This window comes from Lactuca saligna, chromosome 4 (assembly GCF_052625555.1).
Source record: "Lactuca saligna cultivar CGN05327 chromosome 4, ASM5262555v1, whole genome shotgun sequence".
NCBI lineage: Eukaryota > Viridiplantae > Streptophyta > Magnoliopsida > Asterales > Asteraceae > Lactuca > Lactuca saligna.
In genome coordinates, this window is record NC_136420.1 from 55,830,557 (window position 1) to 55,902,645 (window position 72,089).

Here is a 72,089-nt window from a genome sequence, read left to right on the forward strand (position 1 = left end):
GTATACAGAGAAGACTCACCCGACTCATGATATTAGCTAAACCACTACTCAAATTCCTCGCAATATATGCTACAAAACTCCTATCAAAACATACAAGGTCTAACCTTAGTATACACACTAGATCCATCAATCTTGAACTAAAGTCAAAGCTATGTCAACAAGTCAATAGTCCAAGGTCAACGCTCAAAGTCAATAGCCCAAAGAATCACCCTAGTGAATCGCCACATCATGGCCTTCCATTTGGCCACATCATGGAAGTGTGAATACAAAATAGTTGATTCCTTACCTAATCACCATGTCATGGAAACCTAAGGCCACGCCGTGTGGACAAGTCTGAACAACCTAACATATTAATCTGTTTTTCCAACAACTCTAAGAGTTCCAAAGCTTGGGTCTGGTACATCCCAAGGTCTTAATGGAAAAAGTTTCCAACTTTATCCCTTAAGTCACCATAATAAGCCAAAACTTCTAATCCTAAGTCCTTAATGACATCTTAAGACAAGAGTTAACCCATTCAGCTCTTAGTCAACCAAGTCACCAACCAAAATTTCCAAAAAACTTTCATACACAAAAATGCACCATAAAAATATGTGCTTTATGGACATGCATGCCTAATGCATGTCTCAACCAAAATAGGTCCAAAACAAGGAAGAGAATGGGCTAAAACTCGAGCATGAGGCCAAATACACCAAGGAACATTAGATATGGAACATATAACTTCAAATGGACCTCTAGGATCCACAAAGTTGAAAACTTAAGGGAATCCATTCCTTCAAACTCTCACAAAATGAAGAAAAGGAAAAGAACCCTAGATTTAGAAGCACAAAATACAAATCTTGGAACTTGAATGCTAACAAGGGTCCAAAATATGCTCAAGGTGGTGATGGCTAAGTTTGCTTGCTAGATCAATGCACCAAAACACCCTCTTCTTTTATCTTTCAGGCACCAAGAATACCAAAATGGACGAAAAACCTCTAAGGGGGCTAGGGTTTTGAGGTAGAGGGTCAAAGGCTAAAGATGATGCCCTAATCCTGTAGAAATGCTGCTTAAATATGGGAGGAAAACTAAAATTATGGGCTTGGGCCAGACCAGCTGCCATGGCGAGGCCAACCTATTGTCACACCATGATATTCATTAAAACACGCATTCCAGTATTTCCATGCCACGTCGTGGAACATAGTTTTTCCCAAAACTCAATATTCGGTCCTTATAAATATTAAGCCAAACCAATCTGGAACACAGGTGTTACAACTCTCCCCCACTTAAATTAGATTTGGTCCTCAAAATCATTCTTTACTGCTTCTACTGCCACACCAGTCGAGTCTGCCCAAACTTCCTAAATTCCAATTAGGACTAAGAAGCCCTCTCCTACAGATGACCGCCTTCCAACACTGCAATCAAAGACCAAAACTTAGTAGAGATTGCTTAAATATGGGAGGAAACCTAAAATTATGGGCTTGGGCCAGACCAGCTGCCATGCTGAGGCCAACCTACTTTCACACCATGATATTCATTAAAACACGCATTCTATTCATTCCATGCCACATCGTGGGCATCCTTACACCACGTCATGGCACATAGATTTTCCCAAAATTCCATCTTTGGTCCTTATAAATATTAAGCCAAACCAATCTGGAACACGGGTGTTAGAACTCTCTTCCACTTAAATTAGATTTGGTCCTCGAAATCATTCCTTACTGCTTCCACTGCCATACCAGTCAACTCTACCCAAACTTCCTAAATTCCTATTTGGACTAAGAAGTCCTCTCGTACAGGAACACAGGTGTTACAACTCTCCCCCACTAAAATTAGATTTGGTTCTTGAAATCATTCCTTACTGCTTCCACTGCCATACCAGTCGACTCTGCCCAAACTTCCTAAATTCCTATTATGACTAAGAAGTCCACTCGTACATATCACCACCTTTTAACACTGCAATCAAAGAACAAAACTTAGAATATATTACAAATCCTGATGAAAAACAAACCTTAAGAATATGCCCTCAACTAAGGAAACAAGATCTAATTGATCTACCTGAGAATTGAAAACCTTAACTTCCAGGTAGACAAGACCATCCAATATCACATCCATAATAACATCACTCCACTCCTGAACCGAATTAATCCCTACAACCCTGAATTATCATGATGATAATTGGAAAACAGAATCCCTGACTATTCACTGGTATCCGTGAGCCTTAAAATAAAGGCGACTCCCACCATAAATCTCAACTATTTGTGCCAAACCATTATACAAATCACATCCTGATAACCAATAATTCACATATGTGATCTATTTAAGATCTCATGATTCTTTGCTGACCTTCTAATAAAATGAGATGCAAAATCCTTACCCATTAGTTGAGATTGAAAATTCCACACATGGACGCACAACGAGACTCCGTCCATGATTCTAATTGATAAAGGCTACCCTAGCCTATCTGTCACACATAACCAACCCACTGATCACTGAGCTTCTCTAATCCAAAGTTGCTTTAATACTCCAAACATGCCAATCCCAATAGGGTCCCACCCTTATGAGTCATACACTTACTAATTCGTGATACACCAACATCATTTAGTCCACTTGATTGTTATGATCATAGAACACAATGATCTTGATATCATTCCATCACTAGATCGTGGACTTCCAACCAACACTTCATGTATCGATCATAACCTCAAATGTATGAATATTCCACTCACCCAATATAACATAACCAAGCATGTTTCAACCTCAACTGGGATCCATACTAGTCTAACCACCAATACAATTCTAACGACCCTCCTTCCTGAAGATCGAGCGGATAAATTACAACAACGAGATCGACTCAACATAAATGGAGGTTATACTCCACTCATAGTCTTACAAACATTCCAATGATGGTCTAACTCATCCTCAAGAATTCTACGAGCCAAGTCGTAGACTTACAAAACTTCCACAACCGCCTACCAACCTAGTGAATGCTACGGCTACCCCACAATCTTACAACACTTACACTACGTTATCAGACAATAACATGCCATAAACCCATGAAGTGATATGAGCTAAACCCCCATCCTGTTGGACCTTATCAAGCATTCAGCTCGTGCGTTGAACCAAAAATCCTTTATTAGATACGAAAAGAAATGTAACAACGTAAATTTTCAAAACAGTTTTTCATTTCTTTAAAACATAATTTAATTCAAGATAAACCATAAAATACAATGTAACATAGTCATAATATAAAACATGTCAAATCCCAAGATCAAATATATTCAAATCTGCCTGTGTGTGTGTGTGTACGAGTCATGTCGGCGCCTTCCCATGGTCCTCGCTAGTAGCTGAAACACATAACACAACATCTGTAAGCATAAATGGTTAGTGAGTTCCCCAATATACCACTTACACACATACGCCTTTCCAGGCCATACTCCACACGACCTTCTGGTCCACGTGTCTCAGGGGACTTCCGTCCCAACCCGGTAACCTTCCGGTCCTACCCGTATCGACCTTCCGGTCCATAACTCCTTGACCTTCCGGTCTACATCACATTGCCTTCCGGCCCATAACATAATGCCTTTCGGCCCATATCAAGCATAGCATACATATCGCATACAAAACAGGCAACTAATCGCATACAATGCATATATCTTATAGCATACCAAACCTTCCAGTCACACATAGGTACCCTTCCAGCTACAGTATAGTAAGAAGACTCACCTCGTATGATGTCTAATGTCTCACGTGCTCCATATCTCTGAATCTCGAAACCACGACCTAGCCTCGCCTAATCACATCAAGTAATCATTCTAAATCATTAACGGCTCTCAAGGCTATACTACATTCATTTCTACAATTCCAGAGAAGGGTAAAAGACCATTTTACCCCTCCCTAACTCAAAAGTCCACATGTTGACTAAAAGCCTAATAGTCAACAAAAGTCAACAGCAAGCAGTACGCAGGGCGTACCAACTCCTGTACACGGGGCGTACCCTTGTACTCCAAAATCGGGGAATGCGACCCCCTACGCAACGCGTACTGGGATTACACCCAACGTAAATCCTAGTTTCTCACTTTCTTCATTTTAGGTCTTAAATAGTTAAGACATAATCTTATATTCCGGATCTGTCCATTCTAATACCTCTTAATCCATAAAGTCAAAACCTTTAAGCCTTTACATGGCTATAAAGGTTCCCACACCTTCTAACACCTTTCCTTTCTCCTCCAAAGGTCTAGATCTCATGCATGGTCCAACATTTATGTCCAAGATTGCATTTTTATGAACATACAACTCATATAGTCCTGGAATATGATAGATCTAGGCCGATGGGGGCTATTTGCTCATAAAGTCTCCATCTTGGGACCTTAAACCGTAGAATTTGGTCCAAGAAGCACACAATACAAATAACAAGGCAAGTTCTGAACTTTATACCTCAGGAAGAAGCTCCAACCTTTGAAAACCTCAGATCTACTCTTGTCCACCAACTTCTAGCTCCTTCAATGGCCTCCTCCTCTTTTTCACCACCTTGAAATGGCACTTTGAAGCTTAGAACACTCACACACAAGCTAAGGACGAAGGGAGAACTCTCTTAGGGTTTCTTCCTGTGAGATGGTGGCTAAAAGACAAGACCATCTCATTCCTTTTATAGCCCTCAAATCATATTAGGGTTTTGCATCTGGGCCGGTTACGCCCGACGTAACCTTGGGTACGCCCAGCGTACCTGGATGAATCCGCGTACAAATTAAGCGCGAGAGTACGCGCAACTTACTCCTTAGTACGCCCAGCCTACTCACAAGCTTAACATTCTCACAAGGGACCTAACATGACAACTTGGAAAATAAGAAGGGTTAAAGGGTTGAACCTGGATTTCGGGATGTTACAATTCTCCCCCACTAGAACCAGACTTCGCCCTCAAAGTCTTATACCGAAAACAACTATGGATGCTGCTCCTGCATCTCTGACTCTGACTCCCACGTCAACTTAGACCCCTTCCGATGCTGCCACTAAACCCGCACCAACGGTATCTCCTTGTTCCTGATAACCTTGATCTCCCAATCCTGAATCGCAATTGGTTTCTCAACATAATTCAGGCCCGCATCCACCAGAATATCCTCCAGCGGCACTACCGTCGACTCTACGGCTATACACTTCCTCAACTGAGACACGTGGAAGGTATCATGAATCGGGCTCAACTCTGCAGGTAGCTCCAAATGATATGCTACCCTGCCTACCCTCGCAATTAACCTAAACGACCGAATATACCGGTGCCCCAGCTTGCCCCTCTTTCTAAATCGAATCACTCCTTTCCAAGGAGACACCTTCAGGAGCACAAAATCCCCAACCTGAAACTCGAGCTCAGATCATCGCCTATCTGCATAACTTTTCCGGTGACTCTGAGCTGTCAACAACCTCTGACTGATTTTCTGTATCAGCTCTGTTGTCCAAAGTACTATCTCCGTACTACCCATTACCCGTTGCCCTACCTCACCCTAGCAAATGGGGGCCTGACACCTCCACCCATACAACAGCTCAAAGGGTGGCATACCAATGCTCGAGTGATGGTTGTTGTTATAGGAAAACTCAGCCAAGGTCAAATATATGTCCCAACTTCCTCTGAAATCCAATACACATGCCCGAAGCATGTCCTCGAGCGTCTGAATCATCTGCTCACTCTGTCCATCCGGCTGTGGGTGGTATGCGGTACTGAAATGCAGCCTCGTACCCAACTCCTCGTGAAACTTCTTCCAAAATCTGGAAGTAAAACGCACATATTGGTTTGAAACAATCGAGATCGGAACTCCATGCTGCGATACCACCTCCTTGACGTACAACTCTGCCAGCCTCTCAACAGAAGAGCTCTCACTAATAACAAGAAAGTGAGCGCTCTTCGTCAACCGGTCCACAATCACGCAAATCGCATCGACACCCCTGGCATTCCTCGGTAATTTGGTGATAAAATCCATGGTGATTTGTTCCCACTTCCACTCAGGAATCTCTAACGGCTACAACTTACCATGCGGACGCTGGTGCTCGGCCTTAACCTTGCGACAGGTCAAGCACCTCTCTACGAACCATGCAACATCCCTCTTCATACAGGGCCACCAATACTCCTTCTTCAGGTCCAAATACATCTTAGTGGCCCTGGGGTGGATCGAGAACTTCGATCTATGTGCCTCCTCCATTAAGAAAGTATGCGTTCCACCCACAAACGGTACCCAAACCCGACCCTGGAAGGTCATAAGTCCTCGACTATCGGTAACAAACTCTAATACCTGCCCGATCACTCGCTCTCTCTTGCGGTTCTCCGGTCTCACGGCCTCCGCTTGGGCCCCTAGAATGGTATCCCATACCGGAGTCATCACTGTTAATCTCATGCAAATATCTCGTATTGGGGCACCCCTTCGCCCTACGACTCAGGGCATCGGCTACAACATTAGCCTTACCCGGGTGGTACAGGATCTCACAATCGTAATCCTTCACTACGTCCAACCATCTCCTCTGGTGCATGTTCAGATTGGGCTGATCCATCAAATACTTCAAGCTCTTATGGTCAGTGTAAATCGTACACCGAACCCCATACAAATAGTGACACCAGATCTTGGGGGCAAACACTATAGCCCCCAATTCCAGATCATGAGTGGGATACCTCGACTCATGAGGCTTTAGCTGTCTCGATGCATATGCTATCACATGCCCCCTCTGCATAAGCACCGCTCCCAACCCTGATATCGATGCATCACAATATCCTCCATCCCTTCCAGAAGGGCCAACACTAGGGCTTCGCATAATCTCTGGCGAAGTGTCTCGAACGAGGTCTGCTGCTCCGGACCCCAAGAAAATGCAACACCCTTCCGGGTCAACTTGGTAAGTGGTACGACGATCTTGGAGAAATCCTTGATAAATCTCTGATAATAGTCTGCCAATCCTAAGAAATTCCTGATCTCAGTAGGTGACCTCGACACCTCCCAACTCATCACAGCCTCAATCTTGGTCGGATCAACCAATATCCCCTTCTAGTTAACGAGATGCCCTAGGAACTGGACCTCCCATAACAAAAAATCACACTTGGAGAATTTGGCGTAAAGCCTTTCCGATCTCAGAACTCTGAGGATTTCCCTCAAATGCTCCTCATGCTGCTCTATGGATTTCGAATATACTAAGATATCATCGATGAAAACAATCACTGATCGATCCAACATCAGTCTGCACACCCTGTTCATGAGATCCATGAACGCGGCTGGTGCATTGGTGAGCCCAAAATGCATCACCACGAACTCGTAATGCCCATAACGAGTTCTAAACGCTGTCTTATGGATATCTTCATCCCGAACCCTCATCTGATGATAACCCGGCCTCAAGTCTATCTTGGAGAACCAATACGCTCCCTACAACTAATCAAACAAATCATCTATCCTTGGTAACGGATAACGGTTCTTGACCGTCAGCTTGTTCAACTCCTGGTAATCAATACACATCCGGTGTGAACCATCCTTCTTCTTAACAAAAAGGATCGGCGCTCCCCAAGGTGAGCTACTCGGTCTAATAAACCCCTTTCGCAACAGCTCCTGAAACTGCGAGGATAACTCCTGCATCTCGGATGGCGCAAGGCGATAGGGTGCATTGGCAATAGGTGTCGCCCCTGGCACCAAATCGATACGAAACTCCACCTGCCTCTCGGGAGGCACACCCGGAAACTCCTCGGGGAAAACGTCAGGGAAATCCCGCATAATTGGGACCTCATTAATCAAACTTGGCCTCCCAGCGGCCACTCGTGTGTCCATCACGTAGGCCACAATTCCTCTACAGCCTTGCTGTAAACTCTGTCTCGCCCTAACAGCCGAACAAAATGCTGACTCATGACGGGTACCCTCACCGTACACTGTAAGTAGTCCCCCACTAGGGTAATGTATCGTCACCAACTAACGCTCGCAGTCTATAACAGCTCCAAATCGGCTCAACCAATCCATGCCCACTATAACACACACGTCCCCCATCGCAATCAGAACCAGATCTATGGGGAACTCCACACCGAAGATCTGAATGATACATCCTCGAATCACATCCGTGGTGTACACTGCTCGCTCATTAGCTATAGAAACTCGCAGAGGTCGACTCAAGGCCTCTTGACAAATACTGATATGATGACTGAAAGCTAACGACACAAAAGATCGACTCGCTCCCGAGTCAAATAGCACTAAGGCAGGTACAGAATTCACACGAAAAGTACCTACACATAACATAATATAAGCATAATATCTCAGACTTAAATAAATAGAGAGAAGAATACATACCAGCCACAACGTTGGGTGCTACACATACCTCCTACGCTGTCAACTAGAAAGCTCTCCCACGAGCCTTCGGAGCCTCGGCCTTCACTGATCGAACCTCGGTAACCCTAGCAGTAGGTGCAGATCCCTGCGCTGACCCCTAATACAACTGTTGACACTCGGTCTTTCGATGGCCAGTCTGGTTGCAATGAAACAAACCATAAATCCCTTGGAGCAATACTTGGCGATATGCCCCTCCTTGCCACATTTGTAGCAAGCACCGGATCAAGAGGCCCCCTCATCACCCTTACTGCACGTCCCGTAAGTGCGGCCCTTCTGGCCTCCAGTCCTCAAATCAGTGGACTTGGTCTGCTTGGCTGCCGGCTGAGACTGAGCTGGCCACCGATCCATCCTCTGAGACTCGGCCTCCTCCCTGGCCTGAGTCTCCAACTCGATGTCCCACTTCCGACCATTTGCCCGAAGCTCAGCAAATATACGGTACATCGAGTTCGATATGAACGCTCGGATGTCCCTCCTCAAAATGCCCAAATACTGGCTCATCTGTTCTTGCTCAGGGCAGAACATCGCCCTCTCATGAAACTTCCTAGTAACAACTGTAATAGAATCATTACCCTGCTTGAGGTTCAAGAACTCCTAAATCAAGTGTTTCCTCTACACCGGGGGAACATACTCGTCCCTGAACATAGTGGTGAACCTCTCCCAGGTCACCTCGGAAATCTCTGACAGAGTGAAGCTCGTCATCACGAACTTCCACCAATCCTTCACTCCTCGGCGGAGCTGGTTTAGAGCGAACCGTACCCTCAAGTGTTCTGGACAAGTACCCGTATAGAAACTGTTGGATTAGTGTCTAAGTCCATAACTATTTTGGTATGTATTTGACCCAATTGTGCATGGTCCTTTTGGGTTGCCTTCACACTGGTGACTAGACAAGATGATTGTTGAGGAGAGATGTTGGTTTATTGTTAAGAATAATAAATAAGGGTGTAAATATGATTTGTTAATATATTATATGAATAATATATTAATTTGGAATCATATTATTAATTAGTATTTAATTAGAAATTAATTAGAAATTAATTTCGGGATTAAAGGAATTAATTAAAAGTACAAGGGTTGTTTTGTAATTATTTGATAGTTGAGAGTTTGGGCTATTGGATCACCTTTATTAAGGCTTGAACGAAAATCCTGGAAGGATCTAGGAGTTTTCGTCCAAGGGCTTAAGGAAAGGAGTCCATGGACTTGCTTATGCCCTAAGCTAAGGGATTAGGGTTCACACCTTGAAACCCTAGTTAGCCTTAAGTATAAATAGCACCCTAAGGCACTAAGATTTCGTCCAATCCTTGGGGAACCCTAAAAAGGAAGAAATCTAGGGTAAGATACCCTTCTCTCCTCTCTCCCATATTCATCCTTTCACCTAGTGTGTTTGTGAGCCATTAGAGGTACTACACTTGTGGTACTTGCTTTCAAGAGCTAAGGAAATTCAAGGAACTAGTTGTTATTGCTATATAACAACAAAAGGTATGTATTCTAATTTTATATATGAATTTCGAAAATTATAGTAGCATCCCAGATGTCTTTTTGTGTTCATAAAGTTGTATAACTAATAGTGAAAACATAGGTCCAACTCTAGGGTTGTATGCACACATAGGATTGTTTGTATAAAACCCATCAGTGGTATCAGAGCCAATGGTTTTTGTTTTCAATTAGCTTTTATTCAAATCTATGAACTTGACATATTAGGGTTTATGGCTAATAAACCATGAAGGCTAGGTAATTTTCGCAATTAGGGTTGCAAAACCCTAGTTGGCGATTTTTGCTAGGGTTTCCCAAATCCTTTCCTTAGCCTCCAAGATTTTGAAATCTAGGGTTATCCAACCCTTGGATTTCGGAATTACCTCCTTCCGCAACGTTAGATCCTAAATTTTAGGGATTTGGATAATCTCATATCTTGTAATTATCTTTTAATTGTTAAATATGGTAATTAATGATCTTGAATTATCCCATCCCTTATTTTCGAGATTTAGAGAGGGATTCAAGGGATTAGGATATCTTAAATGTATAAATGGTAATTATACTCATGATCTAGATAATCCCTTGTGATTTAATAATTTAAATTAATTGTTTAATTTATGGTAATTATTAAATCAAGAGTTTTAATACTTCAAATTTTAATTTAAATGTCTTAAATTCAAAAATTTTAAGTGAGATTAAAACCTAATTGTTTTGAAGAGTTTCAAAACTTGCCCTCAAGTTTTGGAATTTAAATTGTTGATTAAAAGTTAATTTTGAAAGTCTAAATTCCAAAATCCTAATTTTCAAAGGTTCAAATTACTCCCTTATGGTTTTATTAAATTAATTAAGTGTATAATTAAAAGAAAGTTAATAAATCCATAATGATTTTGGTCAATTAAAAGTATAATTTAAACCACCTAGTATTTTAAAAGTGTAAAATACACCCTTATACTATGTATAACAATAAAAGTTTAATATTATATATGTATAACTAAAATGCTAGTCTTACCGTTAGTAAGCCTCATTCACGAAGCCGATCTATAAGGGGGGTATAAGGTTATGACCTATAAAATGGCCGTTTAATGGGTATCCACTCTTACCCACCGCTTCCTTGATTGGTGGAGGGTCGTTAGCCGAACGGGTAGGATAAGGCAAACGCTTTCCATTAAAAGTATAATGAAGTCTAAAGTAACTAAAAGTTTTACAAAATTCCCAATCTTAGTTACTTTAGGAAAAAGTGAATTGATGCAATTCCATGAAATTACACTTTGTTCCCTTACGAAGACGTTAGTGGATCGTGTGTGGTTAACTGGCACACTAAATGGTTCTAAGCAAAGGTAGCAAAGGGTGACTCGATGTTTTTCATAGTTCGGTGGAGCGTGTGTGGTTAACCGGCACATCGAATAGGCGACTGTAACATGTGGGGGTACCATGTAAGTTTGCATGGTTATTCACACTCGCTTTGTGATCCTCGGTATCCCAGTCACAAACTAGAGGGGCATATCGAGATTTAAACATGCGATTGAAAAAGTTCAATGAATCTCAAAGGATCTAGGAGTTTTCATGGATTTAAAACTTAAATTTCTTTTTCGATTTTCATGGTGGAAATTGGTAAATCATTATTTACCTACCTTCAAATATTCTGCAACTAGATTACGACATCTCTTTTCTAAGTTGTAGCATATTGTATTGGGTGCTAGCCTTAATATCTCATTTGGGTGATTTATTAAGGACTCAATCAATCAACTAACTTGAATTTAGTTCCCGTTTTGTAGATGTCAAAGTACGACAACTATGGTATTCCCAAATCTCGTGGAACAAGCTTTCCACATGAAGATGATATTCCACGATTCGATCGAGGAACAAGAGATCATGCTTCACTTCCTCCGCCTCCTCCAATTATTCTCCCTAACCCACAACTTCGAAGGCTTGAAAAGTTCAAGCTCACTCAAGCCCTTTTGGCAAGTAAACATGGGAAACCTATGTGTGTACACGTCTTAGAGATGAAGTCACACATTGAAAGGTTAAGGATGTTGGGTGTCGAGATTTCAGGTAAGTTGGCTGTTGACTGGGTTCTTCAGTCGCTTCCTGGATCATATAGTGAGTTCACAAGAGAGTAGTATATGATGGATCATGACGTGACCCTCATTGATTTGACCTATTTGCTTATAGTTGCTGAATCAGAAATGATTTGGCGAGCTGGTCAAGCAAATTTTTCTGGTAAATCAAACTCCCAAACTTCAATGGATATTAAAAATTGTGACATTGGAGATCCAGAAAAGGTAGATTCTGAGATAGTTCCATGTGCCATTCCAAAGGAATCCATTTCCTTTTATTGCCAAGAGAAGGGACATTGGAGACGAAGCTGCCCTATTTACCTAAGAGATCTAAGAGATGGGAGAGTCAAAACGTATGGCTCTAATTTAGGTAAAATCCATTAACTGACTCTTTTAAGTTCCTATGCTAGATTCTTAATACATGAGGTGATAAGATTACATTTGATGTTTTGTAGAATCAAAGAAAAGAGAGGAAGCTTAAGGGAAGAAGTGAGCGGAATCTAATCATGAAGAAATGGATTTTGATCGCATTACTTGAAGATTAGATTCTTGAGCTACTACTTAGAGTTAGAATAAGAGTGCTAAGAAATATGTATTAGCATAGTTTTTCAATGAATTGCATTGTAAGGACAAATTTTTCCGCAATAAAATAAATTTTTGATTTTATATTATTTATTTATCCTTGCGATGGCATGTATGAAAAATTGATGTTTTGAATGTTTCTATTATTAGCAATAATGGATTTGATTCTTAATTATGTGGAAATGTCGAGAATTTACCAAATAGGGAGACTTTCTCATCACCCAAGTTTCAATTGGATAGAAACTTGGAATCATGCAACTTGGTTGCATGATGAATGAGAAATTCCATATTTGGAAATTCGACTAATTCGTTGACAAAGTGTCAGGTGAAGGACTAGGAGATCGAGTACACAAAGTTGTGTGTTGATCAAGTCCACCACAAGAGTAACAAAGATATTCATCATGATTTACTAAAGGTTTAGTAAATATGGTTATAATTATAAGATTAAGTGTAATTTTGAATTGATTGAAAGAGTTTAAATCAATAGCAGAACGAATAATAAGAATCAAGTAGGCAGAAAGATAAAAGTTTCTCTATTCTAAGAAGAAGGGAGAGCACCTTTTATTATGTTTTATGATAGGTTTTAATGATTTAGAACCATATCTCAATTGATCCTCTAAGTGAGTCTTAGTACAATTGTATGTCTGATAAGAGAATCAAGAATTGAAGAAATGGTTAAATCAAGAAGTCAATCATACTTCATTCCAAAAAAAGTCTTAGAGCTAAGATTGTGGCATTGAGTGACAAGTCTTAAGAAGGTTTATAACATTCACCAAATGTGGAAAGTTGTGATGTCTTGGATAAGACAAAGACCAACTAGGACCAATTTTGTGAAGTGTTTTGTCTTGATAAAAGCTACACTAACTCTTGAATATTTGTTTGTCGAGAAATGTTTATTGACAAGAGAATCTTATATGAAAAGGAGTCAGTGGGAGTCTTAATGGTCTTGAAAGGTTTCAAGAAAAAATCAATAATAAACCTTATCGATCATCACTAGCACACGACTTGAGGTTTATAACCTATTGTGTTGACGTTATTTTGTTTCTGTGCCATTCCAATTGAGTTAATAATGCATGTGACTTCTATGAGTTCTCATATGAACGCATAAAAGGTAAGGACCTTGGTCAATGAAAAGTACATTGATAGGAAAGGGTGAGCTGCTTAACTTCTTGGAAGACATGGTGGGCACTCGTGTTACCATAAGGGAAGAAATCAAGATTAAGAGTTCGGTCCATATGAGTTTGGATTTGTCGCAAACTTTGGTTTTAACAAATTCATATGGATAGGAACACATACACCATTAAAATCTAAGTGTCATAAGATTCTCTCCTTCATGAAAATGACTGTGAGGAAATGCTTTCACTAAGAGAGTTTTTAAGAAGATAGTGATTGTGAAAATTGCATTCTTAAATTCGATTATGGTTACGGTATCCCTTTCCATGATTCGAATTGTGAGATTTGGCAATTAGTCTAAATTGTTTAGACACACATATAAGCTATCTAAGGCAAAGGTGTATAAGCTTATATAAAGGATTGTCAAAGCGTTAGGTATTAGAAATATGAACTTAAGAAATTCAATAGGTATTGTTTTTATGGAAGTTAAGTTGTTTTCTGAATACATGTCAAAGCTAGTGGGAGCATAAGAGTTATGCTTATGTGATAATAATCATCATAATAGTGGGAGCATAAAAGTTGTGCTTGTATGATTATTATGGCAAGTATTGCAAGTTAGAAATATTAATTATAGAAAACAAGAGTTATACTTTGCAAAGTCGCAAGGGTTGAAAGGTTGTTTTGCGATAATTAAGGGAGAGAATATTATGCTTCATTTCAAATCTAAAGGCTTAGGTTGTGGAATGTTAATAAATTTAGTCAAGGATACATAGTGCTTTCTCAAAATTTTGATTATGATTATGGCGTCCCTGTTCATAGTTCGAATTGTGAGAACGTGACACATTAAATATTATGGCAAAAGATTGATAAAGTATCGTATCTTTATGTAAGACATTATGCATCGTGTCCCATACGCTTCGGGTATAGGATCGATTGCAAGTGCTATAATATTTGACCATTCTAAAATCTTCCGAATGTCTAGCGCATTTAGAGGGAAAAAGGACAAGAATCGGTTTTGACTAAGATAATTAAACAACTATCAAAGGACGATCCAAATCTCGCTGAGGATTGGTTGCTTGTGAGTAGTTGGAAGTATGGTATTGGATGGAACATATCAACATTATTATGAATAGATAAGATTCTATTAAGAATGAGTTGTCATATGGAAAATATGGAAATGTTTCCATATTGGGAGTTAGATATTGAGAATCTGTATCTAGATTAGAAACTTTTATGCAAGAAAGGATGTTCAAAGGAATGTACTTTGAGTGAGAGACATCCAATCTATAGAATTGTTTCTTATAGAGATTGGCCAAGTCTTGATGATTTTGAGCTATGACTTTACGAAAGAATCATTGCATAAAATGTTAGAATCTAGCATAAGTAACAAGAATTTGATATTCTTACACTTGTGATAGGGATTGGGAGTTGTGAAATGAGCATGATTGGAAATGTGTTCATTTGATCTATTTCACAAAGTAAGGACCATAGGTAAACATTTTGTGCACGCTAAGAGCATGGGACAAGTGTAGTAAAAATTCAAGTAAGAAGTTGATTACCCGAAACAACAAATAATGAGTAATCGATATGGTGATAAATAAAAGGTGTTTTATTTATACTCAAGGGTTTGAGATCATATAGGATTAGTATTATTCTTGTGTTTCACTTTGCATGTTTTGACTTCCTGAATAATTAATTATTTCAGAATAATCGAATTATTCGAACGGACCACAGTCGTTCATATGTTGGAAGTAGTTATGAATGAAGACTGTCATGAATTGGTGTGTGGATTGTCTAAAGTGTATTAGACATAAGAAAATGTTTACTACAACGTTCATGAGTGCTTATGAATATGATTTGAGCATTGGATTAAACCCACGCTCACTTGGATAACTTCATGGATTTTATCACGAGTGATTGGTGAGACGATAATATCTTATATTCTTGAAACCAAGATGTGTGAGTTGTATCTTGCGAGTCGGTTACACATTGGTAATATGTAAACGCACCAGTAACTTGGTGTCATAAAACATATTGTTGTGTGTGATTCGGTAAGCAAGTGCAACCAAGCATTGAATCAATGTTTATCCGTTCCTTTTATCCAAAGTGGGATGAAAGCGATATCATGTGGGCCCCTCGATGATTTAGTGATGACAGCTCGCTTGGCCAAGCTGGGACTAATTTGATGTGTTCAATTGTAGTCTGTTGTTAGTCGTCATAAATCGGAATTCACGAAACAACACATAGACAAAGAGAATGATTTAAATCCATGTCTCAGTCTATACGATATCTAAAATGGAGGAATATATGATCCCTTATCTGAAGGACGCGTATCTAATAAGATCAAAGTTGACAGAGGCTTTTGAAAGTTACGATTGCTAATCAGGATCTGAGGTTATACGCAGAATAGTTATTAGACTTATCCAAGTGGGAGACTGTTGGATTACTGTCTAAGTCCATAACTATTTTGGTATGTACTTGACCCAATTGCGCATGGTCCTTTTGGGTTGCCTTCACACTGGTGACTAGACAAGATGATTGTTGAGGAGAGATGTTGGTTTATTGTTAAGAATAATAAATAAGGGTGTAAATATGATTTGTTAATATATTATATGAATAATATATTAATTTGGAATCATATTATTAATTAGTATTTAATCAGAAATTAATTAGAAATTAATTTCGGGATTAAAGGAATTAATTAAAAGTACATGGGTTGTTTTGTAATTATTTGATAGTTGAGACTTTGGGCTATTGGATCACCTTTATTAAGGCTTGAACGAAAATCCTAGAAGGATCTAGGAGTTTTCGTCCAAGGGCTTAAGGAAAGGAGTCCATGGACTTGCTTAGGCCCTAAGCTAAGGGATTAGGGTTTACACCATGAAACCCTAGTTAGCCTTAAGTATAAATAGCACCCTAAGGCACTAAGATTTCGTCCAACCCTTAGGGAACCCTAAAAGGGAAGAAATCTAGGGTAAGATACCCTTCTTTTCTCTCTCCCATATTCATCCTTTCACCTAGTGTGTTTGTGAGCCATTAGAGGTACTACACTTGTGGTCCTTGCTTTCAAGAGCTAAGGAAATTCAAGGAACTAGTTGTTATTGCTATATAACAACAAAAGGTATGTATTCTAATTTTATATATGAATTTTGAAAATTATAGTAGCATCCCAGATGTCTTTTTGTGTTCATAAAGTTGTATAACTAATAGTGAAAACATAGGTCCAACTCTAGGGTTGTATGCACACATAGGATTGTTTGTATAAAACCTATCAGAAACATCCCTCAATGTCAGAGATCCATCTCATCGCAACTATCAGGTCTTGAGTCCCATCAACCTCTGGTGGCTTCGTGTTGCTGAACTCCCAAAACAACAACGACTCACCTCCCTGAGGTCTGGCAGCAGCAACAGTAGCAGTAGCTGCAGCAGCTGTAGCCTCAGTCACCACTGCATACCGCTCATCAAAGGTCTCAATCAGTGTGGTATTGATGTCCCCGAACATCTCTAGAATCTCAGCCTGGATGGCAGCAGCCACCTCCTCATGAATCAATCAATGGATCTCCTCATCACTGAACCCACTACTCTCGGGTGTGTATCGTGTCCCAACCATGATGCCTCTGAAATACAACATAAAAATATTAGAGACTCGATCAAGCATACTCGCACTCGATAACGCAACCCTACTCGTCCTCCAATACCCAAGGATTCTTACTTGGGCTGCTCACTGATCCGGTGTCTTCAGTAGTACGAGCCCTATACTACTGACCACACCCCATCAACATTCACCCCAAGTCCTCCTCCTTGGATCCCGGATCGCAAGTACTCTAGTCTCGCTATGCATTGGCTACCCTCCGATAGACCTCTCATGAGCTCCTAACTGCTACCTACTCGCTCTCAAGGCATCTCATAGCAGCAGAAATATCCTAGGCTAAGTAATCACAAATCAGGCACGCTAGTCCTAATATGAATACCTGGCCTACTCTAGCATGCATAACATCACATAGCACATAATGTAAGGGTATTTTAAGGATTCACCGTTCGGGCCCTGGTTGAGCGTGCACACTGCTCTGCTCTGTTTGTTTCAAGACTCCTTGCTCTTCTTAGAAAATTTAGTTTTTACTATTGAAAATTTCTCAAATCCTCAGTTTGAGTTCAGATACGCCCAAAGGTGCATCTGAGTCCCTCAAACCAAGGCTCTGATACCAACTTGTAACAACGTAAATTTTCAAAACAATTTTTCATTTCTTTAAAACATAATTTCATTCAAGACAAACCATAAAATCCAATGTAACATAGTCATAATACAAAACATGTCAAATCCCACGATCAAATATATCCAAATCCGCCTGTGTGTGTGTACGAGTCATGCCGGCGCCTTCCCAAGGTCCTCGCTAGTACCTGAAACACATAACACAACATCTGTAAGCATAAATGCTTAGTGAGTTCCCCAATATACCACTTACACACATTCGCCTTTCCAGCCCATACTCCACACGACCTTCTGGTCACGTATCTCAGGGGACTTCCGTCCCAACCCGGTAACCTTCCGGTCCTACCCGTATCGACCTTCCGGTCCAAAACTCCCTGACCTTCCGGTCTACATCACAATGCCTTCCGGGCCATAACATAATGCCTTTCGGCCCATATCAAGCATAACATACATATCGCATACAAAACAGGCAACTAATCGCATACAATGCATATATCTTATAGCATACCAAATCTTCCGGTCACACATAGGTAACCTTCCAGGTACAGTATAGTGAGAAGACTCACCTCGTATGATGTCTAATGGCTTACGTGCTCGATATCTCTGAATCTCGAAACCACGACCTAGCCTTGCCTAATCACATAAAATAATCATTCTAAATCATTAACGGCTCTCAAGGCTATACTACATTCCTTTCTACAATTCCACAGAAGGGTAAAAGACCATTTTACCCCTCCCTGACTCAAAAGTCCACATGTGGACCAAAACCCTAAATGTCAACAGCAAGCAGTACGCAGGGCGTACCAACTCCTGTACGCGGGGCGTACCCTTGCACTCGAGAATCGGGGAACGCGAGCCCCTACGCAACGCGTACTGGGATTACTCCCAGCGTAAATCCCAGTTTCTTACTTTCTTCATTTTAGGTCTTAAACAGTTAAGACATAATCTCATATTTCGGATCTGGCTATTCTAATACCTCTTAATCCATAAAGTCGAAACCTTAGAGCCTTTGCATGGCTATAAAGGTTCCCACACCTTCTATCACCTTTCCTTTCTCCTCCAAAGGTCTAGATCTCATGCATGGCCCAACATTTACGCCCAAGATTGCATTTTTTTGAACATACAACTCATATAGTCCTGGAATATGATAGACCTAGGCCGATGGGGACTATTTGCTCATAAAGTCTCCATCTTGGTACCTTAAACCATAGAATTTGGTCCAAGAAGCACACACCACAAACAACAAGGCAAGTTCTGAACTTTATACCTCAGGAAGAAGCTCCAACCTCTGAAAACCTCAGATCTACTCTTGTCCACCAACTTCTAGCTCCTTCAATGGCCTCCTCTTCTTTTTCACCATCTTGAAATGACACTTCGAAGGTTAGAACACTCACACACAAGCTAAGGATGAAGGGAGAACTCTCTTAGGGTTTCTTTCTGTGAGATGGTGGCTAAAAGACAAGACCATCTCATTCCTTTTATAGCCCTCAAGTCATATTAGGGTTTTGCATCTGGGCCGGTTACGCCCGACGTAACCTTGGGTACGCCCATCGTACCCGGATGAATCCGCGTACAAATTAAGCGTGCGAGTACGCGCAACTTACTCCTTAGTACGCCCAACCTACTCACAAGCTTAACATTCTCACAAGGGACCTAACATGACAACTTGGAAAATAAGAAGGGTTAAAGGGTTGAACTTGAATTTCGGGATGTTACAAGAGAGAGAGGTCCTAACACAAGCCTAAACTTGAATCTAGCCACAAACCCATAAAATGATACTACTGATGCCTTACGACTTCACACGAGATAACATCCATCCTCAACATTTTATTCCCCAATTACAATCGAATAATGAAAATTATTATGTACATAAACTTTTATTTATAACAAAACCATAACTGGATCTTTACTTCTCTTGGAATATAAAACTTCTCCTTGCTTCACAATTTGAAATATTCCCAATAGGCCAAACAATTCTCCCACACTTGGATTAAGCTGCACTCTGCCAACCTCATAATCACTGGACCCAAACCACCTTATAACCTTACTAGTCCACCATTATTATCTTGAGTTTACAATAACAAAGATCCCATAATCAAACAAACTAGGGTACACACACTTAAAAACCAAGTTGAATCCTTTGCTATTCTTGACAAAAGATTGTTGCATTCAAAGCAATTTCCCTAGTATTATTCCAAGTCCTTTTACAACCTCAACGAACAGCAAAGAACGAACAATCGAATATTGGAATAGATAAATAAGCAATCCTATAATCCAATTTCTGCTAAGAAAAACTCTTGCGGATGTGCATCAACCATGCATGAAGGTTGATAGATCATAACAGCTCTTATATTACTAGCGATATCAATTGATCCAATAAGATAACCAACCTTAAAACTGACATCCAAACTGAGTGGCACAAGCACCTCTAAACTCTATCTTTTTGTCCTAGAAGGGACAACGAGCTACACAAGATGCTTTCCTATATGTTTCCGATGCGAGGACCACACACATATCCCTGAAAGCATGTACATGATAGCAAATCACCTTGCATTTGCGTTCTGACCAATCTCTTATACCTTCAAATCACGAAAGATATCAACCAAATCGAATTCTAAAAGTCCAATGAACTTACATTGCATCTCCCTTCGACCCATTGTACTGAAACCATTAAAATCAATTCGGCTAATTGGCTATCGATCCTTCAAATGGAACACTTATCTACTGCCATCTAGGGTTCATGTTATCACTTATCGTCGCTTCTTGAACTGATTCCTACATCCAGCTCGACCAGATAACCTTCTATCATGATCCTCGGTATGCAAATGAAATACTGACAAACCCACCGATATTAATAACTAGGCTATCATAATGAAACTACAATCCTTAGATGAAAACTTAACTGCAAAAGCATCTGATAAAAATCAAGTCTCTTTGATCTGCAACTGAAATGCTTGTTTCCTCACTATTGGAGCCTCCATCCCTCCCTTGTGGCTATCAGTAATCCTCAATGTAGCTAGAGTAGGTGCTCTTATCACTCTGCTCATCAACCTAGGACGGTCAGCCTTTTGGTGGCCCACCTAATTGTAGTGAAAACACATTGGACTCGAACTCCAAGGACAATCCCTACTAAAATGACCAGCCTGACCGCAATTGAAACATCCCATTCCTTTCTCATGATAGCTCCCCTCATGAGTCCAACCGCACTTGGCATAACGTCCCTGAACCTTATGGGCCTTCGATCTCGAATCAAAAGTATTGAGTCTCATCGCTTGAACCACCACTAACTGTACCTGCTCCGGTTTACACTTCGCCCGAAGCTCCAGCTCACCCTCCAGCTCTCGGGCTCCATCTTTTAAAAGTCAAGATGCAAATTCCACCGTTAACCCCTCAGGGAAAAAACTAGCCCACTGACTAATCACCATGTCATCAATCTACCGCTTACTAGCATTAGGGTCCTTCTTCCCGAAGAACTTTAGGACTCTGCTAGCTTTGAACTCTTGAAAAGAGAGGGCCTGCAATCTAATCTAACCAGCAACGATCTCTACACGTAAAGCCACATGCCGCTTATCCAGCAGCTCCATGATCCCCTCCTTGATGGTATCAAACACCACAAGAGTCGCATCCAAAATGCTGTAACACTTAATAGTTAACTTATATTAAGAAGAGTTCTACAAAGCACAAAAGAACCAGCATTTGCGAAGTAACACTCGAAATCCATAAAACAAACAAAGGTCCTCCAAAAATCACTTGGTACGATGATGCTATGAATTTCCACTAAAACTGTCGGTTGCCTTATGCATGCAAATTATACACGATACATGATCAAATAGGTTGTCGAATAATGATTATAACCATATACAAGTTTTAAACATACATTTAGCAAATAATTCCACCAACATAGATTCCAAATAATGTATAACATTCAATTCCTCTTAGGCTACACGGCATCACAAATTAGGGAATTCTATCATGCTATTCCTGAAGGTATCCTTAGCCTTATCCTAGCATGAAAACATTCCAAATCATGAAATGCCATGGGCTTCCCCCATGGTCTAACATCCAGGGGCCATGGGTTACCCCCATGGTATTTCCTTTAAATGTCATTGGTTGCCCCCATGGTCTAACATCCAAGTACCTTGGGCTACCCCCATGGTCTTTCATGCAAATAACATGGGCTACTCATATGGTATTTTATTCAAATGCAAAGTCTTTCATATAAATGCCACAGGCTACCCCCGAGTTCTACTATGTAAGTATCACAAAGACAACTAGCATCCTACATAGTATAACGAGAAGACTCACCTGACTCATGAGATCAGTTAAACGACAGCTCAAATGACCTGCAATAGATCCTACAACACTCCTATAAAAAATACAAGGTCCAGTCTTAGTCTACACACTAGATCCAACAATCTTGACCTAAAGTCAACCTACGTCAATAAGTCAACGGTCCAAGGTCAACTCTCCAATTTAACAGCCCAAAAAATCACCTCAGTATATCGCCATGTTGTGTCCTTCATTAACCACGTTGTAGCAGTATGAAGAGAAAACAGTTAAGTTGTTAGCCAGTCGCACACCGTGGCAACCTGAGGCGATGTCGTGGGAACTGATCTGAACATCTTATCGTATTAAGTTGTTTTTCCAGCAAGTCCAAGAGCTCCAAAGCTCGGGTCTAGTACATCCCAATGAAAGACCCCAACTTTCGTATTTTTGAAAGACCCAAACTTTCATATTTCACATTATCATTACTCCAAAACATGCTATTTGCAAATTCATAAAAGCAATATTTTACATTGATATAAAGGATTTACAAACTATTGGATACAAACCTTCTATTACAAAGTGTTATATATATTACATAACTACCCATGATATTGTAATTTATACAAACATAAAAAGTAGTAAAAAAGTACTATTACAAACTATTCTACACCTTTCAATAGCATGTAAACATACTATTTATTTATCACCTGCAATTGTTAAACATTGATAGGGTAAGCGGTGACGCTTAGTGAGTTAAAAATAGATACAATATAATGTTATGCCATATATATGTACTTCAATGTGGAAAAAGCAAAGAGGAACAACAAGAAGTATGTGAGATCATGTGACAAGCGTTCATATCAATCAAAGACATTATTCAAAGATATTCTTTTCGATTCTTGATATACATCAATAAAGCTTTGGCCCAATTGGCATAGAAGACATGTAATTTCTGATTAACATCTTGTTAGATTTCAGGCTTATAGTCTTGTCTAACCATTTGCCAATGCCATAGAATAGAAGTCATTCTCTTACGGAGACATGCTCTACATGGCCAGAGGCTACGTACCAGTACCAATGTGAATCTAAGTCCTTTCACTGATCACATGGTCAAAGGTATTACAATTGCTATAAACATAGCGAATAACACGAGAAAATAACTCAGAATGATAATACTGAAAAGCACATAGAACATATAACACATAACATACAATTGTTCCTATATATTGAACTCACCTTAAGTTAACCGGGGGTTAAAATAGTAATTTGGACAACACTTCGGCTTTAAATATGCCTTTCTATGTTGAAAATCGGGAGTTTGTTTGAAAACCGGGCTCTGCGAAGGTAGGGCTTCAAAACTGAAAAGATAAAAATTTTCGGGCTTCTCGGGGGTCTCGAGACGTGTTTCGCGTGCTAAAATTGATTTCGGGGCTTTGGGGAAAGTTAATATGAAGAAAATATGGAAAGAGGGGCTAAAAGTGTCAAATTTTCAAAGTTAGTCGGAAAGGTTCGCAGGCGCCTTTATATAGGGCCGAAGTTCGGATGTTGGCTTAAGAAGCGAAGCTCGGTGACAGCAGCAGAGCGAAGCAGGTGGTGCGAGAAGGACGCTCGGATGCGAGGCTCGGCTGCGAAGCTGGTAGGTGCGACGTGGAGGTGCGAGACTCAGACACGAGGGCGAGGCGCGTCGGAAGCCTATTGGCTCGCACTTCGGTCGAATGGCTGAGCGGCACGCGTCGGACTTTCTGAAGCAGGCAACGAAGTAGTTCGGTCCGGGCCACGTCTCCGGTGACGCACCTGCTTTGTGCGAGGTGACATGGCCGGTTACTATTCATGCGAAAATTTCCGATTTTCGTGCCCCGAACTTCTAAAATCCATAACTTTAGCATACGAGCTCCGCTTTTGACGTTCTTTATATGCACGCGTAGCTAAAATCATGCTCTACAACTTTCGTTTAGACTTCGTCGGCTAATTTTGACTTTAATTTTAATACTATTATTTTTAACAGACCGGGACAGGAAAATCCGTTAAAAATTCATAACTTCTTCATCCGACATCCGTTTTCGTCAGACTTTTTACCATTGTACTACATATGACGAGACCTTCAATTCTCGTTTAGGATGTATTGGTAAAATATCGCTCGATCTAAAATTCGAGTTTTTAGCTGTCTACTGCTAAGTTGAAACTTCGAAAAATCATAACTTCCTCATACGAAGTCAGATTTTGGCGTTCTTTTTATCGAATTTCTCGGTTTAACGAAAACTACGAATTTCATTTAGGTTACTAAGGCTAAAAAGTAGTTTATCAAAAACTCACTTTTTACAGCATCCGGTGCCGTGCCGGTTTTGTCGCGGATCTTTGGTTGGTCATAATTTCTTCGTTATAACTCGGATTTTGATGAGGTTTTCTCCTACCATTTTCTAACGAGATTCTCTTCAACATCAAATAATAAAATTTTACTTATTTAAAATTTCATATTTTCGCTAAATTTCACTATTTGGCTTTTAATTGGAAACTCATAAGACTTCCAATATTTTCTGAGTGATTCTAAACATAGTTTTACTTCATTTCTAGTAAAAACCATATGTTAGAACTCAACACTCAATTTTACATAATATTTCACAATTTTATTCATTACAAAACACGATTTTAAAACGTGTATGTTACACCCAAGGTCTTAATGGATAAATTTTCCAACTTTATCCCTTAAGTCTTTCTAATAAGATAAAACTTCTGTAATGACCCAAAATTCAAGATCAAAAATTTCGTTTTATTTAAGTTATTACATAAAACTGTCAGTATAAAACAGTCATAATAATATCTCATGTCAAACCAGTGTGTCAAAAATCAAGCATGTTATCATAAAATAATATCAGAGTGTAATCCCAAAGATCTCATGTGCAGAAAACATAGTGTGATGCGCTGCAATCGAGGCGGCTCCTTTCCTTTGAAAATGAAGTACCTGAAACCATAAACAAAACCTGTAAGCACGTAGCTTAGTGAGTTTCCCAGAGCATACCATAAACACAATCCACATATCACATATCTTGTTAGCTATAAAATCTACATGTATAATATATCCTGTTAGCTATAAAACCTACATATAACATATAAGCCATGCATTTACAAACCTGTAAGGATGCCATGGGCTACCCACATGGTCTTCACCTAGGACTTCCATGGGATACCCCACATAGTCTTACATCCAATGCCATCGGCCACTCCACACGGTCTTTACCTACGACTTCCATGGGCTACCCCACATGGTCTTTACCTAGGACTGCCATGGGCTGCCCCACATGGTCTTGCATCCAATGCCACAGGCTCCCCTCAAGGTCATCATGCAAACATAAGATCACACATCATATAAAATCATATAATGGCTAACACATATACCATAAACACATAATGGGCCAGCCTTGGTGCCTTAGACCCATGGGTATGGTGAGAAGACTCACCTCACACTGCTGAAGTCCCACGGATGAACTTCCAACTGCCGGTTGACAGATTCCTGAATTGCCAACATCAAACAATACCCAAATTAATAATTGGGTCCCAACACATAACCATAAATACATACTTGGATAAGTACTACATCACCCCCAGGTTGGCTTTATTCAAGCCCAAGGCCCAATCCATAGGCCCAAAGCCAACTATGAATCAATGCCCAAAATATGGCCCAATTTTCCAAATTGGGCCCAAACCTTTGCATGGTCGTATTCTAAGGCCCATCCAGAAATTTCAGTCAATCATTTGGTATTTTTAATGGCCCAATATTTCATAATCACAAAGGCCCAAACTATGGCCCATCCATGGCCAAATTTTCCAAATTGGGCCTAAACCCTCATATGGGTCTTACCCTAAGCCCATCAACATATTCTAGTCCATCAGATCATTCTTGGATGGCCCATTAATAATCCAATTACCAAAGCCCAATGGAATGGCCTAACACAAAGCCCAAGGGAAATTAGGGTTTCACATAAATGACAATTAGGTTTAAGTGTTTCTCACTTAACCCATTAAGGACTAAATCCATTAAGTCCCTCACTTTACTAAATACGTTATATGGTGTGATTGGGCTTAATACACAATTCCATTCCAATGGCCCAAATGTGAGTCCTGATAGGTCCAAGCCCATAATCCTAAAATTAGGGTCTTCACATGAAATGATGATTAGTGTTAAGTTTTTATTACTTAACTGTAAGGTCCTGAAATGGATCTTACCAGTGATCAAACAATCAAAACAATCAATAATAAGAAGAACGAAGTAGAAACATAAACCAGAACAAGCTTGCACAAACTTCTATTAATGAAAACGTTAGGTACAACTTGTAGAATAGAAGCCGTGAACTCTGAGGAATCAACAACAAATAAACGACCTACCTAGCATCTATTTATAGTGGACTTGGGTCGGCCTTGGGTTTACGGCCGTAAACAAGCTTACAGCCGTAAACTTACAACCTGGCCGTAAACAACCATACAAACTAACACAACTGCATATTGACACAACAGAGCCTATTACAATGAAAGCCTAGACGAAACCATTAATTAGACCCTTTAATCTCCCCCTTGGTTTGGTGCTAGCTTGAAGTTAATCTTTTTCAATTATCATCACATGTTCGTGCCCCATTGCCCCATTCCACATGAGCTTATTATGATCTCAGCAACCATGGATGTGTATACCTTCATGGCTGACTCAAATATCTCCTCAGCAACTTTAATCTAATGAAGTCTTAGATGATGAATGTCCCATTTCCTAAACTAGAACAAATCCATTCGATCAAACAGACGGATGCATCCCTCCTTTAGTTTAATAACAACAGACGTTGTAGTTTCATCGAATACCCAATAGACCATGGAGCTTAGGGATCTATCTGGGTAACTTTGAAGCATGGGGATTTGTTTGACCTGATTTGTTGCAGGCCACATCACAACCCGAAGTGGATGACCAGTTTTGGGATCTATGACATCAGGATAATGCTTTATAACAGATTCAGTAGTCTTCATGAAAGGAAAGCCCTTCTTCACCTAATCTTCAAGAAAGTGTTTGAACTGAGTTGCCTATTGATTATATGAATGATTTAAAAAAATCAGATTTGGACAGCTCTAAAAGATCCACTGTAACGCCCGTAGATCCGGGCTAGTCAATTTAGAGATAATAGGGGTCGAAAACGACTTTTTGACAAAATATTATTTAGAATAAATAATCTTAACCAAGTTGTAGAATATGTCTCAAGGGTTCCGTACATATAAAGAGCGCCCAAATCCAAGTTATAACGAAGAAGTTATGACCCATCGAAGTTTAACGATGAAACCGACACGGCACCGCGAAGACGTAAATATTGAATTTATGATAGAGCGACTTTTAGCCTTAGTGATCCAAATGAAAGTCGTAGAATATGTTAACCTGAGAACGTCCATAAAAATAACAGCCAAATCTGACTTTGTATGAGGAAGTTATGATTTTTCGAAGTTTTGGTTTAGTGGTGTACAGCCCGAAGTTCGAGTATTAGATCGAGCAGTTTTTAGCTGACAGAACCTAAACGAGAATCGAAGATCTCATTATTGGTAACGTAACGATAAAAATACAGACGCAAATTGACATCGGATGAAGAAGTTATGAGATTTTAACGGACCAATCTTGTCCCGACCTATTAAAAATATAACTTTAAAAATAAAGTAAAAATTAGCCGACAGAGTCTTAACGAAAGTTGTAGAGTACATCTCCACCTACGCGTGGATATAAATAACGTCAAAAACGGAGTTCGTATGAACGAGTTACAGATTATAATAGCATATTTACGTATTAAAATAAAGTATAAATCATATATACGTACACATATATATACATATGAATATATCATTAGAAAGGTATCGACAATACGGTCATTATAAGACTAATATTGAGTTCTTTCGACATTAGTTTAGTACAAATATCATTAAATCTATTTAATATAGTATTATAAAGGAGTGTTTAGTTGTTTATAAAACTATAAGGTCATTAATTAATTAGGGAGGGTAGTTTTTGTAAATTCAATTACTATAAATAAGAGGTTTGGGCTCTCATATTTCTTGCACCATTATCTTGATCCAAGAGTCTTTCTCTCCTTATTCCCCGAGCATTTCGGTCCCTCGTGATTCGACTTCTCTTTCTGTAGTTTTAGTATAGTAAGGTGAGCGTTGAAGCGCTGCACAAATCTTTCTTAGAAAGATTCAGTGACGAAGTTCTGCCCCTGCAGAGCCCGACTCCTAGCTAAAATCCCCTTGTAAGTAAGTTATGCTTAGCCTATTTTAAATATAGTTTATATTTAAAATTAGTATTGTTATTATAAATTTATAATAAATTTTATGACTTATATAAGTGTCATTATAATATCTTTTTAACTACTCGCGGTATGCGGAATCTGGTTTAAAGGGCCGCATATGGTTGTTGGATTTCAGAAGTGATATACGCCAAAATGGTCCTGACCTCCGGTGTTTTATGTCTGGCCCCTGTCTGTACATAGTGGTTGGAAAGTATTGTTTAAACGCTTATATAATAATAATAATAATAATAATAATAATAATAATAATAATAATAATAATAATAATAATAATAATAATAATAATAATAATAATAATAAGTCACGGTAAATATTAGACTAAAATCTAGTGGTAATAATACTAGGTTTCGTCGAAGGAAATTATTTTAAAGTAAACGAAACGTTGTCCGAGTACCGAGTCACCTCTATCTCATGTGACTGCATAGTTACTTTCATCTTACACTTAGATATGAAGTATTTTATATAAACCATGTGCTATGTGTGCATATTATCTGAATACTTGTTGTCTATGTTGGATGAACGTTTTTTTATACATGTTTTAAATGATTTGAACTGTATACGTATTTTAAATATACAAGTATGTTGGTATGAGATGGGTAGATGAATGATGAGAGATAAAAGATGATGTGAGTAAACATTGGCGGCTATAGACTTAGTGCCTAACAAATAACATCGGCAGCTATGGACTTAGTGCCTATTGGACAAACACTGGTAGCTGTGGACTTAGTACCTGTTAGGAATTGGTAGCTATGGACTTGGTACCTATTAGATAAACACCGGTAGCTATGGATTTAGTACCCAGCAACTATAGAATTAGTGCTTTACGAACAAGCATTGGCAGCTATGGATTTAGCGCCAGTCCTATAACTCTGGAAGAAAAGGACCTCAGAATGAACGAATGCGGGATAGATGACTCTTAAGATAGATCCTTAAGAGTAAAGAAGATAATGGGGATGGGTAATTGGTTCGATTGTTTGATTGTTTAAACATAATAATTATATTATTATGGGTTGAAAACCCTATGTATTCACCAGGTTTCCCAACGTGACCCAATCAGTTTATTTATATTACAGGTGTTGAGATGAAGTCACATTACACTGAGAGATTAAAGAGATGTAGATCACTAGTGTAAATAAATGTAAGTTCTGTTTATGCTTATGTTTCTGTATTGATGATGACATCCCAAATGTTTTAAAACGAATTAAAAATATTTTTCTTGGGAAATGCTTTGATAACGTATTTATCATGTTTTACTGGGAACAAATTCCGCAACATTTTTTTTAAAAGAGGTACTCGGATTTTTATAAAGCATAAACAAAATCGATCTTTTCTAGCTGTGAAAATGAGGATGTCACTTCCACCCAGGTCGAAGAATTAAAATCATGACAATCTTTACAGAGCTTCGTGTTACCTCTCTTCCTTCGTACGATCCACATATTTAGGGTGTCATGAAAACCCCAAGAAATGATTCCTGATCGATCATCATACGTGTCTCTAAACCGTACAGCCTCAAGATCCGTAACAGTGATTGTGGATTGATTTCCTGGTGCGTTTTTGTCGGAACTCCTCTTGAACAAGAGTTGTCCTTTTTGAGCAGATTTAGCTTGTCTGTCATGAATAATTTCTGCAACATGTGGAGCATGATCGGGTTCTTCTTCACAATGGTCTACGACCCGTGAAGTTTGAGCAGTTGGTAAGGCAATAGGATGAACCTGAGAATGAAGATTGATTATGTACTCATATGTAGATGTTTTATATTTTGCACCAAGATCTTCTTCAAGCTTCTTCTTTAAATCGAAATAACTGGAGGTCAGAAGATTAAAATGAGCTTGGAGCTCAGAGATTTGCTTGGTCTTTGTTGCCCTATCTTCTTGAGGATCAAAAAGTTGAATCTTCAAATTTGTATTCTCACTCAAAAGATCTTCGACTCAAATACTGAGCTTGATATTCTTCTGGTCAAGCACATTCACTCTCCTTTGAAGCTCATCAACCACAAAGTCATCTTCTCCTTAATTACCTTCTCTAAAAGCAATTCCTTTGGCTTTAGAAGAAGGTGCAACAGTTTGTTCTTGGGCAAGATGCAAATCCAAACGCACAGAGGCCTCATCAAGATCTGCTCTTGGAGTAGAAAATCCTGGTGGAGTAGAGTAGCCACCGGCTTCAAAAATGGTGCTAAGACCTCCACGTAAATGTTCTATAGATACAATAGCAGGAGTAGTCATTGGCGTAATCGGCAAGCCGTGAGTCAAGCTAGAATCCAGAGGCCCAAACCTGGGATCACGTCTTCTTCTTTTGGACGGAGGCTAAAAGGTTTGCTCTATTGTGCGATCACCCTGAAGTGGTTCAGATGTAGGCGAGGCACCATCAAGGGGAGGAATCCCTGACACTATCACCATCGGAGTTGTAGAACCAACCACTTCCTCTTTAGAAATGGGTGTTGAATCAAGAACGTCTTCAGTATCCCTTATCTCCGTTGCTGGGAGAGAAACATCACTATATTATCAAGCAAAGTGTTGAGGTTGACATTCGACAGGAAGTCATCATTGCTTCTAAAATTGGTAGGAATTTCATCCCGATCAAAACCTATTGGTCAAGGTCTTCATACTGATCAGTCTCACTCGCGTTCATGGAAGACCCTTCATTGTAATCGCTTTCGATTTGAACTGATCTCAGGTCATGCTCCTCAGCTACAGCCTATTTAGGAGCAGTTGTCTCCTCCCCTTCCTGATCCGATACGGTGATCACGTCTCCTTCCGAGATCACCCTTTCTAATGACGTGTGTTCTGAAGATATCTTATCATAGGATCTATGGGACTCGGACACCTCACTCGGCTCTGCAAATTGTACGAATTTGATCAATGGATAAAGTCCTTGAAGAGTAACCTTTCCTTTGCGATTTTGTTTAATTAGCCCAATAGTGTGAGGGCCCAAGGACTTCATATCAAGAGTATCACCCTCTTTCACCATGTCAAGAAATTGTTTGTTGATGAAAAGCTGAATGAACCTAGGATACATCAAGAAGGTATCCTGTGTGATGGCATTGATGTTGACCACAAATTCATCCAGAATAAACCTTGAAAAATTGAAACCAATTCCTGCAACGAGAGAAACTATAGCTCCACTGTTTCTCAATGATATTTCATTTGCACCAAACCTCCTGCCGGAGATGCAGCTCACAAACACATGGGCTAGAAATCTCCAGTAGGGTGGCAGAAGCTTTTTCATTGTAGGAAGCAAATCACCCTCATACCCCATCTTCCTCAAAATCTTCCGAGCATCTTCAATACCGATTTCGGTGAGAAATCTTGGTAGGTCATTGATCAACAATGTTTCTCTAATGAACTGCTCATTGATCACAATTTTGCATCCTTGAACGATTGCGCGCACAGTCACAGCTCCATGATCATCTCTTGTCATTTTGGCAGTCTGCTAGAACTCTCTTATGATTTTCTGATAGACAACGGTGTTCATGGTAATGGTGGAGGCTAAACAACATTCTCGTAGTCCATGAATCATTGATTTGAAATCCACTTGAGCCACTGGAGGATCAGCCAACACCATTGTCAGATTGTGCATGTCTCCGAACTTTAAGGATGTCATTTGATCTGCACTAAAACATACCAAGTAAGACAAGAATGAAATTTGAGCAAATAATATTTTAAATGATTTAACTTTGAGACAAAAGTGAATTATTAATTTTTAAAAATAAATTTTAAATCAAATGGGAGTTTACGGTCAACGGGGGTTTACGGCCGTAAACTCGTAACCGTAAGCCTATGGCCGCAAATGGAGTTTACGGTCGTAATCTCTTCACGGCCGTAAGCTTGGGCCGTAAACTCCGACGATTCATTTTCCGTCGATTTTAGGCTCAAAACACGTCAAATCCCAGCAATAAACACATATTCATGGTCGGAAACATGATACCTTCGAAGTGATCGGAACAATTTAACAAAAAAAAGAATTTTTTTCAAGGAGAGAGAGAGAGAGAGAGAGAGAGAGAGAGAGAGAGAGAGAGAGAGAGATTGTGGCAGGAATCAGAATAGTGAAGGGTTTCTGGCTGTAAACTCTACTTATACCCTTAATTATTTTACCTGTTGACCACACAGTGTAAAGCACAGTCTAATATTTTCAAAAAATTTCAAAAACAAAACATTTTGAGTATTAAAATTAAAACTAAAAATTAAAAATAAAATAAAATAAAATTAATTTGCAAAATTTAAAAATTAACAATTAAAATTTAACAATTAAATAAATTAACTAAAAATAAAATAAATTAAAATATACAACCTAAAAATTTTAATTACTGAGAATAATTTTGTAACACTGGGATCAAAGTTGTTGGACAACCCTATTCCACTTTTCAATACCATTATTTTCATGTCTTCGTCTGATCGATCGCTAGTATTGTGGTCCACTTAAGCACGAAACATTTGTGACAGAATTTGGACAATTTATGAATGACACGACATTTTTAGCCCTTATTCTTAAATAAATTTCCGTGGGACCATTTAGCTGACTATAACCAGGGATATTGTTGTCCACCTAAATTTAGCAGCGAGATCTATAGACAATCTGTATGTGTTCAATTTTTAATTGTACTAGAACGTGTTTCCTGCTTCCTCACATGCCCCATCAATCAAGTACTTTCAGAATACTCCTTACACCGGGTGAGCAGACAATTATTAAGAGAGAAGATAGATATAGAATGCATACGCCATACATCCAGGTCGGATCTCTTCCAATCACACAGAGGATGAAACAAATGACTAACTGAAGTTTTTAGAGGGATTGAGAAGAGAATGATGCATATACTATGCATCGGGTCGGATTATGAGTCACGCAGAGGAGACAGTATATGGCTAACAAATGGAAAGAATTACATAGAGAGAAGATGTAGAAAGATAGAATTAGATATGTTACAATCCAGGTTGGATCTCTCGATCACGCAGAGGAGGCAACATATGACTAACAGACAGAAAGCAAGAAAATAACCTTCTACAGACCTAATTTATCGGAATTCCCCGGTCACCCCATCAAAATCGGAATTAAGGATAGAATCCGTACATCGAGGAAAAGTTAATCCGCAGTTCTAGATACGGGTTCTTTTAATGTGACCGTTGATTCTCATATATATCTCCCTGCTCAACCTATCCGATCATCGTATTGTCAGGCTAAACGGATCTAACTAGTTCAATGTTTGTCAAGTCCTTAAATTCCTTAAGTTCAACTCTTCATAATCAAGTCCATTTAAAATCTTTCGTGCCTACCAACGCATCGAGCACAGAGCGTAGACAATTCAATTTTGGTACATTACGCAGATTCAGATTACCCATTATCACTTGATAATATCATTTCCCGTCACAACACCTACAAACAGGACTGTTAGCAGCATTTTTTACTTTCTGGATTTTTTTTATTGTTTTTAGATTTTTGAATTTTTTTGATTGTTTTTGGATTTTTGGATTTTTTATTGTTTTTGGAATTTTGGATTTTTCATTGTTTTTGGATTTTTGGATTATTTCGCCCCTTAAATTTGTGAATGGGTGAGAATGAAAATAAAAATGAAATAAGATGCGCAAATTTAAACTAACCTATCTACAAAAACAAAAAATAAAATAAACAGAAAAACTTAATCCTCAAAACGAATCATTTTCAAAAATCTCACAAACACATCGAATCGAGCTTTGTTAAAAGGCTTAGTGAATAGATCCGTCACATTATTAGCAGTGGGAACCTGTTCCATCCGGATGAGTGAACGTTCATAACAATCTCCGATGAAATGAATTTTAATATCGATGCGCTTGGTTTTAGAATGTCGGACAAGATTTTTGGCAATTTGAATTGTGGCCTCATTATCACAGTAAATGGGGGTTTCTAAGTAATTCAAACTGTAGTCCAACAGCTGATGTTGGATCCAGATAACTTGAGTGAAACAAGCAGATGCAATAACATATTCCGCCTCCACTGTTGAGGTTGACACAGTATGTTGTTTCTTGCACTGCCACGACACTAGCCTGTCACCAAGATATTGACACCCTACTGAAGTAGATTTCCTGTCAAGCTGACAGCCTCCATAATTACTGTCAGCAAAAGCATATAAATCAAATTCAGAATTCTTCGAATAACAAAGACCCAAATTTGGGATGCCTTTGATATACCAAAAAATTCTTTTAACGGCAATCAGATGTAAAAGTTTAGGATTAGCCTGATAACGTGCGCATTGACAAACTACAAACATGATGTATGGACGGCTTGCAATAAGATACATCAACGATCCAATCATTGATCTGTAGAGTGTCCGATCTATGGAATCTCCATTAGTATCGGGAGTTAGAAGAGGTCTTTCAGCCATTGGCGTCGATGCAGGTATAGCGTCTTAAAACCCGAACTTCTCAAGAATATCCTCCACATACTTGGCTTGATGTAGCAGGATTCCGGTTGAATTTTTTTTGACCTGAAGCCCTAGAAACATGGTCATCTCCCCCAACAAACTCATCTCGAACCGCTTTTTCATAACACCTTCGAATTCCTTGCAAAGCTGTGGACTAGTCGACCCGCAAATAATATCATCAACGTAGATTTGAACCAGAATCTGATCATTACCGACATGCTTGATAAACAAAGTTTGATCAATAGTGCCACAAGAGTATCCCTACTCGAGCAAGTGCTTTGTAAGAGTCGCATACCATGCGCGAGGAGCTTGATGCAATCTATATAATGCCTTGTCCAACTTGTAGACATGATTAGGAAACTTAGAGTCAATGAACCCAGGGGGCTGATCAACGTAGATTTCTTCCTTCACCTTGCCATACAGGATGTTCATGTAATAGGCATATGCCAGGAAGATACGAATAGCCTCCAAGAGAGCGACTCAAGCATAAACTTCAGTGTAATTGAGACCCTCGACTTGTCGAAACCTGCAGACCACCAATCTAGCTTTATTTCACACTATAACCCATGAATCATCCTGCTTGTTTCGATAGACCCAGCGTGTGTCAAGAGACATTTTGCCCTTTGGAAACTCGAACAACTTCCAAACCCTGAGTTTTTCAAATTGATGTAACTCTTCATGCATAGCATCTACCCAGCTGGGCTCATTTAGAGCCAGTTTAACATTCTTGGGCTCTATTTGAGAGATAAAGCAAGAGTAAAGATAGGTATTAACATCTCCACTCTGACTTCTGGTCTTAACACCTTCGCCCCGCTAACCAATGATCGATGTTCTCGATCAGATGATCGCGTTGAATCCTTGAGGGTATCTCCTGGCTGATTTCATTAAGCAAGATAGAAAGATTGTGAATATTTACACCCCCTTCATTTGTTGATTGAGCCACACCAGACAACTTTGCTACAAACTCATTAGAAATGTTTTCAAGAAAGATTACTTCCATAAAGGTTGAAGTGATAGCGGAAGCATCTTTAGACATGAACTCTCTTTCTACAGGAGTAAGTGGTGTAGTTTCAGCATCAGGAGTATCATTATGAACTAGAGATTTTGGACTATCAGGTTGTACAAATGACTCCCCCTCAGGCGAACCAGAGGACTCCACTTTAGCTGGTGAAGAGGATATTGTTGAGGGTTTGTAGACAACTTCTTCATCTTTGTCTTCAGAAACATTCTTCGAACCAGAGACGGATCTAGATGAGCTATCTAAAGACACATTTATGGACTTGAAAAGCAATGTGTAATCAAACAACCAATCCGGACCCACTCGAGCATTCGTCTAAGTTTCCTCCAACCAGCGCACATCATAAGATTCCACAACCTGCTTTGTCTTCTTATTGTAGAACCTATATGCAATGCGTGCAGCATACCCTACGAAGTAACAATCATCGGATTTGGCATTAAACTTTGGGTTGGTCTCCAAGTGAAGAAGGGTGCAAGGGCAGCCAAATACACAAAAATGACTGACTGAGGGCTTGTGACCATATAGAATCTCATACGGGGTCTTCATCTGAGTTTTGTTGATCAACACACGATTATGAACGCACCAAGCAGTGTTAATCGCCTTGGCCCAAAAGAAAACCGGTAGCTTGGAGTCACACAACATTGTCCTTGTAGCGTCTTTTAAAGTTCTATTTCTCCTCTCAGCAACACCATTTTGTTGAGGGGTGTGAGCGGAGTTGTATTGACACATAATACACTTTTCTGTGCAAAAATGATCTAGAATAGAATTCCTGAACTCTGTTCTGTTGTTGGTACGAAGCGCCTTCACCCAGTTGTTAGTTTGGCTCTCAATCAACACAATGAATTTCTTAATTATATAAGCAACTCCAGCTTTGTTGGATAGAAAGAAAACCCACGTAAAATGAGAGAAATCATCAATCACAACCAGAAATATGAATTCCTGTTACTACTGAGAATGTTGACTGGTCCATACAGATCCATATGTAGCAATTGAAGCACCTGACTGATTAAGTTAACCTGTTTTGGCAGGTGTGGTTTTCTATGATGTTTTCCTTGAGCACATGACACACACTTTTCATTACTTTCCTGGGTTGTCCCGTTGCCTTTTCAGAATTATCATTATTTACTAACTTTTCAGAGGATACAGATGATGGATTGGAGGTTATTTTAGGCAACCATTGATAATTAGGTTTTCTAATAGTCCCGAATGGTTTTGAAATAGGATTATTATCAGTTTGCCTTGAGCACTTAGGTTTTCTACCAGAATTGGTTGAAGACCCATTGTAGCTTCTTGACGAAACCGACCTTGGCTTAGACATGTTCGGTTTTAGCAAACTGTTTGGGACTTTGTTATGAAACACCTTTTTATGCTTTTGAAAAATTTCCTATTTTCTACTACAATCGTCCTTCCAATCATCATTCCGAGAACGAATTCTAGAGGACTTTCTAGTTAAAGACCTTCGTCTAAATTCGTTCTCTCCTCTTGGTGACTCAAAATATATAAACATTCTATTAGGACAATTCCTAGCTATATGACCACCAATACCACAATTGAAACAAATCTATTTGTTATTGTTTAAACTTGTGCTGCAATTTTCAGATTTCTTTTCCATACCAACACCCTTGCTTTTCTCACATGAACATGAATAAGAATTAGGTTGTGAAACAAGTGAGGGTGTATCAGATGGAGAAACTTATGAAACTGGTGGTTTTTCATTAGTATCATCACAAACATCAGAATTATCAACCATCTCATCAAACACTTTAGAAACATTCAAATCAATATCAGAAGGTGCAGAAACGTCACAAAAAACATTGTCGCTTGCAACATCAGAAAAATTAAAGTCTTTATTTAAAACTAAAACTTCAGGTTCAGACTCAGTTCTATTTTCAGAAACAGATCCTTCAACTTCGTGCTTTGACTGATTCAAGGATTGATCTGCAGGAGAAGTAGAAATGTTAGTACTTTCAACATGAATAAATCCTCCCGAAACAAAACCAGATGGCTTGCCATAAACCATGGATGGTTCATTGGCAATCTCCTCCTTGGACAAAAGTTGAAACTGGTATGAATGATTAAAAGGAGGAGGCACTTTATTATACCCTAGACCCTTTGACTGATTATGTTTAAATTGCATGCAGTGGTCTATCATGTTAGCAACTACCTCACTTGATACATCAAATTTTCTAAAATCAAAATCAGGAGTTTCAATTTTTCCCTTTAATGTTTCAAGTTTAGTAACTAACTCAGTGTTCTGTCTCTTTATGTAGTCATAAGTTTCACATTTATTACTGTAGTCTTCCTAAAGTCTTCTAAAGTCCTTCATTTTAGTTTCTAACTGGGCTTTAAGAGGTTTTTGTCCTTTTCTAAGTTGATAACCCTCATATCTAAGGTCCTCTACTTCTCTACGTAGTGCTTCAATTTCCTCATGAAGAATTTTAACATAATCAATACAAGCTTGAGAGCAAGAAGGCAAACTTACCTCATTTTTCTTTGGTTCAAAAGTAGAAGAGACCATCAGTGCAAACTGCAGCTCCATAATTTGATCTTCAGCTACAACACTCTCTGCGGAAGCTTCACCACCAACCTGAGCCAAATGAGCATTTTCAAGTCTTGATATATTCAGGGTCTGCATCTGATCCTCCCAGTCAAATGATTGCGCAACCATATCCTTCTCATTTTTGACTTGAACACCGCTCCGATTGTTTCCTACTGCAACCATTGTTCGGTCGTTGTTTAATCTCATGTTCGGCTTCGGGCACTCACGAGCAAAATGACCTGGCTCGTGGCAGTTGAAACAACACAGCTTTCCTTTGTTGAACCCTACCTTTTTATCAGCACTCATTCCCCAGTTGTTCTTCCTGGTCTTCTTTGCAAACTGCTTTGCCCTGAAGACTGCCATGGCAATTTGCCATGTAATATCCATTTCTTCTACGTCTTCAAGATGAATCTGGTCAAGATCAGCAAATGACAATTGTGGCGGGAGATCTCCAGCTACAAGAGCATTGTAGCAGTTAACAAGTCCTGTAGCGAGAGTAAGATTGTCATCACACTCCTTTCCGTTTGAGGAAGAAGCCACATTAGAAGGAGAAGCAGGTTGAGTAGCATTGAATGATTGGTTCTGAGAGAATGAAATGGTAGATGCAGCAGGAAGTCAAGTAGCTGATGGAGTGGAGAAGGACTGAATCTGAGCTTGCTGAGAAGCAAAGGGCTGACCTGTAGAGGAAAAGGTGAGAGATGAAAGAACATTGTTAGATGAGATCCCAAGGTTTGCAGCTGAGTATGAATTCACATGATTTATCTCCCACTGCTTGTCATTAATATCACAGGCTTTGATGACCGCCATCATTTCAGCAAGAGTGAGCCGACTTAGATCCTTGGTTTTCTTAATAACAGCCACATTCATGTCCCATGACTTTGGGAGAGCATTCAATAGCTTTTTATTTATCTCAGACTTTGTGAAAAAGATCCCAACTACAGTCATCTCAGTGGTAAGAGTTGTGAATTGTTGCAGCTGTGCCTCGAGGGTTTCTCCAGGCATGTAGTTGAACATGTTAAACCGTTGCCGCAGCATATCCTAGCGGTTCTCCTTCATGTCTTCATTCCTTTCATATACCTCGATTAGCACTTCCCACAAAGCCTTTGTAGAAGTATACTCCCTAAAACCTTGAGCTATATCCGGAGACAGGGCCATGGTCAAAGTGGGCAAAGCTCATTCCTGCTCCTCAACCATTTCAAAGTCTTCATCAGTGTAATTATCAACCGCTTTGTCAACCACTTGCCCTGCAACAGTGATGGTTATTCTGACAGGATTTTTGAGGATGCTTCTCCAAATTTTGAAGTCCTTCATTTTGATATACTTCTCAATCCTGTACTTCCATTCAGGAAAACCTTCAGCAGATAGCAGTCTTGGAATTCGAGTGGTTGTGCCCATTACAGAGTCCAGCTCATGGTGATGTGTTTGACTTTGTGAATCCATTTAAATTTAAATAAAAATTAAGTTATTAATTTGAATAAAAATTTAATTTATTTTCTTTAAAAATGTGAGTTTCCGGTCAAAACAAATGTTCACGGTCAAAGGAGTGTTTACGGCCGTAAACTCTGTTTACGGGCATAAAGGGTTTGCGGTTTCTGTATACGGTCTGTGAGTCTAATTTCCCGGTTGTTGAAGATGATTTATTCACAGTCTAAGAACAAAGTTTACGGTTCAAGAAATAAATCGAGTTTGCGGTCGTAAGCTGTGTTTATGGTCATAATCTTTGGCTGTAATCTCCCAGAAATTCAAGAAAACACGATTTTTCGATTAAGCTTGAAACCCTTTCGCAGCAGACACCAACTTCAGTCGTAAGCAATGAAGAATATGGTCAAAAAATCGATTGTAGGATGCTTTGACTATGGTTTTGCTCTGATACCAATTGTAAAGTCCTGAAACGGATCTTACCAGTGATTAAACAATCAAAACAATCAATAATAACAAGAACAAAGTATAAACAGAAATCAGAACAAGCTTGCACACGCTTCTATTAATGATAACGTCAGGTACAACTTGTAGAATAGCAGTCATGAACTCTGAGGCATCAACAACAAATAAACAACCTAGCTAGCATCTATTTATATTGGACTTGGGCTGGCCTTCGGTTTACGGTTGTAAACAAGCTTATGGCCATAAACTCACAACCTGGCCGTAAACATCCATACAAACTACCAAAAATGCATATTGACACAAAAGAGCCTATTACAACAAAATCCTAGACCAAACCATTAATTAGACCCTTCATTAACCCATTAATAACTTAATCCATTAAGGATTGAATCCATTAAGTCCATTATTGCCTTAAGTTAGTTTGCCAATGATAATTATTTAATATTTCAAGTTTATTAAATAATTCCTGTGTGCGTGACCCAATCAATTTCCACAAGTTAGGGTTTTATGCCCTTTGGGTTTTCCAAACCCTAATTAAGGTTTTCCAACCCAATACCAGTTCATTAGTCCATCGGTTGGACTTTTAGGTCACACTGGACCTTATTGTGCCCATTAGGGTTTTATTAGGTCAATTAGGGTTCATTGGACCCATTAGGGTTTTCACTAAGCCCATTAGGCTTTATGAGGCCCATTAGGGCTTACAAGACCCATTAGGGTTTGAAGCACCCCAAACGAATCAAACTCAACGAGGTAAGCACATCGGTACCCGGCACGACAGCTGGTGGCGGTAGCCACCACCCTACGGTGGTGGTTTTAGGGCTTCTTTTCATTATTCTAATCAACCGGTTACAAAGTTACAATGAAAAATACCAAATTCACACACTCACACACGCACTAAAATACACATACATGATGACACATGGTGGCAGCCACCACCTCACGGTGGTGGTAGTGGCTATCCTCAGTTTTCCGACTAGACATACACACCCCCAACATACATGCGCATCAGAAATAGAAACACCACGATACACCTGTGCTCAGAATACTGGACGCAACCACCCACCTGGTGGTGCGCGGTGACAGCAGCAACAGCCAAAGTAGTGGCTTAAGGAAATAATGGTTGCGTTGTAGTAAAAAACCGGAGAAGAGGAAGGTTTCGTGACGTCACAACCATGCTCCAACTTCTCTAGACATCCTCAGTGTTCCTTCCGTCACTTTACGCTCTTCGCTGGCAGCGGATGCAACAGTGGCGACGCTATGAACGCTTTAATGCAACAATGGAGGGACCTAGCCATTCGTGGACCACATGTCGACGTTCGGGGTTTCCGGTGTACACAGCGCCTCCAACAATAAAGCAATAGCGGTGGCGTTTCATCGACCAGGCAACAAGCGGGACGGTGGTTGTCGGCCCTAATGATCGGCGGCTGAGGAGCCTCCAATGGTGGTGGCTGCTACTGGAAATGAAAAGGGAGGTATAAGGAGGGTGACGACTGTAAAAGGTTTGCTAGGGTTAGGGTTTGATCAGTGATTACAGGTTTATATACCCTGATCCTGTAAACATGTTTCCATAATGGCAGGATTGGTCCATCCCCCATCAATATCTTTGCAAACCAACTCCAAAATTTACTCTTTATACCCATGCTCCTCCAATTCTTTTAATTTTATGTCCGAATTTTACCTTTTTAACCCAGCCTCCTTAACTCCTTTACAAATCAAGTCTAATACTTACCAAATAGCCCATTAGCCTCCAAAATCTTTTCAAAATAAATCCCAAAGATACTTTTTAACCCTTAAATAATCTAATTTATAACATTTGGCTTCCCAAAGCCAACACCACACTAAATAATATGAATTTATTTCGACTATTCGTTCATCAAATTTTATCTATTTATTTATTAAATAAATCGAATGTTACAACTTTTAACCCTAAGCCCTTAATGAAATCCTAAGACAAGAGTTAACCCATTAAGCTCTTAATCAACTAAGTTACCCAACAAAACTTTCTAGAAGACTTTCATACCAAAACATACACCATAAAAATATGTGTTTTATGGATATGAGTGTCCAATACATGTCTCGCCCAAAGTATGTCCAAATCAAGGAAGAGAAAGGGCTCAAACTTTAGCATGAGACTTAATACACCAAGGAACACTAGATCTATAGCATATAACTTCAAGTGGACCTTTAGGATCCATAAAGTTGCCAACTTTATGGAATATGTTCCTTCAAACTCTCATAAAGTGTAGAAAAAAGGATAAGAACTCTAGATTTATAAGCACAAACTAGAAAGCTTGGAACTTGAACACTCACAATGGTCCAAAATATACTCAATGTGATGCTGGTGAAGCTTGCTTGCTCGATCAATACACCAAAACAATCCTCTTCTTCTTTTTATCCTAGACACTAAGAATACCAAAATGAACCTCAACTCTTTAAATGAGTCTAGGGTTTTGAGGTAGAGGGTTGGAGGCTAAAGAGGATACCCTAATCCTCTTGAAATATTGCTTAAATATGGGAGGAAACCCTAAAATTATAAGCTTGGGCCAGAACAGCTGCCACGTTGTGGCCAACCTATTGCTACGCGGTGGTGCTCGTTAAAACACATTTTCCATTAATTCCATGCCATGTCGTGGTCATCCTTCTAGTACGTTATGGAACATAAAACCCCCAAACTCCATCTTTGGTCCCTGATGAATATTAAGCTAAACAAATTTGGAACACATGTGTTAGACTAGGGATGAGAGTGTGTCCAAAACCGGACCGATAGATGCGGACCCGAAAAACCCAGCAACTGGTTAATGAGATTTTGTAGGACCGAAAACCAGACCGATGTATAAGAAACGGTTCCAGTTCGGTTCCAGGTAAGGTATCGAGTAAAGTGGGTCTAGAACTGAAAAATCCAGAAACATCAAAGTGGGTCGGATGGAACCGAATTAAGTGGGTCTAGAATTGTAAAACCTGGAAAACCCATAATTTTTTGGTAATTACTTAGTGGTTGAACTTTGAAAAATTTCAATTTTGATATCCCAACTTTGGGGAACTATAAGTCATTGAATATTAAGCCAAAAATAACAAACGTACAGTCTAAAATCATGTATAAACTCTAAAATACACGTTGCCAAAAGCATCATGATAATTCAAATTTAAACGAATTAGATATGCATGTTTTAAAATTTCACAAAATACAAAAATAAAGTTGAAAAACAGAAAATTCACGGCTTTGATATACCGACTTTGGGAGACTATAAATCAATGCATATGAAACCAAAAAAAGACAAAATTAATGTCTAAAACCATGTAAAAGCTCTATAATACACTTTGGGAAAAACCGCATGCTATTCTGACTTCAAATGAATTAGATATGTATATTTTAAAACTATCACACAATACAAAAAAGCTGAACAACATAAAATTTCTAGCTTTGATATCCCGAGTTTGAGAAACTGCAAGTCAATGAATATAAACCCAAAAATGAAAAAATTATAGTCTAAAATCATGTACAAACTATAAACTACACTATGTAAAAACATCATGCCAATTTGACTTCAAACGAATGAGATATACATATTTTAAACTTTTTACATAAACCGATTACGACCTTTAAACCAGTTCTAATTCCTAACATGGTTCCGGTTCTTAAACCCGGTTTACCCGGACCCGAAGGACCCAAAACCCGGATTACTCGGAACCCGGATAGATCCATTATTTAAACCCGAGACCCAGACCGGTTTTCCATGTTCCGATTCTATCGGTTCTTGTTTCGGTACAGATTTCCAGTTTTAAATCTCCTACCTATGTTACACTTCATATGTGGAAGTTATGATTTTTTGAGGTTTCATCGTTAGCACAAAAATTGAAATATAAATTTGTTGATTGTTAGCCGAAATAATCTAAAGGAGAGTTCAAGATTTTGTGATTAGGAACTTGTTGATATAAAGACAATTGAGAATGGAGTCCGTATGAAGTAGTTACGAATTTTACACGATCGGTTGTAATGTAACCTTCGTAGACTATTAAATCTAAAAGGGTGCAAGATTTAGCCAATGCAGTCTAAATAAAAGTTGTATTAATGAGAATGACATATGCATGGATATAAAGAACGTATAAAATGAAGCTCCTAGGAGCGAGATACAAATTTTTGAAGTTTCATCCATACCTAGCCCTTCTACACGCAGCCCTACCAGATGAATGTCACATGTTATGTTCTGGGTGGAGGAACCCCCACCTACCCAAGAAGTAGTGTGCTTCCCTTGGAATTTTCCCTATAAATCGATTTCCATCCTCATTCTTCTCCTCACCTCTCTCTCTCTCTCTCTCTCTCTCTCTCTCTCTCTCTCTCTCGAATTTCAACTCCTTCGTTAAGAAATTTTTCTAGTATTTAGCATATTATGGTAAGCTCAAAGGTCTTTGAGAGCCTGACAGTTAGAAGCTCTAGAGTCGTAGTTATGCGAGTGTAATTTCCGACTTCTATAAAATCTCTGTAAGTTAAGTTGCACTTATCTTAATTCAAGTGTAACTTATATTTATATTCATAGTCATTGTTATGAATTTATAAATAATATTTACCAATAATTCCATGTCATAATACTAATTGATCTACTTACGGGGGCGATGTATAGGCCATATTTAGTAAGGTGTTTAAAGTGGGATTTCCAAACATTACACTTTGTATACCAAACAAACCCTATCTCCAATATAATCTTACCTAGTTTCTCATTATTTGTTAGATATTGATGTAGACATTGGGATTGTTGAGAAATCTAGATTATCATTAGTCACTAGGAATATTAGACTAAGACTTAGTAATATGTACCTAGGTTACATCAATGGAAAAGCTAAAGTGCTAGGTGAAGCGCTACCCGAATTTCGAGTCATCTACATTTAACAAGTAACTCCATAGTTACCTTCATCTTACACGTAGACATAAACTATTTAGATGATTAAATTCTATATCAGCCTATTATCTGCATTTATTGATATCTGAGTTATATAAAATAAATGATATTTACATTATTTAATCGAATATGTATTTTCGTGTGTGTGTGTGTGTGTGTGTATATATATATAATATTGGGTAGTAATGGGTAATGAAAGATGAAATGATTATGAGAGGCCATGACTATTATAATCTTAGGGTACTGATGTACTAGTCATCTAGTAACGTAAAGATGATGACCATAGAATATTCTAGATAGTCGAGTAGAACGCTGGCAGACTCACAATTTATAGGTGTTAATAAACTATCTAATAACTTGATTCGCTCTATGCCCCCATGGTTACTTATTTACTTATATTGCTTAAGGAATCCCCCAAGCATTATTATCTACCCATCGTGTATGATGATCCTTAGGATAGGTCCCCAGCCTGACCCAATCAGTTTCTTTATATCACAGGTAGCAGTATAAAAGCGTAGGGATGATGAGTTTAAATCTGATGAGGGATTTGAGGAGTATTTAGTCCATTAGTATGAATAAATGTGATATGGCATGTAGTTAATTGTTTATGCTTATGTTGTATGTATCTATGATGACACTCCCAAGGTTTTTATATATCAATGAAAACTGTTACGAAAATACTTTATTTAAATATTTTGGGAAGAAATTTTGCATTAAAAGAATATTCTAAATTAAATAAGTATATATAAAAAAGTTTAAATTGGTCATGAAAATGGGGATGTCACATTTGGCATCAAAGCATTAGTTTAAGTAAACTCAGAATTATAAGGATTTATAGACTTAAAATTAGAATGCTAAGTGATGATCGTGAGATGTGTGTCTATTATATTAGGTAGTACACCTGAATTGACAGAAGCACTAGCTTACTTTAGGATAAGATGCCTATTTTGATGTAATATGCTAAATGTTATTACTTTGGATGCCTACCTAAATTGTTATTACTTGATTAGATTTAAGGACTATTTCTAACATTGATTTAGAAATTTTATGTGTTCAGGATTCTAAGTGTATAATTAATGTATTAGAACCATGGGAAATGCTTGTACAAGTACCAATAAGGAGAAATGCTTACGCAGGAACCAATCACGATGGCAAGAGTCCAAGCAATGATTCGGACCGTGTTAGTTGAACAAAGGGAAGAGATGAGACAACTATTATGGGACAATAGGGGCAAACCCACTACACCTGTTGTGTAACCTGAGGTGAATGAGGGATAGTCAGAGGAAGGAAACTACGGATATATTGTTAGTCAAGCTGAGCCTTAAGTGGTTCGAAGAAACCAACAAGGAGGAAATGATAGAATTAGATGCAGGTACAAGGATTTCATGGCATCCAAACCACCAAGTCCTTCTAGAACCCAACACCAATAGAAGTTAGGTACCAGATCTCCAAGATGGATATGGTATTTGAAAGTTGCGACTGTAGCAATAGACAAAAGCCTGTCCTTACACTCAAACAATTAAAGAATGGAGTGCTAAGCAGGAGGAAATTGTTGACTAATACCATGATGTGACAACCCGATATTTCAAGTCAATGTAATGACCTAAAAGTCAAGGATTTGTAATCTACTTTTGATATAATAAAAATAGCGTCAAAAATTAAATGTTCAAAGGTCTCAATTAGATTGCATAAAGTAATAGATATCGTGACAAGGTTTTCAGAAATGTAAAGAACACAAAAATCTGAGTTTTAACGAATAAGTTATTACCAATTGAAAATCCGCAACAAAACCAATAAAACACTGTTAAGCGTAAAATGCAAAATCTCAATAAAATACATTTTAGCCTTAGGTACCTAAATGAATGGGGTAGATATCATCAAACCATGAACGTGCATAAAAAGAACGTCCAAATATGACTTCATATGAGGAAGTTACGATTTTTCTAAATTTCAGAGTAGCGGTAGACAGCTAAAAACTCGAAATAGAGATCGAGCGATATTTAGCCGACACAACCTAAACGAGAACTGAAGATCTCAACAATAGTAGTACAACAGTCAACAGACAGACGAAAACAGACATTGGATGAAGAAGTTATGGATTTTTAACAGACTTTTCCAGTCCCAGCATATTAAAAATATAACATTAAAAATAAAGTCAAAATTAGCCGACGAAGTCTAAAAAAAAGTTGTAGAGTATAATCCCACCTACGCGTAGATATAAAGAACAACAAAAGCGGAGCTATTATGCAAAATTTACACAATTTAGAAGATCGAGGTACTCAAACCGAGGGAGTACACCATACAGGGCCTCAGATCGGCCACATCTCCCCTATGCCCCTCTACCCTGTGACAACTTGAAATTTCCATTCTATACAAACCATATCAAGTCAATAGAAGATAGAATAGTTACAGTTAAGTTCCAAACTCTTGGGTATAAGTTTAACAGTTTTTCAGGATTTACACTTAAGGAGATATCAGGAGAGTGGATGCACTAGGGTTTTGTGCAACACGGTTATTCCAAAACTCTGTGATATTAGAGTTCATTACAGGAATAAAATATTTTCTACCAAAAATCCCAGGACTATATATAGAAATCTGAGCCATATTTATTCATTAGTCACATTTCCAACTAGAGAAAAGCCATTTTCTCTCTCACGGATCTTTGTATCTAGTTGTAATATATAGCTTAGATTGTGCCTAATAACATCAAAATCGGATCAAAACCCCAAGATTTGAGAGTTTACCGCCCAAGAACACTTGGAGAGTAAACTCTTTTATAAAGGCCAAAGTATGCCCAATGACCCTCCAAACCTTGGAAATGAACCTTGAGACTACCCATAACTAATTTAGACATCCAAAACATTAAGAATCAAGGGTTGAAAGTGAGTTCACGGTCAAGGAAGTTCTTGGGTCGTGAACTCCATTTTAAGGTGTCAAAATGCCTTAAAAACCTTACTTAAGCCAAGAGACTAGTTTAGACATGTACCTAAATGAGTTTAGGATTAGCAAACACCCTTAGAACACCAAGAGTAAGGTGTTCACGGCCCAAGAAGTTCCAGGGCCATGAACTCCAAACAATGGTGCCAAATGGTGCTATAAACTCTTCTAAACCCTTGGACAATTGCCTTGATTTATTCTTAGTTAAATTAGGGACTTGAAAACACCACAAGCACCCTCCCAAGGGAGATTACGGTTGTAATCTCCAAGGGATATGGTCCATGGGCTATGAACTCCTCAGAGGAGTTAAAAGGAAGCCCTAACACCCTAGTAAGCCTTGAAGCACTTCACCACTTAAGTTGTAATAGCTTTTAGCTTCATATAGAGACCCAATATAGAGTTTACAGCCAAGAGTTTACTCCCCTGGGTCGTAAACTCCAACGCACATGGTCTTTTGACCATAAACTTCCGTATGAGGTCTTACACTCCTTTGTTGCAACGCATTAGCCTCCTAGCACTTGACCAAAGTGTTTTCCTCGCATTAGGATGTTTATAGATATTTAATTAGTCTTATAATCACTAATTGTTTATATACATATGTCTTCATATGTAATTAGGACCATTGTGTGTGTCTAAAGTCTTCACTTGACACCTAACAGTCCTACCTCTTCAGTTCATCCGTATCACCCACAACAGGTGAGTTCATACCCCTTAATCAATGTTTTAACTATTTTTAAATGTTTTATGGGGGGATACAAGTAGAATCATGTTAGTTACTATATCAATCACATGTGATTAGTAAGTAGCATTCAAATGATTGGCTACTCATTAGCCGTTTTACCAAACAGTTTCCCTCAAATGTTTTTCATAAACACTTTATATGTTTAAAACTCCTTATTAAACTGTACATTTTACTCTGTATGTTTCATTTCAAAGTCATTTATAATTGTGTTTCAAACAAATGTTCCTTTATACTTAAACTGTTTTATCAAACCCACGCTTTCTATAGATTGACATCAAGTTAATCGTGTCTTAGATAATAATTATGTTCAAAGGTTTTACCAAAATTATTTTATGCTTTTATATTATCAATTGCATGCCTATATATGTATAGTTATATAAGAAATGTTTAAAAGACTTAGGAAGGCTATCCACCCTATTTCCTTTTCGCGCTTGACATGTGGTCAGGTGGGATATCGGGTACCCGTCCGAAGGTCGTTTAAATATTAGTTATATATCATGTGTACACATATAGTCATAAAGGTTATTCCATTTCATTCAGTACCCTTGGGTAGCAAGGGTATACTTCCATGTTCATACGTACAAGTTACATTACTAGTAAGCTACCATTTCGGTAGTTTAGGAAGATAATAGAACTATTATTAGAACACGATATCATACAATGAGTCAGTTCGTTCATGAGTCAATACTTGCTAGATAGAGATAGAACACACGTTACAGCTAGCACACGCAGAATATTACAGCACATGTCCCATCCGAAGACCGGCGATCGATGAAGGCGTCATGCATTACGTACGCACCGCATACGCCAGTTTGCCCCACGTACTTCAGAGTACGCCCAACGTACGAGGCCAAGCTCCCCTCCTATAAATATGATGCGAGGCTGCCCGAGTTTGGTTGCTTTTCTCTCAACCCTTTCACCATCAAACACCTCTTTAGCCCCTCTAAGCTACCTCAAAGCCCCAGTTACGTATTCAAGCTCCAATGAAGCTCCGAAGTTCCCGAGAAAACCTTCTTTCTGGTCGAAAGTATTGCCCGCACGAAGCCCAGTTCTTCACCAGAAACTTGGGGACACATCGAGAAAGATCATTCCTAGAAACGAAACACTGTCCAAATCACCAGTTATCAGGTGAGTTCATACCCCCTATATTTTCACGTCTTTTCTATGTTTTAGGGGGGTAGGGGGAATACAAGTGAAACGTAGGAAAAACTTATGTTAAAATACAAATCGTTACATATAAGTTCTAATGTTTTATCTACATCTTATGTATAAAAGTTAAATCCATAAAATAACATTACTACTAATGTTATAGACTACTTTACATGCAAAGTTGCTAATAAACCAAGGTTTATCATTCAAATGAAACACACTTTTTGAAAAACTGTAATAGGTATAGTTTACGAGTTATTCATGATAGTTTCACATATTATAAACAAAAGAGGAAATACTTATATTCACAAGAAAAATGGACTTTTCATACGTAAACCTATTGATACAAAATTTTGTGAGATATCTGACTTCAGCGAACCTTTCGTTTGCAGATTAAGTCCTATTTTATAAGTCATAATCTATTGTAGGGAGATACCTATACGAGATTGATAATCCCACATCTAAACCGTTAGCTACAGTTAGGCCCGCAGGACTGGGGTAACAAACGTCATATCATTCCAACTCCTGAAGAACGTTGTTATAGACAATCTGGGTCAATAACACGGTTACAAAAACTCACATGGAGTATTAATACATCTTGGTTTACGGGGTTGTTAAATGCCTCAGTGATTATATATATATATATATATATATATATATATATATATATATATATATATATATACTTATACTATTTTAGGTATGGAAAATACTTATGCTATAACACCCTGTTCTGAAAATATACGTTTATGGGTTTCAAAGGCCAAGACTAGGGACATTTCAGTCTTTTATGGGTTTCGAGTTTTTATTTGAGAGGTTTTGGTCCATGATGTGTCGTTATAAGCGTAGGGATTCTCGCCACCTTTTCGTGGATATAAAGTTCGTCGGAAACAGAGTTGGAACAAACGAGTTATGATGCTTTGAGTTATTGACAGAAATGGCCCCTAATGAAAATAAATGGCACGAAGAACCATGCTTGCAAGGTGGAAAACGTGCGAGTACACCCAAAAAGGTTGGGGTACGCCCAACATACAAGGGTAAACGATCGCAGGTGCCTTTTGGGCGTACGCCCAATGTCGAGAAACCCTAATTTTAGAGCATGCGACTATATAAAGAACATATTGGTTCAAGCCCTAGCCTCCTTATCTGTTCCCCTACCCTCAGAAAACCCTAGATTGTCTCATCCCCTTCATTCTTGAGTGATTTTCTCCTTAATAAGCTCATTTTGGTGGTGTAACTTGGAAGAGGAAAAGAAGAAGTTGACAAGGGAGAACTTTCGAAGTTAGAGCTCATAGATCTGGAATAGCATCATCATTTGGGACTTTGTGGAGGAAAAAAGTTCATAACTTTACTTAAGGATGCATAAATCTAGTGTAGTAAAGTTTTGGAGTCATTTTGGGTCCCAAGATTGGACCTTTATGATGAAATCTCGTTTCTGAGGTTGGGGTTGCCACCCTCAAGGCTGAAAGTGTTTCATAAGCAATAAAGTTTCGAACTTGATGGCCCATTCATAATCATGCATGAGATCAAGCCCTCTATATGGAAGTAGAAGATTATTTTTGGAGTTTGGGTTGTTTGGGCCAAGGAAAGTCACCACATTAGTGACTTTATGGAATAAGACATGGAAAAGGACCTAGATCTGAGTTTGTAGCCTCTAGAGTGGAGTAATAAGCGCTTAATGGAAAAACGACCTAACAAGGGAATTACGCCGAGCGTACGTGTAGGTACACCCAGCGTACTAACCATCTTGCTTGTATGCTTAGCGTACGTAGACATATGCCCCGCATACTCTAGCAGTTTGGGATTTGCGATAATAGGCCTCGGTTTGGGCTGTGCTTTGGACTTTTGGCTTTTATTCTATAGTAGGTCATCAGAAGTAGCTAATGTGTGCCAAGGAGATGTTCGGGCTTTGGGTAAATCCCATTGGAGGATTTGGGCCTAATTTGGCAAATTAGGCCATTAGTGGGCTTGGAAAGTCTACCTAGTGTTAGGCTTTTGTTTTGGAATTGGGTTAGGGGTAAAATGGTCATTTTACCCCCATGCGTGGATCAAGGATTATGATATGGGGTCCAATTGCTAACTTAGGTATATTGATTGGTAGTGGCAGCTCGGGAAGCTGGCGGGGCAGCAGCTAAGGATTTCTTCAGGAAGCTTCTGCATTCAAGGTGAGTCTTCTTACCATACCAATGGGTCTAAGGCACCAACGCTGGCCCATTATGTGATTATGGTTTATGTGTTAGTCATCTATGATTTTATATGCTATTTGATTATGTGTTATTGCATGGACGACCCCGGAGGGAGCCCGTGGCATTGGATATAAGACCATGTGGGGTAGCCCATGGCATTCCTAGGTAAAGACCATGTAGGGTAGCCCATGACACAATGGTGTAAAACCCTAGGGGAGCCCACGACATCCTTACATGTTATTTGTGTTATGTGTAGATATTTCTGTGATATATGATATATTTATGTGATATGTGTTATGCTAGTTGTCTTTGTGATACTTGCATGGAAGACCTCGGGGGAAGCCCGTGGCATTGGATATAAGACCATGTGGGGTAACCCATGACATAATGGTGTAAGACCCTGTGGGCATCCCACGACATCCTTATAGGTTTTTGTATGCATGGCTTATGTGTTATATGTAGCTTCTATAGCTAGCAGGAATTGTAATACAGATAGCTTTTATAGCAACATGATATGTGATATGTGGTTTGTGTGTATGGTATGCTCTGGGAAACTCACTATGCTTCGTGTTTACAGGTTTTGTTTTTAGTTTCATGTATCATCGTTTTGGAAAGGAAGGGCTCGGTTTGATCGCAGTGCACACACCTATGATTTCCGCAATGATTGATTTTGGGATGAACTTTGATAAATGTTTTACCTAATGATGATTTGTAATTGTTTAGAATAAATGGTATCAATGTTTTAGCTATATTAAAAATGAAATTTTTACCTTTATTTTTGGGTCGTTACAATTTGGTATCAGAGCCTTGGTTTGAGGGATTCGGACATACTTTCGGGTGAGTCTGGACTCAAACTGAGGATCTGTAAAGTTTTCGAAAGAAAGATGTTTTCAAGTAAAGAATTTATAAGACAAGAAAGGGTGTGGTGCATGCAATCAACCATGCTCAAGTAAGTTTCCACAGAATACTCACATATGTTGTCTGTTATGATTTGGTTTATGAATCTGTGAATATCATGCTAGTTAGGGCTAGGGGAGATGCATTTATATGTTGTATGAGCCGGTAGACTTGCATGCTAGTGCTGAGTAGTCAGCGATAGGTTGGCCTTATATGTGGTGCTTGTAGCCATGAGGATATTGGAGGTCACGCCACAATTAGAATGATAATTGGTATTTGTAACTGTTAAGTGTATCTTTTAAAAATTGTATATGGTTAGGACTCGTTTCCTGTTCTGTCTACAATTTGCATGCACAAAGGTAGCCGACAATGAGGATGGATGGATGTGGACAACATGGGTTGTGGTACGTGGAAGGAGTGGTTGATACCACAACCCATGTTGTCCACATCCATCCATCCTCGTTTCCTGTTCTGTGTACAATTTGCATGCACAAAGGTAGCCGACAACGAGGATGGATGGATGTGGACAACATGGGTTGTGGTACATGGAAGGAGTGGTGGATGATAGATTCGCAGGTTGGAGACTACCCTAGGGAGAGCCTAGGATGAGATTAGTGACAGGTTTTACCTTCTTACGTTTGGATGTTGGTTAGATTTACCGATTACCTGAATGTTGCTTGCTTTATGCTTTATGGAACTCTTAAGTGATGGGAGTCAGCTACTAAGTATATGTGATGATATCCAGGAGGTGGATCGCTAGCATCATGGGGAGTTCTCCAGCAGCTGATGGCAGGGTGAGGTTGGGAACCTAGGAAAGCCTACGATGTGCTCCAGTGAGTTAGTGGGGCGGTTCAGTGAGGTTGGGAGCCTAGGGGTAGCCTAGGAGGTACTTCAGTGGATATTGTGTTGTTGTTTAGCATATGTTCAGTGCATCAATGGGGTAGGTGACTTAGAGGATTCGGTAGGATTGCTGAGGAAAGTATGGATAGGTGTGGAAGGTAGTATGGGCCCGTACTACTGAAAGCACACGATCAATACTCGAATTAGTGAGATTCTAGGAGAAACTAGGAAGCCTGGAAAGGGGAATCCTTGATTATGTTTGGAATGTGGGAATAGTTGTGATCCAGAATGCAGATGAGCACACAAGGGGAAGGACTAGGGTTGGTACCAGCTCCGGGAGTGAGCCAGATTGTGGAAGGACTACCAGGATTGAGTTCGACATGGATCTCTTGTATCAGGCGGCAAGTATTGATTATGCGATCTATTCCACATTCAGGTTTGGAGACCGAGTCTCATGTATAGTTTGTAGCCCGGTTTAGAGCGGAGATTGCTCCAGCTATTACAGTATAGTCATGACGATTGAGCTAGTAAATGGATCAGGGTGCGAAACCCTGAATGATATGGATCTCAAAGTCAAGGATGGAAGACTGATTAGGAGTACCTCATGAGAGAGGTTCAGGTCAGGCGAATTGATTGGAAGGTCTCGAGCAGAGACCTAAGAGTTTGTATCAGTTTTTGAGAGGCACCAGGGTTGGATCCAGTCCGATGCTAGCAGAAACTGCGCGATGAAGTTTCGTTCCAAGGGTGTGGACTGTCATTGGGATCAGAATAAGGTGCTACATTATGTTCTTAGGGTGGTTCGGGTACCACAGGAGGAGGAGGTCAGGAACCCTTCTGATGTTGTGGTTATGCTATATTCGGCCATTTCCGGTGGATACCAAGTATTTGTATCGCTTGGGGAATTGTGATGAGTTGGATCTCGGGTCAAATTTATGCTATTGTATGGGATGGCAAGGATTGACAAATGCCTTTTAGCATGTCGAGGAATCTTTGGGGGATCTTCGGGGGGATGTACCTCGCGGAGCGGATTCCGCGTATACCGTGATTGCTTCGAGTCATTGTCAAAATTTGTTAGTGATCTAGGTTGCTACATGTGTAGCAGGTTTGGCCACGTCATCAGGGATTAGCCATAGGAATCAAGCCCTTTATATTTTCATTGTGTCCAAGTGGACGACAAGGAGGTCGACTGTCTGACGATCAAGGAGGAGCAACGAGTGCACCTGCTCCAGTCATTTTCATGTTTGGTCCAAGGATTTGAACGAGGGAGTTGTGACTAGTTTTCAGTAGCCTTGGTATTTATGTTTGGAAGAGCCATCGAGATTGTTGGGGGCAGAGAGAGTTGTCGCTGAAGTTTTGGTTAGACTACCCATTCGTTGGACTCCGAGATCTGAGTGGGATATCTCTTTTAAGCATTTGGAGTAATTGATGTAGTCGGGATACAAGAAGTGTTAGCTGGATTTCAGGTAGTGTGTTGTTTGAGCAAGGTTATTTTTGGTGTTCTAGCTTTGTTAGGCACCGCCCATCAGTAGATTGATCATTGGAACGAAAGAGGATTTGGGAATCCTTCAATTTTCATGTGCCAAGTGAATTTAGTCGAATCTAAGTGGGGGAGAATCATTCAGATATCCAGGATAAAAGCGTGTGTGAGACGAGGATGCATCTCACATTCCCCTTTTGGGGAGGAAAGGTGGCCTTAGGGACCAACGGACTATCGGCTATCGTGAGATGGGAGTTCGGGAAACTCCCCAGCATTTGGAACTTGTCTTTATGACATCATATTGCATGCTTTGGGGTAGGGAACCATATAGTGTTCCAGTCATTATTTGATTTCAGTTTGGAAGGATAGACTGCATGGGTGCTAAACATTGAGATGTGTAAGGACAGTCAGGGTAAAAGTGTTGTAAGACTACGGGCGAGCCGTAGTATTCACAAATGAACAAATGGTGTGGGAAGTGTTGTGAGATTACATGGTAGTCGTATCATTCACGAATTCTTTCGAGGGATTGAGTATAGGGTAGACCAGTTCGCAAGGTTGTGGGAATGCCACAACTTAGGTAGAATTAGGATCGGAGGAATTATTTGATTGATTATCACTGGGTGAGGACCGTACAGGTATCCAGGTCAGAAGCAAGGGTGAAAGCGGTGTAAGACTACGGGGGAACCATAGCATTCGCTAATGGTCAGTAAGGAATAGTGTTGTAAGACTGCGGGGGAGACATAGCATTCACTAGCAGTAGAGAGAGTGTTATAAGATTGTGGGGGTGTTGTAGCATTCACGGGTTCTCTTGAGTGATTTGGACTAGGGCAGGCTAGTTCGTAGGGTTGTGGTGAGGATCAGGACCAAAGGTGATTAACCGATCAGTTATTCGGGGGCAAGCTCGGGTGGTTATGGGAATCCAAGTTGGAACCGGTAGAGACCGTTGAGCCAAGGGACATGACTTGAGATAAAGGATCGTTTGGATGGATAGTGCATGTCTCAGTAGGGTTACGGCTGGGTAGCCCTGATATTGGATCTTGGAAGAACCTGGTGGTTGGACCGGGTGCGAGACTGGTGGTCTCAGGGAATTCGCTAAGGGTATGTATTAATCGGTCGAATACAGGATGACTGGGAGTAATGGTGCATTATGCAAGTGCTGATTCGAGGATCTCTGGTTAGGAGCAGGGTTACAATTCAGATTGGATTGGAATCTGAATCGGAATTCGTGCAAGATTTTATTTCAGTAAGATGGGGTGTGGGGCATTTATATGCCAAGGGCATCAAGGGTAGAATTCCAGGGTGATGTACGGGCTGATTTGATGGTAGTTTAAACCATTATGATGTGTCTCAAGTGGCCCTATCTGTAATAGAACCACGACAGGTCGGAATCAGGAAACGATGGGTCGACGGAGGCCGGTTATGTTGTAAGTCTGCAACTATTCTGGTGGTATTCACCATTTGTGTTGGGCTTAGTGGCAACAGGCTGTCAGCCTACCTCGATCGGATGGATCAACATGTTGGAGGAGCTAGGGCAGTTATGGTTAGATGAAATATTTCGTTGAAGGTCGCAGGGGACTGTTGAGTGTGTTTTTGGCTCAGTAATAGGGTGTGTGTGAGGTGTTCCATACAATAGACAGATAGGATGGGACCAGGGAGGTTCACGGGTGTTCTCCTGGGAAGCAGTCAAGTGGCAGCAAGAGGAGTAGGAGTGACTTCAGTGATTTAGGGTCTCTGTGTGGAATTGCTTGTTATTCTATAGTCACAGTTGATCGGTGATGATGTTCTTTAGGAAGCATCAAGGTATGGCTAGTGGAAAGTATTCTATCTAGACTGGTTTCTTGGGAAATCAATTCGATGGTGATTAGTTGTGGGCAGTCTGTCAGAGAGACATACCATCTCAAGACTTCATATTTCGGATGAAGCAGATGTGAAAATTTACGTTTATGGGTTTCAAAGGCCAAGGCTAGGGCTGTTTCGGTCTTTTATGGGTTTTGAGTTTTTATTCGAGAGGTTTTGGGCAAGGGTGTGTCGTTAGAAGCATAGGGCTTCTCGCCACCTTTTCGTGGATATAAAGTTTGTCGGAAACGGACTTGGAACATAGGAGTTACAACGCTTTGAGTTATTGACAGAAATGACGCCCAATGGAAATAAATAACAAGAAGAACCATGCATGCAAGGTGGCAAATGCGCGAGTACGCCCCAACGTAAGGCTGGGGTACACCCAACGTATAAGGGTAAAAGATCGCAGGTGCCTTCTAGCATACGCCCATCGTACACTTAATGTCCAGAAACCCTAATTTTAGGGCATGCCACTAGATAAAGAACATATTGGTTCAAGCCCTAGCCTCCTTATCTGTTTCCTTACCCTTAGAAAACCCTAGAACGTCTCATCCCTTTCATTCTTGAGTGATTTTCTCCTTAAAAAGCTCATTTTGGTGGTGTAACTTGGAAGAGGAAAAGAAGAAGTTGACAAGGCAGAACTTTCGAAATTGGAGCTCATAGATTTGGAATAGCATCATCATTTGGGACTTTTTGGAGGTATAAAGTTGATAACTTTACTTAAGGATGCATAGATCTAGTGTAGTGAAGTTTTGGAGTCATTTTGGATCCCAAGATTGGACCTTTATGATGAAATCTCGTTTTTTAGCTTGGGGTTTCCATCCTCAAGGCTGAAAGTGCTTCATAAGCAATAAAGTTTCAAACTTGATGGTCCATTCATAATCATGCATGAGATCTAGCCCTCTTTATGCAAGTAGAAGATTATTTTTGGAGTTTGGGTTGTTTGGGCCAAGTAAAGTCACAAACCAATGACTTTATGGATAAGACACGAAAAAGGACCTGGATCTGAGTTTGTAGCCTCTAGAGTGGAGTGATAAGCATTTAATGGAAAAAGGACCTAACAGGGGATTTATGCTGAGCGTACTTGCAGGTACGCCCAGCATACTCCACATCTTTCCTGTACGCTTAGCGTACGTAGACGTACCCCTCGCGTACTCTGGCAGTTTTGGCTTTGCGTTAATAGGCCTCGGTTTGGGTTATGCTTTGGACTTTCGGCCTTTATTCTATAGTGGTTCATCAGAAGTCAGGTAATTTGTGCCAAGGAGATGTTCGGGCTTAGGGTAAAGCCCATTGGAGGATTTGGGCCTAATTTGGCAAATTGGGCCATTAATGGGCCACTAGTGGGCTTAGAAAGCCTACCTAGTGTTGGGCTTTTATTTTGGAATTGGGACAGGGGTAAAATGGTGATTTTAGCCAATGCATGTATCAAGGAATATGGTATGGGGCCCAATTGCTAAGTTGGGTATATTGATTGGTAGTGACAGCTCGGGAAGCTGGTGGGGCAGCAGCTAAGGATTTCTTCAGGAAGCTTCTGCATTCAAGGTGAGTCTTCTAACCATACCAATGGGTCTAAGGCACCAACACCGACCCATTATGTGATTATGGTTTATGTGTTAGTCATCTATGATTTGATATGCTATTTGATTATGTGTTATTGCATGGAAGACCTTGGGGGGAGCCCCTGGCATTAGATATAAGACCATGGAGGGTAGCCCATGGAATTTCTAGGTAAAGACCATGGCACAATGGTGTAAGACCCTGGGGGACCCCACGGCATCCTTACAGGTTATTTGTGTTATGCGTAGATATTTCCGTGAGATATGATATGTTTATGTGATATGTGTTATATTAGTTGTCTTTGTGATACTTACATGCAAGACCTCAAGGGGGGGGGGGGGGGGGAGCCCGTGGCATTGGATATAAGACCATGTGGGGTAGTCCATGACATTCCTAAGTTAAGACCATGTGGGTAGCCCATGGCACAATGGTGTAAGACCCTGGGGGGAGCCCACGACATCCTTACAGGTTTTTGTATGCATGGCTTATGTGTTATATGTAGCTTCTATAGCTAGCAGGAATTGTAATACAAGTAGCTTTTATAGCAACATGATATGTGATATGTGGTTTGTGTGTATGGTATGCTCTGGTAAACTCACTAAGCTTCGTGCTTACAGGTTTTGTTTATGGTTTCAGGTATCATCTTTTTGGAAAAGAAGGGCTCGGATCGATCACAGTGCACACACCTATTATTTCTGCAATGATTGATTTTAGGATGAACTCTGATAAATGTTTTACCTAATGATGATTTGGAATTGTTTAGAATAAATGGTATCAATGTTTTAGCTATATTAAAAATGAAATTTTTACCTTGATTTTTGGGTCGTTACATATGCATTCCGGTTTTTGGAACTCTTAAAACCACCACTAAATTATGGAAAATATTGGATTTTCTAGAAACAAACTCGGATTTCTTTATACTAAAAGGGCACACTATTCCTATACAAAAATGATTATGAACTCACCAACTTAATTGTTGACACATTTTCAAAACTACTTCTATTTCTCAGGGATTCAGTAATACAGGTAAACACCAGCTTTTAACGAAGGGATGCTAAGGCGTTAGTTTCAAAACTTATTAAACCATCATATTGTAATTTACTTTGAAACATGTATTACATTCAACTGTTATGATACTACGTGTATTCATCCAACCCCGAATGTTTCTGTCATCCTGTTTTGGGGGTGTGACAGATTGGTATAGAGCATTGTTTATACTGAATTAAGTATATCGAACCGCATAAGATATACAAAATATAAATGCAAAGGGACTAAAAACTCTCTGACAAAACGTTTTTCACAGACTATACTTTTAATAAATTAAAATGTTAGTTTTATAAAAGTATAAGTACATGCATGCAACGCTGTAGTATCCTAGTCAAAAACTATACAAAAGTATTATGACAAGTTGGTCACTACGATTAGGCCTCGGAATATGTAATCATATCTACGATGAATATAGCATGATCAACTATATTTATCCGAGATACGACCGATGTATGTCGGGGAATAGGCATAGTGACCAACAAGTTGAAAACTTACCAAAGAAAACACTAGAATCAAACTTACAAATTTAAAATACTATAGGAGTATTTTGTGTTGCTGTAATTACTTATTTAAGAACAAAAAAGGTCTTTATTAGTAGGTCAAAAATTGCTGAGTGGATACGTTAAGGTTATATGTGACTAGGCTGTCATAGACTCAGAATATGTGATCTTTGCTTTACTTCATGTTCCTTGTTTCATTGTGGACTTAGAGTTAGGGTCACTTATTCGAAAGTCTATTCTATCTTGGTTACATATGGTTGGTACGCACTACGCAAGTATTGAAGTAACTAGTAAGGATCATCTTATGATTATCTAAGTAGTACGTCTATTAGATGTTTCTTAAATTCCTTTCCTTGCTTAGATTTCATGGTTGGATCGCATCTCCCCGGCGACCCGTACTTTCCCAACCAAGGTAATGGCGGATGGACCAATGCGGAGCCAAAAGAGAATCATGCAATTCCATTCGATGATGATTTTGCAGAAAATTTCCCAGAAGATTCTGACTCCGAGCCAGAAGTCAATAATCTACCTCTGGTGGCTCCCATCCCAAATCCTAACCCTCGAATAGGATTTCAAGGCCCCACACCCCTGTGGGCAGCAAACTTGAACAGATAGAGTCACGACCAGGTTCAACCCTAGGGATGTCAACGGGACCAAACGGGAGCGGAAATAGCTGCCCCGCTCCCGCCCCCGAAATTAGTTGTTGCCCCCGCTCCCGGTCCTGCCCCCGGCTCCCCTGTTTACATATCCCCCGATCCCGCCCCCGGTTACCTTCATCGCCCCCGGTCCCGCCCCCGTTCCCACGGTTCCCACGGTTTATACGCTTAAAATTCATTTTTTCTTTTTGCTAAACAACTACTTTGATTTATGCTAAAAAGCTTATTCTTAATAACTTTAAAAGTTTAAAACATAATCTTTTAGAAACTAAAAAATTAGAAATCCAACATTAAGAATTCAACATTACAAAACGATAATTTCAACAATATTAAAAATATAAAATATGACAAATCCAGTATTACAAATATAAAATACTTACATATCCAAAAAATATGATCAATTCACTACCTCTTCAATATCTATTAATTGGAAACGGGAAAGTGAAACCTAACCTACACCTAAAATTAGAAAATCTATTTTGTATATGTATTTTATATTAAATATATATTTTTTACAAAATTGTACAACCGGGGCCCCCACGGGAGTACGGGACGGAAATACCAACTCCCGATCCCGGTCCCGAAAATAAGCGGGGTTTAATAATGCCCCCGTTCCCGCTCCCGGTTTTTTTTAAAATTTAGTCCCGTACGGGATCGGGGTCCCATGGGAGCGGGATCCCACGGGGGTTTTTGACATCCCTAGTCAACCCTTACCATACAACGGAGACCGAAGCTTTTACAATCTGAGCAAGGGAGGCTTAGCAGACAGAATCTTGCCTGTTCTGGTTTGCAGGGTTGCTCGTAATGAGGAATAGGGAAGGGCTACCATCAACCTGGTCATGGAGGTTGATGCCGATGTGGGAGTCAATACAGTTCACATTCGCCATCTAGAGACTGCTCATGGAAGAACCATGAACCTGAATGTGACCCTGCAGAGAGAACTAACTACAACCCAAGTTGAAGTCAGGGAACTTTGCGGTAGTCAGGCAACATTTGAAAGACGCATGTTGGACATGGAGCGTCGTCTGTCAAAATCAAGGACTCGTTCGAGTGGTTCTCGTCGCAAGTAGAGTCTACTCTACTCTCTCTTTTGGATATAAATTAGGTCTATGTATAGACTCTATTATTAATTTCATGCTTATGTTAAGGCCTTGGACTTTCAGTCAGTTAGGTCTTTGTACTGTTAAAATTTTCTCAATTCTGATGTGATCTAAGACCTACTCCAAGGTCAATTTTCGTAAACTTATCACATCTTTGCTACCAATGACATCGACAAATGCCTAATCTCCTAGGGAAATCTTTGTCCAAATAATTTCATCCTTCTAGTGTTAGAACTCTACCAAAATCACACTCTCATTTAATGGTCAAGCTATGGTGATTGAGTTCATGGATCACTTTCATTATTCTTACTCTTGAATTCTTATCATTATCTCCATCTTTGCAAACTTAGTTGATAAATTCTACCTCTGAAATTAACAGTGTTTGTATTCGCAACCAAGAGGAAACTATAGAAACCACAACATGTCATTACCTTGTTAAAGACACCATGGAAAGTTTCGCATGAACTTACGGGATTCGAACTCTCCGTAATGAAGTAATGGGGATCAGTGTTAGAATCGGAAGTAAGATGACACATAAATTCCATGTACCTATAGAGGAAAAGGACACCATGTAGATATCAAGGGAGAACGAACCATTACCGCTCGGATTAAATCATAGAACCAAGGGAAAACTACGCGTGTTCCATGCGAAGTGCTTGAATACCCCTTCGTCATAGTAATGACTACTAATTCCAACTAGTGATTTAGTGATTACATTTATCGTGTTAGGGTTTAAGCTTATCGTCTTCCCGTTATGGCTAATAGCAATATATCGGATCACGGAATTCCAGTCAAGAGTAAATAAATCTCAAAATCATAAGTCTACCTTATGTAAACTTCATCATGTATCACTTTCAAATATTTTCAAAAGTGGAAAGAATTATACCTCCATCCAAAGATGATTTATTTGGATAAACACGTCTCGTAACCATTTTAGAAACCTACTTCTACTCTATACCAGGACTGCATCATAGGGATGTAGGTCGAATCATCGAGAACAATATAACAAAACGAAAAACTTACATTCGCATAAATGATTAGAATACATCTAGAGCCAACCATAATCGCTCACAAACTCATTTCTTATTATATAACAAAAGCATGACTTCGAAGAAACGTAACAAAACCGCTGGCAAAGCACCAACACTTCATATAGATTCGGCTACTTTTCAAGCTGTGGTCACAGCCGGTGTAGCAGCTCTCATGACTCACTTAAATTCTAACAACACAAATGTTAGTGGAAATGTGATCGACAACCCCAATCACAGTGATACCCAAGTACAACAACGAGTTTCTGTTTGTAAAGACACTCCATACCTCAAACCTAATATCCTGAAACGAAAGTTCGAGAATGAGAAAGGGAGCAGTTTAACTCAAGGACCTTCAGAAAGGCATCAAGTTGGGGCAGTCAATATCCCCATCAGCCCTGCTATCCCAACACCAACCACACCGTACCTAGGAAACCCCCACACTGCAGTAAGTACAACTACCATCATTATGGAGTCTGTCGAGTGATGCATTGCGATAGATGCAACAAGAAGGGGCATACGACCTGTTTTTGCAGGACCACGGTCGAGCTCATCGCTTCAACCACCAATGTGGGAGCCAGTCTAATATGCCACCTTTGTGGTGAAATAGGACACTTCAAGAGGGACTAGCCAATGGATAGGAATGACAAGGAACAGGGGGAGTGTAACAACAGAACATGAAAAAGCATCAAGGAACTCTACCAGGAAATTTTGGTTCGTATCTAAACCTCAATAATTAAACCCCTGAGATTTTACAGAATTTTACACGTTACGTCATAATTATACCTTCTTGCACACACCGGTCGATAATAGAAAAACCTAGTAGGAATTACGTCATGAAATTCATTATTTCAAATTATCAGAACCCTCATTTAGTTTGTACTTGTAATTTGTGACACAATAGGGTTCGTGGTATTAATACGAAGGTTAGTTCGTCGTCCTAGTAATCATTTCTTCTTCCAAAACAACATGATATTAAAATCATCAAGAAGTTACGACATCATCATCCGACATGGTTTGCCTTGGTTCTTACCATGTAAAGTTTATGTGCTAGATGAAAAGAACTCTTCCCTAAAACAACTGTCAGATATAATTCTTCAGACCCATAATGCAAAACCCTTTAGAAGTACCCATGTGAGTGGTATCATGCCCTTCTAACCTACCCAATAGTTTTTAGGATTGAAACAAAGAACACCAAATAACATCCCAAAAGTATGCGACCTTCCCGACATTTTTCCAGAAGAACGATCAGGATTACCACCACAACGTCAAGTCGAGTTTTTCAAATCGACTTAATTCCAGGAACTATCCCTGTAGCTAAATTTCCTTATCGTCCAGGTCCAACAGAGATGCAGGAACGCTCCGATCAACTTAACGAACCTCTCAATAAATGATTTGTTACATTAAGCTCCTCCCCATAAGGAGCACCGGTCTTGTTCACCAATAAGAAAGACGGATCATTTCGTATGTTCATCGACTATCGAGAACTAAACAAGCTTACCATTAAGAATCGTTACCCACCACCTCGCATAGATGACTGATTCGATCAACCAATTGACGAAACCCTGATCCTACACATAGACTTCACTATGTTCCAAGCCGTTGTAACGACTGCAGTGGCAGCTGTCATGGCGCAATTCAACCCTAACCACAAAAAAAATGAAAGCGAGGTCAACACTTCGAACCGTAATGAAAATTAAGGAAACCAACAAAAACCTCCAATGAAGTATTCATGTAAGGAGCACCAAATTTTCTATAACTTTGCTCAAGTAATACTAACACAGATTCCAGGAATACTACTCACATAGAAAGTCAAGTTCACCGACAAAGACCCCGAAAATTTGTGCGATTTATCTAATACTATCAAATGTATACATAAGAGTAGTACGTAACTAAGATTCTACAGGCTTAGAATTGATGATTCCACTTTGACTCCATTTCCTTGTCTGGATGTGGTCTTAGAGATGAATCATTTATTCGACAGTCATTTCAATATTAACTATATATACGAATCATATACACAGAACTGTATTAGATAAATCAAGCATAATCCATGTAATGGATTTCATAACTAATTTACCCAAGTCAACGGGTGGCTATGATACCATTTGGGGTGATTGTCGATAGATTTACCAAATCCACACTTTCTACCAACAAAAGAAACTGAAAATATGGAGAAGCTAACAAGAACTTACCTCAAAGAGATTTTTAGACTGCACGGTGTGCCAATATCTATTATCTCAGTTCGAGATTGCAGATTCACCCCTCGTTTCTGCCAGTCTTTACAAAAATCTTGGGGAACTAGGCTAGGACATAAGTACAGCTTACCATCCATAAACGGACAGAAAAAGTGAGAGAACGAATCAAACCATGGAAGATATGCTAAGACCTTATGTGATTGATTTTGGTAAAGCATGGGATATCCATTTACTACTAGTCGAGTTCTCATACAATAATAGCTATTACACTAGCATCAAGGTTGCTCCATTTGAAGCCCTCTATGGCTACAAGTGCAGATCACCTTTGTGTTGGGCTGAAGTGGGTGACACACAACTAGCTAGGATACAAATACCTGACAACACTCTCACATGCCCGAAAATCATAAGAGAAACGACTGAGAAGATTGTCCAAATCCGGGAACGACTAAAAGCTTCAAAAGACAGACAAAAGAGTTATGCGGACAAAAGATGGAATCCCATGGAATTTCAAGTTGGGGACCGGGTTCTATTGAAGGTGTCACCCTAGAAGGGGTTAATACATTTTGGAAAACATGGGAAACTAAATCCAAGGTACATCGTACCATTCGAGATCCTTGTCAGGATCGGCCTGGTAGCATACAAGCTTCAATTACCGCAGTAACTCAATAATGTACACCCTACCTTTCATGTGACAAACTTAAAGAAGTGTGTGACAACCCGATATTTCAACTCTTTGTAACGACCAAAGTGGGTCAAGTATTGTAACCAATTCTGAGTAATAAAATTTACTTTCATAATAAATGTACAAATAAGTTCTATTTATTTTCCTTCTATGATTAAATGTCTTTGAACCATGATCGTACGTGAAAAGAACGCCCAAATCCGACTTCATTTAGCGAAATTATGAATTTTCCAAATTCGACTCAGCAACAGACAGCTAAAAACTCGAATCAGAAATCGAGTGACTTTTGACCGGAATGACCTAAACGAGAATCGAAGATCTCAACAATGGTATTCTAGCGGTAAAAAGTCTGGCAAAAACCGACATCAGATAAAGAAGTTACGAATTTTCAAAGAAATTCCTTAAACACGATAGATTTTATATTTAATAAAAAAAATAACTTTGGAATTTGCCGACGGAATCTAAACGAAAGTTGAAGAGCGTAGTCTCACCTACGCGGGGATATAAAGACCATCGAAAACGGAGTTCGTATGAAGAAGATATGAATTTTTGAAGTTTATTAAATAAATTAATTATTTATTTAAAGCAATATTTGGATATTATCCGAAGGGGAGTCAGCATACGCGTTACGCGCCGCGTACTGCTGTACGCCCCGCGTACCCGAGAACGCTCGGTCTCTAACAGTCCACGTCGCACGATCCGAAGACCCGACCCGACGTCCCATCCGACCCGCGTGCCAGCGATCCGTCCCATCCGACCCGCGAACCCAGGAACCCGTCCCATCCGAAGCAGAGGCGGTCGGGTTCGGTCACGCATGACGCACGCGTACGCGCTGCGTACTAGCGTACGCCCCGCGTACCGAGGCAGACCAGCCTCCTTATAAATAGCCTGCGAGGGTTTCCAAAGAAGGGGCTCATTTCTCTTCTCTCTCACTCTACTTTGCCTCGTTTTCCGTGCCCTTTCAAACCCGAAGCTCTGGTCTTTTTGGCTCAAGTCCCGAAGGTCGATTTTACTCCCGAGATTTCCAAGAATCCCGAGGAAAATCCGTTTCCCGAAACGAAACTCTGCCCGGTCTTCCATCTCGCTATCTCCAAAACTTTCAAGTGAGTTTCATACCCCTTAATCAACCGTTTTAATTATTCTAAATACTTTTATATGCTTTCAAAGGGGGGGATTACAAGTAAAACACACGAGTATTATCGTGTGTTACATAAAGAAACTCTTTTATATACTGTTAAATACTCAAATCACATTCGGTTTATAAACTTTTAAAGGAACTTTTATATATAAATACAACACATATGTTACAATAGTATTCGAATCTTTTAAAATATGAAGTTGTTGTAATACATGTGTAAAACTAAACTGTTCTTAAATTATTCTTTTTCTAAGTATTTCTAAACAAACAAAGCACACTTTTCGAAACTATAATAGGTATAGTTTTACGAATAGATTTCTAACTCTTATGTACTAGAAACATATATTTCAAGAGGTTTACCTTCGTATACAAGAACAAACGTAACATTTTAACAAGTTGATCTGTTTTTATACCACGGGTTTGTGAGACACTAACTTCATGTACGTTCGAGTACACATCTCAAGTCCTGTATTATATACCAGAATCCCTTGGAGGGGGAGCATGGTGTTTGTGTATAGATCTATACGGGCTTGACAACCCGCGCCCTGACTGTTAGCTACAGTCCACCGTTTGGGGTGAAAAACGTCATAACATTCCAACGCCTGAAGAACGTTGTGTATAGGCATTTCGAGTCAATAGTATGGTTATAAAACTCACAAGGGGTATTAAAAACGCATTAATTTACAAGGTTTCTAAACTTATTTATTATTTTACTTTTACATACATTTTGAAAACAAACATTGGTCTCGAGTGAAGGCTACTTTTATGCTAGTAGAAAATATAGGATTTTCTAAACACTCACACGAAAAGATAAAACATTTCATTTCATTTAAACATTGTCATTTAAATACTTATGAAATTCACCAGCTTAAATGCTGATCAACTCTTTCAAAATTACTTGTATGTCCCAGGGATTCAGTAAATTTCAGGTACTAGTATGCTTTTGAAGAAGAGATGCTGCGGCGCCAGTTTAATCTCATATTTTTGAACATCATATTGTAATTGGTTTTGAACATGTAACTTTTGGCAAATGTAAACTTTCAATTATATATATGATGGTTGTATTGCTTTCTTTACTATGTATTCATTTGTTACGCTACCACATGAAGTCATCCACCCCCGAACGTTTCCGCCGTTCAGGTTTGGGGGTGTGACAAAGTGTTTATCCGATGAGCCCCTCGTCGTCCCTCTGGATGAAATCAAAATCAAAGAGAGTCTCCGCTTTATAGAAAAACCAATAGAAATCATGGATAGGGAAATTAAAAGAACAAAACAAAGTCGCATATCCATTGTGAAGGTCCGTTGGAATGCAAAGCGAGGACCTAAATATACCTGGGAGCACGAAGATCAGATGAAACAAAAATACCCACATCTTTTCCCTAGTCCATAAATACTTATCTTAGAATAAATTTCGGGACAAAATTCTCTATAACGGGGGGATGATGTGACAACCCGATATTTCAAGTCAATGTAATGACCTAAAAGTCAAGGATTTGTAATCTACTTTTGATCTAATAAAAACAGCGTCAAAAATTAAATATTCAAATCTCTCAATTAGGTTGCATAAAGTAATAGATATCATGACAAGGTTTTAAGAAATGTAAAGAACACAAAAATCTGAGTTATAACGAAGAAATTATTACCAATCGAAAATCCGCAACAAAACCGATAAAACACTGTTAAACGTAAAACGCAAAATCTCAATGAAATACATTTTAGCCTTAGGTACCTAAATGAATGGCGTAGATATCATCAAACCATGAACGTACATAAAAAGAACGTCCAATCTGACTTCATATGAGGAAGTTACGATTTTTCTAAATTTCAAAGTAGCAGTAGACAGCTAAAAACTCGAAATAGAGATCGAGCGATATTTAGCCGACACAACCTAAACGAGAACTGGAGATCTTAACAATAGTAGTACAACAGTAAAAAGATAGACGAAAATGGACATCAGATGACGAAGTTATGGATATTTAAAAGACTTTTCCAGTCCCCGCCTGTTAAAAATATAACATTAAAAATAACTTCAAAAATAGCCGACGAAGTCTAAACGAAAGTTATATATTATAATATCTCCAACGCGTGGATATAAAGAACACAAAAAACGAAGCTCGTATGTGAAAGTTACGCAATTTAAAAGATCGGGGCACTCAAACCGAGGGAGTACGCCCAGCGTACGCCATACCGGGCCTCGGATCGGCCACATCTCCCCTATGCCCCTCTACCCCGTCCCATCCAAAGACCGGAGATCGATGAAGGCATCATGCATGGCGTACGCATCGCATACACCAGTACGCCCAATGTACAAAGAACGCCCTGCATACTTCGGAGTACACCCAGCGTACGAAGCCAAGCTCCCCTCCTATAAATAGGATGTGAGGCTGCCCGAGTATGGTTGTTTTTCTCTCAACTCTTTCACCATCAAACACCTCTTTAGCCCGTCTAAGCTACCTCAAAGCCCCAGTTACGTATCCAAGCTCCAACGAAGGTCCGAAGCTCTGAAGTTCCTGAGAAAACCTTCTTTCCGTTCGAAGTACTGCCCGCACGAAGCCCAGTTCTTCACCAGAAACTCGGGGACACGTCGAGAAAGATCATTCCTAGAAATGAAACGCTATCCAAATCAGCAGTTATCAGGTGAGTTCATACCCCTATATTTTTACATCTTTTCTATGTTTTAAGGGGGGGGGAGATACAAGTGAAACGCAGGAAAAACTTATATTAAAATACAAATCGTTGCATATAAGTTCTAATGTTTTACCTCCATCTTATGTATAAATGTTAAATACGTAAAATAACATTACTACTAACGTTGTAGACTACTTTACATGCAAAGTTGGTAATACACCAAGGTTTATCATTCAAATGAAACACACTTTTTGAAAAACTATAATAGGTATAGTTTACGAGTTATTCATGATAGTTTCATATATTATAAACAAAAGAGGAAATACTTATATTCACAGGAAAAATGGATTTTTCATATGTAAACCTGTTGATACTAAATTTTGTGAGATATAATTGACTTCATCGAACATTTCTGTTCGCAAATAAGTCTTGTTTTATAAGCCATAATCTCTTGTAGGGAGAGTGTGATTCTTGTATATAGATCTATACAAGATTGACAATCCCACACCTAAACTGTTAGCTACAGTTAGACCGGCAAGTCTGGGGTGACAAACATCATATCATTCCAACGCCTGAAGAACGTGGTTACAGGCAGTCTAGGTCAATAGCATGGTTATAAAAACTCACATGGAGTATTAATACATCTTGGTTTACAGGGCTGTTAAACGCCTTAGTGACTATATATATATATATATATATATATATATATATATATATATATATATATATATATATATATATATACACACATTTATAATATTTTAGGTATGGAAAATACTTATGCATTCCGGTTTTTGGAACTTTTAAAACCACACCACTCAATTATGGAAAATATTGGATTTTGGGGAAAGGACGCTAAGGCATCAGTTTCAAAACTTATTAAATCATCGTATTGTAATTTACTTTGAAACATGTATTACAGTCAACAATGTAACTTTTAAATTTATATTTGTGATGGTTGTGTTTACTTTCTTTACAAATACTCAGCTGTTATGATACTACGTGAAGTGAATATTTCTGCCATCCTGGTTTGGGGGTGTGACACATGCCCAAGGGAGAATCCATTAAGATGCCATGGGAGGACTTCCTTGTGCAGTTGAAAAGAGAGTACTATTTTGAGCAATATCTTCTGGAGATCAACAATGAATTCCAATTTTTGAAAAAGGGAAAGATTAGCGTCAGCGAGTATGCTGCAAATTTTACCGAGAAGATGAAGCTAGTTCCTTATTTGGTTCCTACTAAACTCTCCAAGATAAACAAGTTTGCTAGTGGACTACCAACATATTTTGTCCAACGATGAAGCTAGTAACCACTCTGAAAGCATCCATCTAGGCAGCTAAGAATGTTAAGACCCAGATAAGAAAAAATGGCTTGAAAATAGCTGAGTAGGAGATAAAAGGAAGTTTGAAGGGTATTTAAAATCCAAAAAGAAAAGTAGATTTTTGAGTCGTGGCCCCAACGACAAGAATTTTGGGGGTAGCAAAGAAACAAAGTGGTGCAAGAAGTGCAGGAAGAAAAAATTTGGGAAATGTAACGAGGAAGTTACCTGTTACAAATATGGAAGAACTGATCACTACTCCAATGAATGCATATTTAATAAGAGAGTGTATTAAGGATATAGAGATGATGGGCATATTTATAAGGACTACCCAAAGAAGAAAGAGGATGCAAAACCTAATGTGTCATCAAAACCAAAGGCGAAAGCATTCCAGATGAATCACGTAAATTTGGTAGAAGACCATCACTTCTTATAGATAGACTAGATAACACCTTAATAGTTGAGGTAGCGAGTGAGAATTTTTTACATGTTAGCAAATGTATAAAGAACACCATCATTGACTTGAATGGGAATAAGTTCCATGCGGAACTGTTACCTATTGAGTTAAAAGGATTCAGAAAAGTATTAGGAATGGATTGGCTTAATGTGAACGATGTTGAGATAATACGTAGAATGAAGATGGTGAGAGTAAACCCTCCTGGAAGAGAGCCATTTATGTTGTATAGGGACAAAATTCGATTGAATTTTGGAATCATCTCAATGAGGAAATCCAGAAAATGTTTGGCTAAAAGGATGTACATCATATCTAGCATTTGTAAACTATGCAAGGAAGAGAAAAATGGGACGCAAAGAATACCAGTGGTGTGTGATTTTATGGAATTATTTCCCCCTCATAGACAAGTAGAGTTCCAAATAGACTTGTTTCTCTGAAAAACACCGATAGCAAAAACACCATACCGATTAGCATTGACAGAGATGAAGAAGCTTATGAAACTTCAGAATTTGTTGGACAAAGGTTCCATTAGAGCTAGTTCTTCACCCTGGGGAGTGGGTTTTTAAGAAAGTGGTGTTGTATCTCAAATAAAATGAAATTTTTTGTTGTGAAAGAGGAACGTTACACCTAAATCCGCCAATGTTGGGTGTGTGTGTGGG